Here is a 67,049-nt window from a genome sequence, read left to right as displayed (position 1 = left end):
CAATTTAGTTTTGTGACGTTTATGTTTCCTTTGAAAAACTGCACCTGTGTGCCAACCAACATAATCATCACCATTCTTTCTGAGAAAATTAAAGGACGAATGAATGAATGAAGATGAATAGAATCCTGAAGATTCCTTCCAGGTCGGCCACTTTGCTTGATTCTTAAGATAGATAAGGCGTATAACAATTGGAATTTCCTGTTTATTTAGTCATGGTTTCAGTGTCTTTTTGAACAACATATCATGTTAATTTTCAGAAAATAATATTAGGAAACTAGGTGTACTCTTCAAAAAACTTCAAGAGGGGAGCATTGCTTTATTGTTATGGGTTGGCTTCAATTTTGGGGAAAATTATGATAGAGCTACTATTTCCAGATGATCAGTTGAAACCTTCGTCACTGTATAACGGTGAAAGCCAACACGTTCTCACACTCGTAGGCTCCAAAGATTCCATGATCTGCAATCTGTGTGGCACAGGAAGTCTGTATGTCTCCCAGCCATATATGGACATGGCAGCAAACAGTACATCGGCATTGTTCACAAATTGTAAACAATCTTCACAATATGTACACATTTTGTTGTGGCTGATAACATCTTGCTTTGTGGAGTATCTTGAGTACAGTGAAAGATGTAGGATACAGCTGATATGCAGTGCCATTGAAAGTCAACGCGATGGGATCAGGTTGTTAATGGCGTGAAGCTGTGTTTTACACACACAGGGAGAAGTGACGTTACAATAACACACCCTAAACATACATTTTGTTGCCTTAACTTAAAAAAGTAGTTGTGTTGCCTAAACATGCCCAAAACATTTTTGTTTTTTTTAAAGAATAGGTCAACTAGGTCTTAAAATAATAGGGGGCATAAACGGCGGTGAGTGTCCTGTGTTTGATCCATTCATGCACCACAGCATCCTCCATACCGTCACTGCTCTTTTTACCACATCACCTTACGATTACCATTACACCTTAATCCTTTCTGATACAGGTGGCTTTCTAGGAAAAGGCTTTCAAAAATGGCGTGCTGGAAGGCAGCCCTGAAGGCAAACCCCTCCTGTTTGCATCAGTGACAATGATTAAACCTTTATTGACTTTGCGAAGGGTTTCCTGCTTGTTTCCAGGACTTGTTAACTACCTCTGATATAGAGATGACGAGGAAGTTTCTGTTTTCATTTGAAAGACACACTTACTGTAACAAACCCTTTTGAGGAGTGATTGAGGAAACTGATTGAGGATTTAATGTTAGGGTGCGACATGAAGTAAAAACAATGTTACATGGTCATTCATCGATTAATTCAACTATTTTTGCAGCTGTTATAGTTCCTGTAAGCATAAGGTGTGTAACGGTTTAACTGAAACACCTAAACCACTTTTGCTTGCAATACATTGTATTGTTTTAGGATTGGATGGTTTTTATTTTTGTTTATACTGTGCATACTTTATGATTGATTGTAAGAAATATTCCTTATACATTGCTTTGATCGTAGTGATTAATGGTCATTGTTATGAAGGATAAAATTTAGTTAATGTATTATTTCCGTGTCCTTTGTTAAAACACACCGATGTGAAAAATCTTTCATTTCCTTCTGAGTAAATGAAACACAGATGAAAATGGCATGGAAGGGGCGTATTTTTTGCATTCCTCCCAGGTCTGCCAGTGCCTCATTGTTAAGAAATATATGACCATGAAAATTGAATTTCTTCTTAATTCAGCGTCTATTTCCGTCCAGATAGTGGCACAAGGAAGTCTAACATTTGTATTCCCCTATACAGTGCACACTTCCTGTATAATAGTTTCTGTTTGCATCCAATAAACTGCATGCACTACTGACGCCAAAACAAATTTAACAAAGGAGTTAACAAGCCCAGTGGGCTGAACTGACCTCAGGCTGACCTTTGCTGTTTTCTATTTGATTCACGCGTGCCCCTTATAATGCAATATTTGGAGCAATGCCATTTTCTAGTGAATTCTGAAATTTGAGTGTTCAAATCTGTTTCCCTGTTTGTTAGTTTTTTCTTAAGGGCTGATTATGGTTCCACGTTTAGGCAACACAAAGGGGTTACAGACCCCTTGCATGCTTGCAAACCCTCCTTGTGTCCACCGCAAGGGCCTGACGTGCGGCTCCCAAAAATTGTGACCTTCCGTCGAGGCGACGCAGCAGCAAGGGGTGTGATTGGTCCGCTTACTAATACCTGACGCAGAACCATAAATGTTCACTATTGCGTCAAAGCGTCTGCTAGGTCATTGTGTTGCGTGAACGTGGGACCATAATCAGCCCTTTAATACCCATTAATGCACATAGGTGTATTGTTTAAAATCCTTTCAGGGGTTCACATTGTTTTACTGTTAAGATGGATATGACATAGCAATTGAGTTCATAACTTTATTAAATAATAGTTTCCGTGTCTTTGTGTGTCTCCTCAGAGATGTATCACGTTCTTTATAAGAATTGGCGGATATGGAACATTTTGAGGCAGGGAGAACTAGAAGGCCTGTCATGTGTTAATTCCTTCAATGTGTTGCTGTCCTTGCTCTATTGTTAAGAGGGTGAAGAGGCTTAAGATTTAGTTTCAGGGATCTTGTTCATGTCTTTTGATGGCTGCACCTGTGTGCCCCCTTAACGAATCATCACATTTCTTTCTGACCTTTTTTGATTTTTATCTTGGAACATTTCCAAGCATCATGTATCCTCTGGTTTATTTGTCCACTTTGTTTCCAAAAAGTAGTCCAGTATTTTTGCTTTTACATTTGTAATTTACTCATTTTATTTACATGTTTTAAGCATTATTTATTTCGGAGTAATGGGAATAAACCCCTGGGATCAGGTGGTTCTACTATAGCTGTGTCTTACTGTTATTTTGGGATCTTATTGCATCTTTATACACTATCAAGTACAATTATTTCCATTTCTGCAATTAGAGATGTTCCAATACATGCATTAATTAACACCAGGTTTTAAAATAAGATGTTTCTTTATTACTAAGGTCAAGTATCAAGAGTAGGTCAGAACAAGTATTTTCCATCTACTTTCTGCAGAAACATACATTATGGGATGTTTCCCGTCACACGTGTTGGTTCTCTTCAATATAGAAGACTGTTTTCAAACATCTCGTTCCCATCACCTTGATACTGCCATAATTCTTTGTAGCTGTGTAAAAAGAATGTATTGGAAATTGTTCTCAGACTTTAAAATAAAGTAGTCTGAATCGGTTAGGCATAAAGTGCTATTCGTGTATCTCTAGCTACATGAAATGAAGTGTCGGTAGGCCTGTCCGACTGCCGGTTGGGTTCAGGTCTTACCTCAGTGTACCATTCTTCCATTCCTAACCTGAGATGTTTTGAGTGTAAAATGTCTTCCTTCCGGAAGACTCTTAAGATGTTTACTCACTCTGTTCCCGTACTGCTTCACGTGTGAATGCTCCATATCTGGAATGTCGGTGTGCAATACTTAAAGAAAAAAACACGAAACCTGAAATTAGATAAACACAAACCATAATATAAATGTGTATAGTATTCCTTAACTATTGTAGACTGTTAAGATCGCTTAAATAAATACTTGTTACTTTTTGTGTGTATTTTGTTTCAATTAGTTCTGAACGTGATGTGATTGGAGGACGGTATGGTAATATATTTCCACATGAACTGGCATGTTTTACAGTTTCATATTGGGAAATGATAAATGCTCTGCTATATATAATTTGACAGGTTTTCTGTGGAGTTATTGATTAAGCGGACATAACAATTCTGGTCTTACTCACAAAGCAATTGGTAGTGTCTCGGAAGGTGTTGGTGTTTAACATGCTGATATATTCATAATTAGCCTTCTTATTAATCCTGCTGATATGGCCTCACCAATGCAAATAATATGGAGGCTTCTGCGTTCTATATCAGGTATAACCTTTGAGCCGTTACCAGATGTAGTGTATTACGGTAATGTGCGTTGTAAATTGCAGCAGCCTAATAAGGAAGTGAGTAAGAAAAAGAGATGGCGCTCCGGACGATTGGGAATCGTTTCTCTAACTTATATTTGGCCTATGTCAAGGTATGTTGAGATCAATTGATATCTTCAATGTGGTCTCATTGATCTAATATTAATGGGTCAACGTTGAAGAATAATACATGTGATGTACATTTGAGAAGTCGACTCATACATCTGGGTAATAGCTATGCGGTTGTGTGTACAGAGTACCGTAATTGCTGCATTTTATTTTAATATTGTGTAGACCCTCTCTACGACAACATTACAATGCCGACCTCGAAGTTCGTGTCCCGTTGAAGTGAGTCATCTGGACCATTTTGTCCTAACAGTGAAAAGTGTGCCGGACACCATCAACTTCTACTCTGCAGTGCTTGGCATGAAGGTGATCACCTTCAAGGTATTGTGTTTCGGGTATAAAGCTACAGTTTATTTAATTTCCACTAGGGGGCAGACTCTGATTATTAATGAAAGGAGTTCTTCTCAAACAACAGACAGACATGTGTTCGTATCCTATCACAATGCGAGTCTCTTGTTTCAACAGGGGGATCGTAAGGCCCTGGGTTTTGGACAACAGAAAATAAACCTACATCAAGTTGGCCAGGAATTTGAACCCAAAGCCAAATTTCCGACCTCAGGCTCTGCAGACCTCTGTCTAATTACAAAGACTTCTTTGCCTACAGTTGCTGCACACCTGCAGGTATTGTCCCTTTGCATATTGAAGGATGTAGTCTGTAATGTGTCGACATGTCATATTCACCTCCTTTTTCCTTTCAAGGCATGCGGGGTCCAGATTGAGGAGGGCCCAGTGGAGAGGAGTGGAGCCGTGGGCAGCATAAGCTCTCTGTACTTCAGAGACCCAGATCACAACCTCATAGAGATCTCCATTTACAAGTAGGCACGTCATCACGAGAAAAGCCCTACTTAGAGAATCATCCATAAAACTATAATGCTAATCAAAAACATCAATATTTCTGTTTGGGATTTCTCAATAAAAAAAAATCTGATATGTATTTGTTTTGGCATGGACTTTTATTGTTACATACAATAAAAGCCTAATGTGGTGAATGAGTTGAACCAGACAAAGACAAAGGCAGACCTTTCCTTTTGTTGATTTGTAGTGCTTTATTAAACATGGGAAGTTTTCTGGTAGTGACAATGTAGACCTAATCGTCAATTCCAAAAAGATTTTATTAAGTTACTTACCTGAAATCTGCGAAAGACGTGAATGTGAAGGCGTATTATAACACACGGACACAACAATGGTTTACTATAATTCATTCATATAGGGGTGCATTAGTTCCTTCCTGGCAGGTGTGTAGTCACTTCATTGTTGTAAGCGAAACATAAATTATGAATTGTGTTAAAGGTTATAAAGGGATCAAGTTTAAGGTCTCTCACCAAAAAAAAAAAAGGTGACATTACAATCCTTTAATCTGTTCATTTTAATCAATGCTTTGATAAGAGAGATGGACGGTGATTAGTTTGAGGGACAATATAAAGCAATTTAGTTTTGTGACGTTTATGTTTCCTTTGAAAAACTGCACCTGTGTGCCAACCAACATAATCATCACCATTCTTTCTGAGAAAATTAAAGGACGAATGAATGAATGAAGATGAATAGAATCCTGAAGATTCCTTCCAGGTCGGCCACTTTGCTTGATTCTTAAGATAGATAAGGCGTATAACAATTGGAATTTCCTGTTTATTTAGTCATGGTTTCAGTGTCTTTTTGAACAACATATCATGTTAATTTTCAGAAAATAATATTAGGAAACTAGGTGTACTCTTCAAAAAACTTCAAGAGGGGAGCATTGCTTTATTGTTATGGGTTGGCTTTAATTTTGGGGAAAATTATGATAGAGCTACTATTTCCAGATGATCAGTTGAAACCTTCGTCACTGTATAACGGTGAAAGCCAACACGTTCTCACACTCGTAGGCTCCAAAGATTCCATGATCTGCAATCTGTGTGGCACAGGAAGTCTGTATGTCTCCCAGCCATATATGGACATGGCAGCAAACAGTACATCGGCATTGTTCACAAATTGTAAACAATCTTCACAATATGTACACATTTTGTTGTGGCTGATAACATCTTGCTTTGTGGAGTATCTTGAGTACAGTGAAAGATGTAGGATACAGCTCATATGCAGTGCCATTGAGAGTCAACGCGATGGGATCAGGTTGTTAATGGCGTGAAGCTGTGTTTTACGCACACAGGGAGAAGTGACGTTACAATAACACACCCTAAACATACATTTTGTTGCCTTAACTTAAAAAAGTAGTTGTGTTGCCTAAACATGCCCAAAACATTTTCGTTTTTTTTAAAGAATAGGTCAACTAGGTCTTAAAATAATAGGGGGCATAAACGGCGGTGAGTGTCCTGTGTTTGATCCATTCATGCACCACAGCATCCTCCATACCATCACTGCTCTTTTTACCACCTCACCTTACGATTACTATTACACCTTAATCCTTTCTGATACAGGTGGCTGTCTAGGAAAAGGCTTTCAAAAATGGCGTGCTGGAAGGCAGCCCTGAAGGCAAACCCCTCCTGTTTGCATCAGTGACAATGATTAAACCTTTATTGTCTTTGCGAAGGGTTTCCTGCTTGTTTCCAGGACTTGTTAACTACCTCTGATATAGAGATGACGAGGAAGTTTCTGTTTTCATTTGAAAGACACACTCACTGTAACAAACCCTTTTGAGGAGTGATTGAGGAAACTGATTGAGGATTTAATGTTAGGGTGCGACATGAAGTAAAAACAATGTTACATGGTCATTCATCGATTAATTCAACTATTTTTGCAGCTGTTATAGTTCCTGTAAGCATAAGGTGTGTAACGCTTTAACTGAAACACCTAAACCACTTTTGCTTGCAATACATTGTATTGTTTTAGGATTGGATGTTTTTTATTTTTGTTTATACTGTGCATACTTTATGATTGATTGTAAGAAATATTCCTTATCCATTGCTTTGATCGTAGTGATTAATGGTCATTGTTATGAAAGATAAAATTTAGTTAATTTATTGTTTCCGTGTCCTTTGTTAAAACACACTGATGTGAAAAATCTTGCATTTCCTTCTGAGTAAATGAAACACAGATGAAAATGGCATGGAAGGGGCGTATTTTTTGCATTCCTCCCAGGTCTGACAGTGCCTCATTGTTAAGAAATATATCTTCTTAATTCAGCGTCTATTTCCGTCCAGATAGTGGCACAAGGAAGTCTAACATTTGTATTCCCCTATACAGTGCACACTTCCTGTATAATAGTTTCTGTTTGCATCCAATAAACTGCATGCACTACTGACGCCAAAACAAATTTAACAAAGGAGTTAACAAGCCCAGTGGGCTGAACTGACCTCAGACTGACCTTTGCTGTTTTCTATTTGATTCACGCGTGCCCCTTATAATGCAATATTTGGAGCAATGCCATTTTCTAGTGAATTCTGAAATTTGAGTGTTCAAATCTGTTTCCCTGTTTGTTAATTTTTTCTTAAGGGCTGATTATGGTTCCACGTTTAGGCAACGCAAAGGGGTTACAGACCCCTTGCATCCTTGCAAACCCTCCTTGCGTCCACCGCAAGGGCCTGACGTGCGGCTCCCAAAAATTGTGACCTTCCATCGAGGCGACGCAGCAGCAAGGGGTGTGATTGGTCTGCTTACTAATACCTGACGCAGAACCATAAATGTTCACTATTGCGTCAAAGCGTCTGCTAGGTCATTGTGTTGCGTGAACGTGGGACCATAATCAGCCCTTTAATACCCATTAATGCACATAGGTGTATTGTTTAAAATCCTTTCAGGGGTTCACATTGTTTTACTGTTAAGATGGATATGACATAGCAATTGAGTTCATAACTTTATTAAATAATAGTTTCCGTGTCTTTGTGTGTCTCCTCAGAGATGTATCACGTTCTTTATAAGAATTGGCGGATATGGAACATTTTGAGGCAGGGAGAACTAGAAGGCCTGTCATGTGTTAATTCCTTCAATGTGTTGCTGTCCTTGCTCTATTGTTAAGAGGGTGAAGAGGCTTAAGATTTAGTTTCAGGGATCTTGTTCATGTCTTTTGATGGCTGCACCTGTGTGCCCCCTTAACGAATCATCAGATTTCTTTCTGACCTTTTTTGATTTTCATCTTGGAACATTTCCAAGCATCATGTATCCTCTGGTTTATTTGTCCACTTTGTTTCCAAAAAGTATTCCAGTATTTTTGCTTTTACATTTGTAATTTACTCATTTTATTTACATGTTTTAAGCATTATTTATTCCGGAGTAATGGGAATAAACCCCTGGGATCAGGTGGTTGTACTAAAGCTGTGTCTTACTGTAAATGTAGTTAAACTTCCGGTTAGAGGGTCTCACAACACTCTTTATACCACCTTACATTTTGATACCTCCTTTCATGTGTTATGTGAGAACATATGCTCCCATGTGACATTCAAACTCATCAAGTCCACATACAAAAAAAACGTTTATGATTGAAGCACCTGCTGACTGGAATTATTTACCAGTAAATACTCGCTCCATTTCCTCCTTCAGACTGTTTAAACATGCCGTGGCAATTCACTTTCATACCAACTGTACATGTAGACTTTAAAACCTTTCCAACTTTATCTGATTTCTCATTCTTCTCTCTTTACTGAAACACCCATTTTCGCTGACATTACAGGTCCGATCATTATTCCCTGTTATGTGTTATGTTGTAATTGTATGCTCTTTGTGTCTTTTGTTTATGTTGTCTGGTTGTTTGCTTCTGTTCTTGCTGTGTTCTGTTTATCTTGTTTGTATGTTTGTAAGGTATTTTGTTCAGGACCCCCTTGAAAACAAGACGGTACATCTCGAGGGGTTATCGTAATAATATAATTTCAATCTAAACCAAGGTACGGAAAGTGCAGCAGTGTTTCACTCTCCTTTGTTATATTGTGATACCCATCACCTTTTTTATTTTACAGGCAACTGGAAAGCCCAGATAGGGCTGGTCCTATACAGGTCAACCTTTTCAAGGCATGTGTTTTCCCGCTCCTCGTGGTGCTACTGTCATTTGCTTTATTGTATAAATGGTGTGGGATCATTTCCGTGGCTTTTGGAAGGCTGCACCTGCGTGCCACCTCAACGATTCATCACATTTCTCACGTTTCTACATGTCAACCTTTTCAAGGCATGTGTTTTCCCGCTCCTTGTGATTCCATGACTCTGATACCTTTATTTGCAGAGGTTCAGAAAGCAAAAAAATATATGTATATACGTATTTTTGGTGGGAAGGGAAACATTTTCCCCCTGCAATCTGTTGTCTATATTTAAAATTGGATGGCTTTTAATGTTGTATATACCGTACACACTTTATGATTGATTGTGTGTCTGTCTAATTGTCTCATCTCTGTCTAACTATGACAACTTTGCGATGCTGGACAGTTGGTAACATTATATAATCACGTTCAGGCACAAGTAATTTATAAACCTTCAGTTAATGAAGGTTGGTAGACTCAGCACTTATTAATCATCTATTAGTGTGTATTCATGTTTTCTTATGATTAGTTCATCATTGATTTAAGGCATATCAATAACTTTCTGAAAATGATCAGTAAGTGTTACCGGACTACAGTCTTTATTTAGATCAATCTAAAAAATGCATTTGTTTCGAGCTATGTGTTCAAATTGAGTGATCTGAAAAAAATCCATATATTTATTTAGAGCGATCTCGTTGTCAGAAAAATGTATTTATTTCGAGCGATCTCATTGGTCGGAATTCTTTTTAGTGTAGAAGTTTCTACAATTTCTACACGTCATATTTTTTGGACCAATGAGATCGCTCAAAATATAATCGATTTTTTTCGACCGATGAGATTGCACAAAATAAATACATTTTTTCGACCAATCCGATCGCACAAACTTATTATTATTATTATTGTTTTTATTATTTTCATGGCCATCCACGATAGTGATTCAAGCATTGTTTTATTGAACCCTGTTATTAGGTTTACATTGAGGGCCTTTAAATACAGATCTTAGAACTGGGTTGTATAATAAGCTCTTAACGTAATAGTTCAAAGCCTGAACAGTATTGAGAACATTTAACTGCATATGTACCCAATAAATATTTATTCTTAACTGATAATATTGATATGGGCTTTCAGTAAGGTACGTAGGGTAAGGCTAAGTAGGTAAGGTCAAACCCTAATCCTAATAATACTAATAATTTAGTTAATCGCTGGTAAATCAAATTAAAGTAAAGTGTAACGTGTTACACATTTTTTGCTGAGTGCTGTATTTATAAACACTTCTATCTATCTATCTTTCTGTCTGTCTGTCTGTCTGTCTGTCTGTCTGTCTGTCTGTCTGTCTGTCTGTCTGTCTGTCTGTCTGTCTGTCTGTCTGTCTGTCTGTCTGTCTATCTGTTTTGATTAATACATAATTGTGGTTGAAGACAAACTATAAAAAAGTAATTGTGAATAGTTTTATTTAATAAAGAAAACATTAATACATGACTTTCATTGTCATTTCATTGACATTTCAAAGCATCAAGTTTATATTGACATAGTTTATTAACAATCATATTTATCAACTTCAGTGAATGGAATACCATTCTAAATACAATTATTTCTTCATTTGACTTACACAAAACCAAACTCTCTGAAGGAGGTCCTTCTACATAGCTACAGGCATACTAATGTATTTAGAAAGATAAATGTTGCACATTGAACCATGACAGCAACTGACAATGATTTCAGATCATTGTAAAATGCGAACACCGACACCGTCTTCAAATCCAATTTAAAAAGCAATATTAAATAATAAAATCTCATCGAATGACTCAGGGAAGCTTTCACTGCAGCTTTAACAGGAGAGGTGTGCAGTCTGGCAGCTCATCCAGAGCTTCCACCGTCTCGACCAGGCCCTCCACCTTCTCCCGCGGCAGCACCGCCCCCGCGTTGCTCCGGAACTTCTTCCTCAGGCTCTCATTGGTCAGCGGGTTACGCCAGTGTCCGTAGAAGGTGTCGCACCGGCCCCTGAGAACGTCTCCGCCGTTGAGCGTCACCTGGACCTCGCCGTACATGAGGTCAAAGTTCGCGGGGTTGTCGTCAGGGTGCTCCACGCGGACCAGGCTCAGCAGCGCCGCCAGCTCCGGCCGCGTTATGGCGCCCGCCGTGAAGGACTGCATCGTCACCTCCCCGTCCAAGAGGGCGCTGCAGGCGTTGAATTGGAAGGAGTGGCGCGCCTGGTGCTCGCACTCGGGGAAGGGCCGGTTGATGTACTTGGAGCGGGGCACCCTCAGCAGGATATCCTTCACCTGGGAGGCGGAGACTGTTCCGGAATCCAGCCCCAGGATGAGCTTGTGGACCGAGGCTGCTGCGTCGACCACCCAGTGCATGCCCAGGTGGGCAGGGAAGCGTTTGAAGGCAATGTCCTGATCCTCTATCAAGAAGCTGTGGCCCTCGTCTTGGGCTAAATACAATGGCAGCGGCATGTAGTCTTCGTAGAAGGCGTTGAAGCCAGCCACGCCGGGCACAGAGTCCAAGATTAAAGGACTGGCTTCAAGACCCCTGGACGCCAACAGCGCGGCCTCCATACCCAGGCGGGAAGCGTTGCCGATGTGGAGCGGTTTGGACTGAGTGGCGGCGTTAGCCATTGGGGCGCCAGCTAGAGAGGCAGCGATGGCCAAGGCGTGGCTGCACTGGGAAGGGTCCAGAGACAAGAGATGAGCACACGCTGCTGCACCTCCCATAGGGCCAACCACACTGGGAGGATGGAACCTGGAGAGAGAGTGAGCGAGAGAGAGAGAGAGAGAGAGAGAGAGAGAGAGATAGAGAGAGAGAGAGAAAGAGAGAGAGAGAGCGAGAGGGAGGGAGAGGGAGAGAGAGAGAGAGCAGATGAGCAAGTGTATTTCAACTGTGTGCAACTAGTGGCGTAAAGGTGTCTTCGACCTGACTGAATTGCAGTGCACAACAAGACGGGAAAACACTTCATTTTCATTTTCATCAACGTCTTCCCCTGGGATTTCTGTGCTCAACTCACTTCTTGGGGATGTTGCTGGCGCCGCTGGAGAACCTCATCAATCGGCCTTGGATCTCGATGCCAACGTTGAAGGCAAGCAGTAGGTCCAGGCCACTGGGCTTCCTGTTCTGGGGCATCATGTCACTGACGGCCAGCAGGGCTGGAAGAACCGCGCCTGACGGGTGAGTGGCTGGGTGCCACGTGTCATCAAAGTCCATGGAGTGAACCTACAACAAAATAGGGGAAGAGGGAAGAATATGCAATTGGTACATATAAAGCATTTAAATATATGACTAATGATACTCAGATACATACTTTGCATAGGTCTCAAACACTTTTGACATGACAATACACACCACAATTTTCTTTTTTTACGTGTTACTTGTTTGCAATACTTACTGCCACTCCGTTGACAAAGGCTGCAAGTGTCGGGGACAGTTTGGTCCCACTGCGGCCATAGACAGAGCTGATGTCATCAGGTGCATACATCTCCTGCAGTAGAGAACGGATGACTGATTGTTATTCACGATGGACGAATACAATTCAAGTGACACCACTGTAACCCGACTACTCATTCTGTTCATTCTCAGGTGCAAACAGCTAACCCTAACCGAGCCCTCCTTTCAATGGCCATTGTCCGTCAGTGTGGAGCGGAGTCTGTCTTTAAGGTCCCCACGAAGAAACGCAGCCAATGTGATGCGTTCACATATGAAACAGCTGATGAAAACAGTGGATCCTTGTTCCCTAAGGTCAAGCCTCTCGTCACGACCGTGTGGCGGCCCGTTTTCAGGAGACCTCACCTGGCAGTGCCGCAGCGCCAACTGGAACACGTCGGTGGTGCTGCCGAGCAGGCCCACCCCCAGGCTGTCCAGCACCATCCGCTTGCTGCGGCGGAGCACGGTCGGCGTGAGGTGTTGGGCCTTCAGCCCGCTGATGAACCTCCCGAAGCTGGCAGTCACCGTCTCCTCGGGGGCCGGTTGCTCCGCGGCCGCGTGCTGGGCCGACGCCGGGAGACCTGGTGGGAAGCCAAGGAGTGCAGGATTGTTAAGAGATGAGGGACAAAAGGCGAGGAGGGCAGGTGCGTCCATGCAGAGAGTAGAGCAGGGAGAGCGCTCCCGGGGGAGAGGGGATTTATCAAAGCAAACGTGTCCTAAAGGACCTCATGTCTCTAATCCGTTGAAATAAGCAGTGTTGGGACTAACGCGTTATTAAGTAACGCGTTACAGTAACTACGTTACTTTTGCGTTAACGAGCACTGTAACTAATTACTTTGTCAAAATCAGTAACGCGTTAATCGTTACTGCGATTTAAACAGGCTCGTTACTCGTTACTTCACGTGCATAACCCAGGAATACAGTTTCCGTGGTGGGCGTGAAGCGGACGTGAGTCATGTGACGCAGCGACGCGCAAGTAAATGAATTAAAACAATGGCGGCAGTTGACGACAGTCAAGGCGTTGTATTTCTCATGGAAATATGCACATTATTTTTCCTTTCTGATGGTAAAAGACATAAGGAATATTTTGGTGACCTGTCATCTATGTGGAGGTTCGAAAACTCTAGCCACATCAAAAACTAGCAATTCTAATCTGATGAAACATCTTCAGAAACAACACGCATCTACCAAGCTAGTTGAAAAAGACCCTGAAGGTAACACAGGTGATGCTGCTGCTAACGTCAGCTCCGCCGACGCTAAATGAGAAGCCACTCCAGCCAAACAACGAAAGCTTGATTTTACAAAGCCTGTTGCACAGTCTATAACCCAGACACAGCTAAACAAATGTATGGACAAAGACTGATATAGACATAGACATACTAACATAGACTACTAAAGCACTTTATCCACCATTATTGATTTCATCAGTTGTTTTATTTATCTAAATGGCCAGAGTGGAGGAAATATTATTTTTGTTAAACATTAACTATGTTTGTGAGGCTGAAAGTACTTTTTATTTATTTAGTTTCTCTTTGTGAGGCTGAAAATACTTTTTATTGATGATGAGGTCTCCAGTTGGTGGAGTTTAGCTGTTTTGAGTTAAGGTTACAAAGAACGGATAAACCTCACTGTGTTTACATTGTAAACATCTATTGTATCAGTTTTGCACTATTATTGAGTCCTACAGTTGCTAAATGGTCAGAGGCACAGTTTAATTTTTGCACTGCCAAAACTATGCTTTGTACCTGTTTCAATGGCTACAATAAATATGCCTATCAAAAGTTTCAAAACATACTGTATGTTGTGTTTTGTTGATCCACTGCTTCATCGTAGTGATACTGGGTACAATGATCAAATTTTACAGTTGTTTTGTCGAACACTATGCCACATCAACCCCAAAATAATTAGTGTGTGCATTTGTAGAGGGTTGGAAACAGTTGGAAACAATGGAAATATTTCATTCATTTGCACTCACACTACTACACTGCTATGGCACGTTCAGGTCACTAAGTGGCGCATTGCACTTGTGGTAGGATAGGACTTACATGTAAGCAAGCCAGAGGACTGGCAGCCTGCCTAACTATCCAGTTAGGGAGGTCCTTTGCCACATTAATACATTAATAAGATAATTCAGAAAAAAAAGTTACTTTCCCTAGTAACTAGTTACCTTGAAAGTAACGAGTAACTTAAAGTATCTGAGTTACTTTTGAAAGAAGTAACTAGTAACTGTAACTAAGTCACTAATTGAAAGTAACTTGCCCAACACTGGAAATAAGACACGCAGTCGTATAATAAGATAAGCCCTACTTTCAGGTTTGCTTCATCATTATCAGTGTGAATGAATCACCAACAATGTTAAACTTGAAAATGAAGAGATGCGCCAATTTAATGTTTTTTTTTTACCTTCTGCTCCTGATCGATGCATGTGCCTCATAGCGCCCACTGACCTCGTAGTTTTCTGTGGAATATAAAGATGGTTCAGAAGTCTTTGTGTGTTTCCATCAAATCTGTTACTGGCTACTCGTATCATCATAGTTATTTTTAAGTAATTATATGTTAATCTAAACACTAGGTCAGACACACATATTATTAAATAAACAGATTCAATGTGTGTGCCATGTTTATGAAATGCAACATTGGCACACAAACAAAGATATGATGTTTACCCATAACCTCTTATAACCAAACAGAGGGTATTATTTTAGTTTTGCCCCTCACATTGAAACATTTGATAACACAGATGGGCTTTCAAGATGTGGACAAACACTCTATAGCGAGTGTCAAGTAAGAGGAGTAAACTTTTCAACACAGTTTCCCAAATTAGATAAAAAATGTAAACCCAAGCTGGAGGTCCCTAAATTTAATGATAAATTTGTTTCATCTTTACCTGTAGTTTGGAGATCAGCATGTCACAGATTGGTTCTTTCTTTACAACGTTGATTTTCTTTCCCTTGTTATTTTTTTTCTCTCTCTTTTGGATGAGAGTTCTCTTTGCCTCTGAGTTGGAGCAGGTTTCCTTGATGAAGATGTGCTGAGGGATCTCAATGTTTTCTAGGTGACAGACAACCTTACTTTTATAGGGCTCGGCCCAGCCCAGTTTCCATCATTGGAATGAAGGAAACTCAGGATTTAGTTTTTGGCCGTCACAAAACTTTCCCAGAGTAAATATTAGGAGTTTCATAAAAGCTCATCATCGTCATCATCATCAACACCGTCATCACCCTGATCGTAAAGAGGGGTGGAGGAGGAGGAGTTCATTGTCCTGGTGTAATGGAGCACCATCAATGGGTGTTTACCAGGTATTTCTCTGAAACCCCTCCCAGACTCAGGAAAGCATATTTATGATGAGTTTCAAACTCAACCTCAAAATAAGAAGCATCACTTCAGCTACCTGGGCATACTCTCATCTCACCAGGTAGGACCCTTTATATATGTTGTGTACCTGTATCACATTAGGTAATGTGTGTTAAGACACAGTTTTAAACCTAGCAGTTTTAACCAAAGCTACACCACTAATGTGCTTAAGAGGAAGCGTGTATCATTAAAATAGGCAATAAAGTTAAGCATAATACAGGGGATTGAAACAATGAAAATTGTATATTGATTAACATTTGTTCATTAATTTGTACAATAAATTTTGTAAAAGCTAATTAGTAACAGATTAAATAAGTGCATTACCTCTGTGGGTGATCATCTCTGTCTTCCCTAAATGCTAAATGTAGACAGCTGCTTCCCTCACAGTAAGCAGAGATAGTCAGAGTGAACATAGCTACCTAATCTTTGGCTCGCCCTGCTTGTATATGACAATATTGCCTTACTAGAGCCGGCCCACTTGTTGTGTAGAGGAGGAGAGAGGGAATTGTAGAGAAACTGTGATTTTGTGAATACTTAAGATAACATAGAAGATAAAAAAATGTGGTATGGAGAGGGATCCTTCTCTCCACTTACCAAAGTAATAATACATGAAACATGATGGTATCTAAAATCAGCAGTTACTTAATATATATTAATCATAATAGCTTGTCCTATAAACAATTCATTAATTTATTTTTCATGTGTGTGATTATTGTTTCTGTTTAAACCCAAAAGGCTGTCAACAGAAACCCGACATGGCGAATTTAAATGTTTTTCCAGCCAGTTTTTATGGCGAGCCAGGGGTTCTAGGCATGTTGGCCAATGGCATAAGTGCATTTCTTGTACTTCTGCAAAACTTCAATACAGCGTGGACCCGAATCTCACCAGTAGGGGTCGAGAACATACTTGCAGGTAAATCGTCCCACCCTTTGGTCTTTTACTTGTCTTTTGTACTGACAAAGAGATATTGAGCAAAAATCATGCAACTTATCTTCATATCTAAATGTAGAATATCTTATTCCACCTATATTCCAATTCTAACAATTTTTGTTCTCTTCCATCTATTTTGTAGGTGTACACCTTATTCTGATTGGTGGAATTTGCCAATTGGTCGCAGGGTTGCTTTCCTTTCGCAAATATGACCATTTGAGTGGAACCGCCTTTATTGGCTATGCTGCTCTCTGGGGTAGTTATGGTGCAACAAGAATATACTATGGTGTTGCAACTGGAGCTGTCAAAACAACAATGCAACTTCAACATGATATGATGAACAATATGTCTACCAACCTGATGAGCAACCTGTCTCACATAAATACTGTTTCAGTTCTGCCAGTACTGGAATCAGCAGCTATTTCTGGCCTGGTGCCCTATATCCTCCTCTCGTTTCTCCTTGCATTTTGCTCTGCCACAGTGAACTACATCATGCCCTTTGTGTTTGGAGCAATCACACTCACATTAATCTTTGAAGCAGCGGCACTGGTGGCCAACTCTTGGGCCCTAGTGGTCGCTGGAATCTTGGAGCTTCTCATTTTGATCTTTGCCATCTATGGCTCTGCTGCACTTCTGGTCAAAGGGCTGACCCAGCGCCTAGCCCTGAAGGGCTTTGGGACCCCCCTATTCAATGTCCTTCTTCTTGGAACACCCAACTCAGCCAGTGCACAGAGCATCGGCCAGGAAAAGAAGAAGAACACAAAGTATGCCGAGCCAATGGCATTGGGTTCCTTCTGCGACACTGTCTCTTCATTCATATTCGCTTTCTACTGCTTCGGCTACGTGACATCCTTTGCATTAGGAGTTGCATGGGTGTCGATAATCTCCGCTGCCCAGCTTTTTGCCACCTACTACACCCACCTCCGCCAAGACTGCTACCACGCTACCAAATTTGGCCTCCATGCGACCTATTGGCTTATCAAGGCCTGGGAGGAATTTGTAGCATCGGTGCTAATTGAGGATGCTAATAAAGTGTCCTCAGGACGGGAAGCAATGGTGGGGGACTGGTTCTTTGTGGCTGCAGCCTTGGTGCTCTGCGTGGGAAGCCTCAACACAGATTGCCTGGAGCTGTCCCACAACACGCTCTTCCTCCTGCTCACAATCTCCAGTGTCCCTCAGATACCCCTGCAGGGGTACTACGTCTTCTTCGGTGTGGCCTGTTCCCTGTTCACCGCGGCCTCCCTCTACAGCACCTTCTCACGCCTCATCAACACCATCGCCGAGAAGTCCCTGATCCCCGTTGGACCCCAGCTCGTCTCCACTGACCAGCTCAAAAGGATCCTGAGCTGCGGCCGATCCGACCGCAGAGACCCAGGCGAGTCTCCTCAAAACGACCAGATCGCAGATGCACTTTTCTACATCTCCAACGGAGTGGCGGCTCTCTCTGCACTGCATACCAAATCGACCAGCACAAACTCAAGCTTCCTGCATCTGACTGTGCCTTGGGTGTTGATATCCGGAGCTGTTATCCAGGGATACGTGAGCCAGGTGCAGGTCCGTGGCAGAGGACGCTTTGGGTCTGTCATCCCTTTCTTCTATGCCGTGGTGTGGGCCATTTGGACCTGGTTTAGATTCGCAGGTAGGCTATTCAATTGTTTGTATTTGGGGTTTATTTATTCGTTGTTTGTATTCTCAGTGCTTGATCTTAAGTCACACATATTTATATTACAGGTCGTCTGATCCAGCTGTCTCCTATGGCAGCCGCTGGGTTCACAGCAGGTGCTATTGCATTCCTGGTAATCAATGGATTCCTTATGCTTATCGGTAAGTTCAAATACATAACTTATTTAAAAGATAAAGATAGGTAATCCCTATTTTGATTAACTGGTGATATCCTTTTCTTTTTTTGGCAGCCTCATATAGGAACTTGGTTTTGTTGTTTTTAACAACAATCATGGAGGTGGTACTGGTGTGTTTTCTACTCTCCACCCTTAGGCAACTTCCATACGAACTAGAAAGTAAGCAACTCCCCCCCTTCTTGTTGAAGACTAATATTATGAGAACCCATTATAGTATCTTCTAATTCACCGGCTTGCTGTTTCTATTTCAGTTGCCATGCTTGCCATATTTTCCATCATCTGTATATATGGAGCCCTTGCATCATTGGTGAATTGCATCTTCACACAGAGAATTCTCCCAATGGGTCCAGCCCTACTCAAGGTGTGTGAACCTAAGTTTATTTTCTCTTCTATGCCAGTATATGAATACGAATCACATTAGATTTACCAGAAATCGCCAATGATTTTAGGATCAGCAAAAAAAGCAGGAGAAACCTCAGTCCCCTTGCCCTGTGGCTGAGTCCCGGCTCACCAGTGGCCTCTTGAAGATAACCAAACTCCTGGACGAAGGTGGAGTCTGTGGTATTCCCACCGACACAGTCTATGCCCTGGCTGCCTCCTGTAAGAATCCCCAGGCCATCGAGAAGATCTACAACATCAAAGTATGCAAAATCCCTACTTTGAGGAAAAATCGTTTTCAAGAAGGCTAGGTGAACGTGCTAAACTTGTGTTCTGTGTCCTTGTTTCAGGATAGACCCGCAGAAAAGCCTATCTGTATTTGCATCTCAAGCGTGGAACAGCTGCTGGCAGCCAAGCCACCCTTCAGCCCTCTGCTGTGGGAGTTCATGAGGAACGTCTATCCCGGAGGCATCAGCTGCATCGTGAGCAAAGGCGACTGGCTCTACAAACTGGGTAGGACTGGGCTGCTGATAGGATTTTAGGGGGGGAAGGAGGATTTGAATAACGGTTTAAGGACTGATGCCTTTCTCATTGGTCCTGCCTAGGTGTCGGGGCGGCGTATGACCGCGTGGGAACCAAGGAAAGCATAATGATCCGAGTCCCTGACCACACCGTCACCGGACATCTGTGCGAGCTCACCGGACCTCTTGCCATCACGTCAGCCAATCCAAGTGGAGAGCCAGACAGCACGCATCACTCCATGGTCCTCAGGTGAGTGGAGCCCCTCACACGTCGACACCATTGTTCTTGAATCATTTCAGCTTTTCATTGTTATTCATTAAGTTGTTGTTGTGTTTGCTTGCAGCCGATTAGGACACAAGATCCAAGGGGTTTTGTGTGACGGGGACTCTAACGAAGTCGTGGCCTCCACAGTGGTTAACTGCCTGAAGATAGATGAAGGTAGGATAAATACCATCTTTGACCCAACAAATTCCAAGCAAATCCAGTAAGTATCCTGCATCACACTAAACTGTCATCGTCTTTATCTGTTTCTTCCCCACAGGTACCATTGGCATCGTTAGGGAGGGCTGTGTCCCTGCTGTGAGGGTTCAACAGATCTTTGAGAGAGTGAAAAGTCAAATGCTCTGAACAATTACACAGAACCATTCTGTCTTTATCAGAGAATATCTCAAGAAGTACTCGCTGGCGGTTTTCTAGAACTATACCCATCAACTCACCTCAGGGATAATTTAATATGAGAACGATATAATATGTGTTTTTTTGCTTTGCTATGCAGACAAGCATCAGAAGGGGAACTCCTGCTTACCACAGCAAACTTGCCTTATGTTACATGATCATAATAACTACCAAAGCATTTGTGTCAGATGATTGTTCTCATTATTTATTGATTGATTGTAATGGTTGATATCCATGTAAATTCAATGTATTTGAAAATATGTATTTATTTTTTTTGCTTATGCTTTTTCTGCATCTATTGTGTATACTTTGTATCATTGATTATTCTGGTATTTATTGCAAATAAATTGTTTTATCTGATATGGTGTTATTTCTTACGTCAAAAAAAAAGAAACATCATTAGCTTTGGTTGTACTTTTACACAACCTACTCAAATACCAGTTCACAAAATTGGACATATAGCCCCAAATTGGCTTCACAACAAGTTAATAATCCAGAAAAATATGTTATTGACGGATCTAAAGTAAATTAAGTGAGTTCTGGTACAAGTCCTTAATAAGAAATTATTCATACTATACAGGCAACAGCTTCTGTTTAAACTTTCATCCCGAATGCAATTGGGAAAGTGCTCAAAGGCTCTCTACAAAGCACATAAAGCTGGAAGACTATAGTTTACGTACATATTTTGAACGTGAACCTATGTTAAAATCTTGCAGTGATATCACACTCAAAGGCTCCAGATCTCTGATGATGTTTGATTGCCATGAAGATCTTAATCCTATTTTTTTGCTGAGTTCAAATAAAAATAAAACCAACATCTTGTACCAGCAAACAACGCTTTTTGAGAACGATAAGCAAACGGTGCCTTGCAGGAAATACACACATTTGAATGCCTTCAAATGTGTAAGTGTTTAGGTTGAGATGCTAGCATTTTTATTCTTTTATGCTTGAGAAAAATCGGTTGTTAATGTCATATGACTTGTTAATGTTGGTGTTATATTATTTTAGGCAATTGCTGTATGTTAATTGCAATTAAATTAGTCTAAATATTTTTTTTAATATACAAGAAAAAAATGTTTAGACAAATTTACGTAACACATGTGGTTTATATTCCCTGGGAGGTGCATTGCAAAAAATATTGGGGCGTAGACAATTTCCCACCATTCAAACGATGAAAGCCCTTGACTGGTGGAGGAAGAAAAACAACGCTATTAAAACACCACACATGAACTGACTAAGCGATTTGGAATATAGCCTGTGTTATGTCACCAATACTGTATCTTCTCATGAGCAATAACAAAATAAAGCTGTCAAAGGAGCCTAGCCTATGAAAATAAAGAATGGCTTTCTGTAGGAATTTCCTGTAGCATAGGGTTGGGTAGCAGCAAACTGGAGTGGTTCTTGACTGGAATGGATCATGCTCAGCAATATGCATTGTGTGGACTTCTGTAAAGTAATATTGAAATATTTTCAGTCAGCAGTTACTCAATAGCATTTCAGATATTAGACTTTTTGGTTCCTTTTTTGTTTTTAGAAGGATCATTGTAATACATGTTAATCAAATTGTGAGGGTTTATTGTCCTGTACTTGTTTAATATAGTAGTCAATAACCATTACAGACATTGGGTAATAATCTATCTTTTAATACTGTGTCAAGTTTGTTAATTATTTGTCCCAGTTAAGAGGTATGCACCGCTTAGTAGCTTATATTTGTGGAGGAGGGTTTTAATGTGAACTCTGAAACTACAAAAACATGTTGACGTGATTACTTTTCGCTTCATACTCTTCCTGGTGAATGGGGTAGAGCTAACCCGGATAAGATTAAATACGATTACCTTGAAAATTGCCCACAGAGATAGTGTACAAATGATTCCCCAAAGTCAGGTGGGAGGGAAGAACAACGAATAATGTGTTACACTTACAGGAAATGGTTCCGGTAAAAGCAGGGAATGGCAAACGATTTCCATCCATGTTTATAAATAGCAGATGAAGTCATTGTAGAATTTCTCCAGACCAAGGGTGATGACCCATGGAAAAATATGCTTAGACCTTTCATTTACTTCCTTGAGTCCATAACACATCCTCCATAGATATAAACACACTCTAACACACTCACACACACACACACACACACACAAGCACACACACACACACACACACACAAACACCAGATACACACACATGCACACACACACACACACGCACACGCACCCACACACACACACACACACACACACACACACACCTTTCCTCAATGTCTCCGCAGGCCTGTTCCATTGCCTGCAAAAGAGGCATGCGGGCATGTGGTTGGCGGTCATATACACGCCATCTTCAAGCCGAAAAAAAACCTTCTATATGGTTAAGAAATGGCGAGTATACGACTTCAAATAGTTTATGGTTGGTGTACCAATTCTGGACTAAAACAGCCCGATGGAAACAAACATTATCCCAGACAACAACAAACCTGGGCTGCTCTGATCTGTCCTGTTCAGCTGCATCATGAAGTGCATCTAGAAATGTGATGCTATGTTGGGTATTGTAGGGACCTATTTTTGCAGAAAGGAGCAAGTGTGTTGCACAATTGCAACTAAAGTGCAAGGCAGCACTTTTGTATAAGGTATGGTTACATGTGTTTAAGGTATAGTAACAAAAACAATTTAGCACAATGTTTATATAGTGTAGTTTGAATTAGCTATGAATTATTTATGTAGTTATGAACACCTTAAATATATTCTATACTCAGGTCGTGGCTTCCATGGTGGGATTGGGGCTCAATGTGAATATGTCTTTTATTTTCTGGTAAAACCCGAATCAAACTTTTTATTTTTCTTCTATTTGAACAGGCACTGTGATGAAACATATGTCATGTATCTATAACATTGTTTAATTTTTATATTATTGACTTGTTTGGGCTTACAAGATAACTGGAGACACATCTTCAATGCAATGTGTATTTTCTTTACAGTTACAGTGGCATGAAAAACAACCCCATTAGCCTTTGTAAAGTAACAGTGTGGTAATAGTGCAGATTTAATGTAAGATCATATGTATATTTAATTCAAAGTCAATAAACAAACAATAATAATTTACATTATCACAAATATATTACAAATAATTTATGTGTTCATTTTTGGGATGTTGGTATTTCTATCAATATTCCTCTAAACAAGTGTACATACAATTTTAAAGTATCTGTCATTATTTATGACATTATATACTGATCGAGGAAACCTTAAAAATGAAGTGCATCTTTCCTCATGGTTATGCAGTAGCCCATGCTCTTGTATCATAGCGGTCCATCACGTTTTATGACCTCTTATGAGCGATGCATTTCATACGTTGACTCATACATGACTTTATTCAGTTATGGTTCACTCATTTATTTAATTATTTATTACTCATTTTATTGTTCAGGCTCCTCTGTGATCTCTTCATCTACTCTAGTGTATGGATGGTCACTCATTGGTGAGTTTGAAATGTCCGCCTCAAAAGCAGGATTCATTTTCCCATGCTTGTGTCGTCTTTGAACCTCTTCAAAAATGTGCAGAACCTTTCAGGAATGACAAACAAGAATGTGGTGAACTCACAACAAAACCATTCAAGAAACATTAATTATGTTTTTCTCCTAAAGGGATTCAACTTAAGGGAAATATTTTACCTTTGATTTTGGGATGAGCCCCACCCTGAAGAAACCAATATGACCCGTTTCAATCTTGGTGCAGTCTACCACAGTAGAAGCAATGTTTTCTGGAGATGGCCCATCACATAGTACGCCGTTGACCTAGATGAGTTGATATATTATAGCTGTTTCCTTGATATTCATCATAATGGAGTTAAATTACTTATCATTATAACATTTGATAAGATTCCCATTAATTATTTAAATAGTGATTAAATAAAGTAAAAAGCATATCACTCCATGCAATCACCTTGTCTCCTAGTTTGGCGTACACTTGATTGTGATGAGTTGTGTCTGCTTCACCTGTAGGGTTAGCCGATGTAACAGCTATTGGTCCTACCTATAATAAAGCCACAGTATAGTCAAGAGGAGACAGCATTCTGCCTGTGGAATGCATATGCCAATGTGGAAATCAGCTAAACCATGACTTGAGTCTGAGGGATTACCATATTAATGAGATGTGTGGCAACGGTACAGTCTGGGCTTCTGATTGCAATGCTCTGTGGGGTTCCAATGTGTTTTGCTGCCTCTCCTAAACCAAAGGCATCCAGCCAGGGCCCTGAAAGAGAAATCAAATGTCAATCTTTGAGTGCTACACATGCAGCCCATTATTGTTGTTGTTTCACATGCAAATCTTTAAATTTTGCAGGGCACAAAATAAACACATGCAGTCACACCCACAAATGGTAATTACCTCTGGGTATGACCATGCTTATGGAGGAGGGCCATGCAGCCTCCATGAAATCTAGCAGCAGTGGGCTCAACAGGTGCTTGACCGGATCCAATTGCTTTATGGACGAGATCCACATCGACATGGGCCGATCCTGGGCCTGCTTTTTAACCCTGTGGGGTCAAGTACATCCAATGCAATCTTTAAACAACGGGGCAATGGGGAACATGCTATGTATGCATGCATAAGAGTAAACAATACAAACAAAATATAATGAGCTGACTTGTAAGCTTTGACAACAGCATCCGGCCTGTTGCAAGCTGCCACCAGCACGTAGACGGTATCTGTCGGCATTCCACATATGCCGCCGTTTTTCATGATTTCTGCAAGAGAAGGGAGATACTTTGTTTAATGACATATTGGGCCCTATCTTGCATCCAGCGCAATTGACTTTCTACACTGACGCATGTATCGTTGCTAGTTTGCAACTGGCGCAGAGCGTTCTTTTCCCTCCACCGCCCCACGTCAGTAAATTAGGGAATGATCTTGCGCCCCAAGGGGCGGTTCGGCGAAAGGAGGAGGCGTGTTCTGGCGCAAACATTCCCTGGTGCTATTTTGCAGTTTCAGAAAACAATTCCGCCAGAAACCAGGAAATACAAGATTTAAAGGCAGTGGCGCGTTGTTCAGATGTTATTTTAAGGGCGCACGCATAATGTTGCTTGTGCACCTCGCGCATACACTTTGCTTCTCTCATCTACCTAGCCACACATTCTTGGAAAATTTTTGGGAAAGAATAGCTGATACAGCGGTAATAAGTTGTACTTTTAAATCAATGCATCTGCAAACACCGTACAGCAAACACATATTTTCTTAACACAGACATCGTGTACAAGCCCATAACTTTTAGGATTGATGAGTATTTGATCGTGAGAAAACATTATTTTACCGCAAGTGAGTGTTAAAAAGAATGAATGAATGCGGGCGTGCGTGTGTGTACGTGTAAAATAATTAATGAATGCGGGCGTGCTTGTGGGCATCCATCTGTTTAAACACACGCAAACTAAACACGGAACGCATACTACAGTCCATGGCAATGTATATTAATGGGGGGACACATGCATATTAGGAACACAAGTCGATAACGATACTGCATACGATACTGGTAAGGAACCACGTTTGTTAATGTATTGCGTATATCATTAAATAGAACCAGTTACCGCATATCATTTGTGTGTAAAGTTTTCTTGGCCAAAATTTATTTGAGGACTCAGTATTTCTGAAGTTGTGGAAGAAAACGCTATTCCATGTGTGAATTAGGCCATATTATTTTGCCATAAACTGAGCCATTTGAAGTTTAAAGTTCATGTGGTCATGCATCGGTCTCATGGGAGACTGCAAATGCGCTGCCAAAATATCAACTCGTCAGATTCAAATGCGCTCATGGCTCTTAAAGGGGATGAGAGACGGCACTCTCATTGGTTTATTGCACGTTACGCCCAAACCACACCTACGGGTCGAGTAATTAGGCTACTTCAGACCAACCCTTTTTAGATTTGCGTCGCGCGCAAGAGTCATTTATCCGCCGGTAAAATAGCAGCATCGTCATAGAACCGCCCACAAAGCTACTTACGTTTGGCACTTCTCACTTGCATTTCAGACCGTTAAAATAGGGCCCATTTAATCAATTACAACGCAACAACTTCACCAACGGACACTACTATGGAATTGTGCCTACACTCCCTCACCTGCGATCTGGTTGACGGAGGCAGCCTTCCGGGCTGGTACGTGCAGGCAAGCATCCCTGTTTCCCCCGGTACCACTCAACTTGACAAGAGCTGGTCCCAAAGGGATCTGGGGGGACTGGAAGGTGCCGTTGAACAAGTGCGCCAGGAAACAATAGAAACTGACCAGGCCGAAGATGATGGTGACCCCGATGTCATAGCCGAAAGGCAGGTACCCAATGGCGTCGAGCAGGAAGCTAATGAGGATGAGCTGGAAGATCAGCGCGTAGGCGAACCATGCTACGTTCAGGAACAGCGCCGCCACGGTAACCAAGGCGTTGAACAGCATGAAGCCGATGATTCCCACGGCCACGTTAAACCCTCTGCTCTCGCCGTACAGGCCGCCGTAGCGCGTCAGCCCCCATACGACCCACATCACGCCGTACAGAATAAAGGCCGTGCTCTCTAGGGTCTTACCCCGTGCGAAACACACACTGCCACAAAGCAACTGGAGCACCCCGCCCGCTACTACTGCCCAGGGGAGTACCAGCACAAAGAGCGGACCGCGTTCCCCGATGGTGGCCGTGATGGCGAAAGCAGCCAGCACACTGCAGGCATGTCCCAACACCTCCGCGTCAGCGTACTTGGAGAGGCCCAGATAAGGCGTGTGAAGGTCTTTGTCGTGGGGTCTAAGAGTGAGAGCATTTATCTTGCTCACCAGAGCCTTAAACAGGCCCTGTCCTGTAGGAATCCTCCGGCTGAAGTTCATATTAAGAGCGTAAACAAACAACACGCCAGCGGAGACTACAAAAATGGCCGCCTGCACACCCTGGGTGCCTCTTTGGAGGAAGCCGAGGGGTTCTGCGGCGACGGCGATAAGGTAAGCCACAAAGAACAGCTGGTACACGCCCTCTGTCAGACTCTTCTGACAGCTGAACACGGCCATGATGAAGAGCAGCACGGAGAAGATGACGGGGAAGGGGACGGGGGAATAGGGCTGGATGGAGAACAGAAGCGCAGTGTAGCCCTCGGCAAACCTCAGCAGAGCCATGAAGCCGCAGAAGGTGGCTCCGAGTGGGTCCATGGCCCGGTAGGAGAGGACGCACATGGCCAGCTGAAACACGCCGGCCGTCCACAGCCAAGGCACGTGGCCCATGGAGAGCTGAGGAACCACGCCTAGAACAGGACAAGCTAGCACGGAGGCAGCCAGTAGGTTCATCACCAGGCTTACTAACGTCATGCTGGTGCATTCTGGGTCCTGCTGTGCTTTCTGCACAGGCTTCTCTTTGGCCCAGGTTGCGATCAGTTCCACCTTACCGTGGGTGATGTAAGACAACAGGTGTCCAACGCCAAAGTAGACCCCCGCCAAACAGACAAAGAGGTAGTTAGCGGCCGTGGCGGATCGGCCAAAGCCAACGGCGGCCAGACCTGCTATTTGATGGGCGCATGCTAGGCTAATGCTGAGCGCTATGATAAAGAGAACAGTTCTCTTTGCTAAGAGTGCTACGATAGCTATGAGGAGGAGTGCCAGGGTGAAAGCAGCCAGGCCAGGAACCAGGGATGGTCCTAAGTCATCGGGCGGAATGACCCCTTGTCCTGCTAGAATGTACACCAGGCCTGAGCCGGTCCATAGCCCCGACACTGTCAGACACAAGAGGGAAAACAGTTGGCCGTGGGAGAGACTGAGGACACCTGGAGGGAAATTAAAGAGGGAGGGAAGGTGAGTAAGTTTCACAAATATGAATATTTCCAATTAATGATGGAAATCTGCTTATATTCCAATTGAGTAGAACATGATCCAAACCTGCATTTGCTAAAACAGCAGCAGTCACTAGGAGAAGAATCCCCAGTGCAGTCTGGGGGATGAAGTCTTCCCCAGGAGTGCTGGCATAGTTGTTTACTAGAAGCAGCAGGGAACCTGTGTTTCAACATAAAAAGTTATATCAAGATTTAGAACCTCATTACTATCATTTGAAATATCAGACGCTCTTATCCAAAGCGACATACAATCAGTACATTTGTAAGAGGAAAAAAAAACAAAAATATATCACCGGTACAGTACAGATGTTCGTAGAAACAAGTGCCGAGCACCATCACACAGATTTATACACGGACTGCACCACCCAATGGCCTACACAGTACACTGCAAATGAGTTAAGGTTCCTACCTTTTTGTTTTACTTTGTAAGCCTAACAACAACACTAATTACCACTGATTTTTTTTTTCTGACAATGCTGTATGAATAATTTCTAACTATGTTTGCTTAAATAGTGGGATTTTGTAACAAGCATAGCCTTGTAAAGAAAGATTGGTCTAAAATGTATTCTTTCTTTAATTTATCCCAAATTAAACATTATAAAATTACATTATTAATTCATATATTATATAATAATTAGTCTGTCACCTATCAAATTACAGACATCTAAATGTTAATCATTATTTCTTACCACTGGAGATCCCTAAAATGCCAACTGGAAAATGGACAGAGCGCGAGTCTTGAGCCATGCTTATTATTGCAAGTTGAATGTGGAAAGCGCTTTATATTCACCTTGGACACCCAGTCCTTTGACGTCACGCCCACCGGAGACAACAATGCGGCGCACCTTTCCCGGAAAATTGGTAACAGAGACGGAGAATTTCCCCCAACCGAAGTTTTTCTTAAACTCAACATGCGTTATAAGTTTAAAGTAATTTGGCCTGTGCATAGCTTATTTATTCCTCCATTTTGTTTACACATATTTCCTTTATTTCCTTTATATGTTTTATTCATGTGGGAAGGTTACATCTACCCAAGCGTTATTTAAAGTAGGCCTACATTGTGTAATAGTAGTAGCCTATAGGCCTGCTTAATATCCGTTACTACCGGTAGATAGGGTTGTTTCTTTCTTTTTTTTTTATTTTTACAATTGGATACACCTTTTTTATAGGCCTACGGTAAGCGATACTTATTATTATTATTAGAAGGACACTTCCTCGATGACTGATGCTCTGATGAGTGGGAGGGAACATTCAAGAATGAGTAGCAGCAGCCCATAAAAGGCGCTTCATTGGTCAAGGCAGCATTCAACGGCGCTCTTCAACAGAACCTGCACGCAACTCACCTTCTGGCCGCACAAAGCAACCCTCCAAGGTAAGCGAACTTGAATTTAATATTAGAACTTCGCAAACAAGTTTTCTGATACGATATTGATTGAAAGTGGGCAGGCGACCTCTGCGACGTTTGAAAATAAAACCATATAGATTAAATGAATTAATTATGTTTTTATTTTAGTAGCCTTGGTGTTTACATCGTTTTAGCGTTACCCATACATCTAGGGCTTTTATAATGTACAAAGACCTGGTAGTCTGATTCGGGCTGACTAAACTATATACCGTAAAGCGGTTGTTTGTGCCGTGTCAGAGGTGTGTAACCTGGCAACGGCTCTCTGGTGGATTCATTGTTTCGCACCTGCCTTAGTGAATCTTTAATGCGGACATGCCAGGCGGTTAACAGATAAGATGCCATGTCATGCTTACACAGGCACAGAATCAACATTGCTGAAGGATATACTTCAAATATCATTGTATTACTATAACTGTTTATGTATATATACTGTTTATATAAACTGTTTATGGCCGTAATATATGAATCTTACAATTATTTGATAGAAAAAAAACGTAAATACTAACTCATATACCAGCCTACATATAAGTTAAAGAGTGAGTATATTATAAGTTAGGTAGTTAGTAATTACAATTGTATCATGTTATATTGAGTTTAATGTATTATCTTTTATATATTTACATACATAATAATTAATAAAACAAAATAAACTTTTTGTTCTTCATATACAGTGGTTCTGTGTGTGCACCCCGACATATTCAGTTCCATGTGTGTTGAGCGAAGGTTTGACTTACAGGAAACATGGCAAAGCGTGTCGCAGTGCTGCTTTCTGGCTGTGGCGTGTACGATGGCACAGAGATCCACGAGGCTTCAGCCACACTGGTGCACCTGAGTCGTGCTGGAGCCAAGGTATGGGGGAAAGTTAAAGGTTATTAGATGGACACATAGCCTCACTGCAGGGACTGGCACGACCGTCTGGGTTCTAAAGGTACTTGGTCAGAACCAAGAGGCCCACCGTCTACCTGTAGGCATTCAGCAAGATCCCTTTGCTCTTTGTGGTCATTGAGAAATGGCTGCTTGATGACTAAATAGCAAAGGCTGTCATTGCCTGTATTCTGGTGCCTGAGTCTCTGTCACACAGTAAAAACACAGCATCCTCCACTACTTTGGTAACACCATAGTTTGGGCATTTGTAAATGATCCTCCCTCCTCACCTCACCAGGTGAAAATGTTCGCTCCCAACACGGAGCAGATGCACGTGGTGAACCACTGTGAGGGGAAGCCCGCGGAGGGGAAGCGCAACGTGCTGCAGGAGAGCGCACGTATCGCCAGGGGCGACGTGACCGACCTGGCCAAGCTGGACGTGAAAGACTTCGACGCCCTCATCATCCCAGGTGCGATTGGCTCCCAATCCAGACAATACACCGGATCATTCCTAGCTGAGCATTACTGTCGTCGGTTCCGTTAGGCCTATTGAGACATTATTTATTTATTCATTGTCTGACTTTGTGTTTCTTAATGTGTTTAGTTATGTTATCATTCATTTCTGAATTTTTTTGTTTGTGTGTTCATTTCCACCGATTGCCCCTTTCTTTCTTCAGGGGGCTTCGGTGTGGCTAAGAACCTGAGCGACTGGGCGGTGAAGGGGAAGGACTACACCGTCCAACCCCAGGTGGAGAAGGTCATCAAGGCCTTCTGGCGGGCGGGCAAGCCCCTGGCCATGTGCTGCATCTCCCCAGTTCTGGCCGCCAAGGCTCTGCCTGGATGCGAGATCACCGTGGGCCAAGACAAAGAGTGTGAAAAGTATGTGTCTCTGTGTTTCACCCGCAGACATGTATGCTATTGCCAATCAATGTTCAGATTAAACCATAGGGCTTCTCGTGCAGAACGGCACTAAAGGGCAGAAATTATGCACTTTGCTGAGGTAAAGGTGTCCTGCATTATTGTTTAACAGTACACCTAATCATAGGTGTAGTTTTTTTATAAATGTATGTATATAAGCAGTGGCGGTGGGTCAATGGAGGGCGCTAGGGCGCCGCCCCGCCGTGAAATAGTCACTTGAATATATCTGCCAACTATTAATCAACTATTATCAATGCGAAATATATCAACAAAAATACATAGCGTTTATCCTCATTTAATTGTGTGATATACTTGTCACTGCCAGCAACCATTTAAATGTGTCTGAACGTCAATGATTTGGGCTTGGCTAGTTATTGGTCATTTGAAATAAAGCCCTCCTCCAAGTCAGGGGCGCCGGCCACGTTGAAGTCAATGTAAGCTCGCTAACTTTTTGCTGTCTATCAAGCAGAGACAGCTTTTCATTGGCGCAAGAAAATTCGCCCTGACACTGGCGCACACTGGTCGCACCAGTGTGCGCCCCAGGCCAATGGTATCGCTTTTCAATTTGTTATCAACACATCATTGGACAATTCAGCGGATCAATCAAATAGGCTACCTCCCTCAGCAGCATTCGCCCAACACAACTACATGTAGAGAAGAGATAGATCGCTAACTAGCAGAGAGTTGTAAGCACTTTCCACCCTTTTCAGTGGAGGAATTGGATTCCCCAAGCAATGTTATACTTAAAAGGAGCAAGTAAGTTGCATATTAATTTAGTCTTTCGGCCTGTAGCATACAAACAAAATGAAGCAACTGTCCCATATTTCTAACTGCATTTGAAGTAGACATTGAGACTCACAAAAAATGGACGCTATAGGACAGTGATCATGATTTGTCTCAATATCAGAATAACAACAATGGGTCAAATAGCAATGGCTGCTGGAATGGCCCCAAAGTAGGTCTGTATATGCAGTGTAAGCTTGTCCAGGCCCTGCAAGTCAGGATGTAGGCTATGAATCGGAATGAATAGTAGGTAAATAGGTAGTGGCCATCCCCAAAATGCACCAGAATACAGGAAATCAAATCTATTAAATTCCATTTTTTATGGGGGGGGGGACCCCAGACCCCAGACCCCCTGTCTATTACTGTGCCCCACCAACATTTTTGATCACTAGCCGCCACTGTATATAAGTATGTATGTATGCATGTATTTATGTATGCATGCATGTGTTTGATCAAAAACGTTCCATGGGTGTGCACCTCTGCCTTTTAGCAGTTCAATATCGAGCCACAAACCAATATTTAAAACAATCAAATAGAATTCGACAACATGTTTTCTTGACAACACGAAAACCAAGTGCTCAAGGCACCAATAATGTAACAAATGGAAGTAATGAATGTATCTAATAGTTGTTGGTAGCTGTGGTATAGACAAAATAAACCACTCAGGGGGTGTGCCGTTATTATAAAAAGAATGAACTTCTACTATGTTGTAGAACATTTTTCAATAATGAACTACTTTGTAATTGAAATGTTGGTTTCCTTTGTGCAGGTGGCCCTACGCCCAGACGGTCGGCGTGATGAAGGACATGGGCTGCACGCACGTGAACAAGAACGTTGGGGAGGCCCACGTGGACGTGAAGAACAAGCTGGTCACCAGCAGCGCATTCATGTGCAACGCTGCCTTCCACGAGGTGTTCGACGGCATCGGTGTCATGGTCTCAGAGCTGCTGAAACTGGCCTAGGAAAAGGGCTCTGTGTTTTGAGATTTTTGTGTACTCTTTGTTGTTTGAGTACTGCTAAATGCACTAAATGTAAATTTAAATTTGCATTGTTTTGTTTTTACGATGTATGATTTGAACTCAAATTAATCTTTCTGCACCATCCTCAGATGAAATTTCATTTCTGTCATATTGGTTGAATCTGTTGATTCAACCAATATGTAATAAACTATTTGAAATAAGGTGCAGTACTCTATGTGTCTTATTGATTTACGGCAATGTGTAATTTCACTGATTAAAAGTTATACTAGAAACTCTAAGCCAAGGCTGCCTAAAAGGTCAGTTGTGACCTCTCCAGTTCAGTCAGAAAAGTCTACCAGAAAAGTCGGTGTGCTGTGCTTAAAACAAATATAATTAGTGGATCACTGATTCTAACTTAACCTAAACACTACATTATTTTATGAAATATTTTTACTGAAACGTTTTTGGCTTTGTTTAAATATATATATATATATATTATGAATCTTGCCAATAGTAAAGTAAACTACAATAGAAATCTGCAAAATAATATATTTCAGTGGTACAAATATGGAGGCACAATGGAACATTTAATCGTTGAAATCGTTAAACATTATTGACCTCCATTGTCGACAATATTGATAATGTCGGGGTATGTCGGGCCATAGAGTAAAGGTCCGCCCGCGCTCCCATGAGCGGCATTTAGAAAGGATTCAGATTATTAAAATGATACTTTTGTACCTTTTGTTTTGAATATAATAAATTATCTCTGCCATTCATTTTCTGAGAAACAACTGTTGAGTTTAATTAGAAGGTACATTATTCTCGTGTGGAGCGTCTGAACCTAGCAAGGGAATACTATACTGAGGCAGTGAAATACACACTGAATACGGGACATAATTAGAGGTTTAGAAGGCTGTTGTTGAATGATTCATAAAGTAGGTCATAAGATATGTCAGGGTTGGAGCAGGTGGGTTGAGAGTGATGAGTGAACATAATATTTTGGACCGCTTCAAGTTGTTTATATTGTTGAACTGTAATTAACTGCAACATCATAGCTTTGGCTGTAGAGTTTTGTAAATGGAAGTGCCCTATACATGGCAGGATGATCAAGTGGTGAAGGTGTTGTCAAACTACTGAACGAGCTTTCAGTCGGAACAACCCCCAAAGTCCTGAGGTGCGCCAAGTCGACAAACAAATAACAATGACGTCAATATCACTATTATTACATGGCGCTTTCTGATCAATTAAGTAGCGTTGGGCAGGGGGCGTGTTAAAGGTGACATGTTATACCACCAGGTGTGAGTGTGATTAGCTGTTTCTAGCCGTTTTGAAAATCACAAGTGGGCGTGTCCACCTAGATGTATTCTTAGAGTTCTTAGAGTGTATGACGGATAGATGAGCAACGTTTGCTACAGTCCACTGGGTAGGCTGGTAGACTGGCACACATCTTGGTGGACACGCCCACTTGTGATGTCAGAAGAGGCCGATTTTTAAAACGGCTTGTAATGGCTAATCACACTCACACCTGGTGGTATAATATTCCCGTCTTCAAAAAGCTCAGAGTTTCCAGGAGTTTCGGAAGTTGGGACCTTAAGCTCGGAGGAAAGTGCTTTGAACACTCTTTTGGGTCTGAGATTTCGCTCTATGTTTCGTGCGGAAGTAAAGCTACCCGAGTACTCCTTGTTCACGTCACAACAATAGCTGCCCATTACACTGATAGACTAAACTTGCTGCTGAACTTGCAGCAAGCACCAAGAGGCGAACACCCATTCTAACATTTGTATTACGATACATTATAGCCTATAATTATAAACATCCCCTGATCAATTGTCTCTCAAGTTCAACCATCGCAAGCAATTCTAATAACTGATTGATCGGATTCAGCAAAGAAGGGCAAAGAGGCCCCCCCGCGGGCATCCATACTTGTTTCCTGAACACTCTTATTTCTGAAGTAGGAAGTTTTATGTAAAGACACTTAAGAGCTTCCGAGTGTTTTGAAGGCGGCATATGTCACCTTTAAGCCCATGTGGTGAGACGGAGGGGGCAGAGCCCTTCTTAATGATCGGGGCCGGCACAGCCAATGGCTTGCGTCTCCACCTTATTTATTCACGAGTAGCCCTTGTGTCGGGAGGTGCCACAATTGGTCTCCTCGTTACTTCCGGCTGCGCCCCTCCCGTCAACCGGCTGCCGGTATGTACGCACGCTGTTATGGATGCTCTGACTCTGATTTGTTTGTAGCATGGTGATTTACTTTTTGGGTACTGGTTGCTTTGCAGCGCTTCTGCCTGTCGCCTGCTGGTGCCCTGCCTCGGTTGGTGGTGCGTGTGGGATTACTTTTTCGCACTGGTCGCTTTGCAGCGCTTCTGCCTGTCGCCTGCTGGTGCCCTGCCTTGGTTGGTGGTGCGTGCGGGATTATTGATCGTGTAACATCCTCGATCCCCTACCGAACGTTAAAATCCAGCGGTGCTCCGTGAGCTCGCTGACTTGAGTAGGGAGTTGCCAACTTCCTGGTATGTATCCCCTATGTTAGATTGCTATGGTGTTTTTTTTAGAATTATGTTTAGCACTAACAGGGTGACCTGTATACCTTCTAGGTACTGCCGATTGCGTCATTGCCGACTGCTGTTTTTGCCACCCATTCGCTTACCTGCAAGGCTGCCTTAGCTGTCCCGGGCTAGCCTTGAAGATAGCGGCGAAGACGCTAACAACCACTCCTTTTTAACCTGATCCGTTTGTATTGTCCTTGTGTGTTTCCACCTGTCCGTGTCGCAATTAGTGTGTGTCTGTGTGCGTGTAGACTGTGTGCGTGTGTGCGTGTGCGTGTGTGTCCTGGGGAAGTGTTTGGTTTAATTTGGAGGATTTTGTCTTTATTTGGTTTTGAGTCCAGTTTCTGTTAAGCCACTGGCAGGAGGCCTTTTATAGCTGCGGATAGCCAGTGGGCTATCACGCATGTGTAATATCTTTTGGGGCCTGTTTGGTGCATTTGGGTTTTATTTTTATTTCTTATTGATTTTCTTTTTTGTGACTTACAAGTTGTGAGTTTGGTCGTGTGTATATACTTCTTCTACTCCTTTTGTTTCCAGGTGCTGAGTGCCCACGGCAGGGAGGCAACTAGATCCCATAGGTGGTGGTGCCCTTTCTTCCCGAGTGTCTGTCACGTGTGCCCTTTTGGATTCTCTTTTTATTTTGCCATGTTGAACCTGCGTTTTGCTTTTGTTGTGAGTATGTGCGAACACGAGTGACTGGTTGGTGTCGCTGGTTTCTCCCCTCCGCGTTCCTGGTATCTTGCCCCCCCCCCTTGCCGGTAAGCCTCAGCCCTGATCGTTCTTTCTTTCCCCAACGTACAGTGTCATCGTAATTGTAATGTTTGTGTGGAACGTACATGTTTTAGTCAATAAAGACAACCTATTTTCGTAACCTCGTCTCTGGTGCCGTTAGCCAACGAACGTGTGTGCTAAGTTCTTGTTTTCCGTTCATTGATTGATATTTCCCTGGGTGCAATTCCTAGGGTGGCGTTGTCGCTTACCCCCGTTTCCTCTAATGCCACATTTGGCGTTGACGACAGGACGTACTTTCTAAACACCAGAGGCGTATGTTCCGATATTTATGTTGTCTTTACTGTGGTTGTTGGTGTAAAAACCTGCTTATTTTTCACTTCAGGCATTTGGATTGACCTTTCTCTCTTCAATTGTGTTAGTTGGCAAAAACAGCAGTTGTCTTGACCGTCGTAGCAGTTGACTACTGTGCTCCTTTTACAGTGGACCAAAAACCCTGCTGCCGCAGGTAGGTCATAGTTTAGCTATGAACATGGAAGAGCTACAAGAGCTTAGGGAATTGGTGGCACAGCTTAAAGCAGACAATGAGATATTGAAGCAGAGACTGAATCCAGCATCTTCGGGCGATACCTCACGTGCCGAGCCTGGGTTGGTGTTCGTCCCCCGTGATAGAAAGTGTCCCATGTTTAAAGGCAAGTCAGGGATTAAGGTAAATGAATGGATTGAAGAGGTAGAGGCATGCATGCGGGCACGTCACCTTTCTGTGAATGATCAAGCTTTCTTTCTGTTCGACCATTTAGAAGGGGAGGCCAGAGAGGAGATAAAATATCGCCCGAGCACCGATAAAAATGATCCCAAAAAGATCAAAAGTATTCTCCGGGAATTGTACGGGTGCTCTCAGTCGTATGTTGCCCTGCAAGAGGCTTTCTTTTCGAGAAAGCAGCAGGACGGTGAAACCTTGTTGGAGTTCTCTTCGGCTTTGATGAGTCTTATGGACAGAGTCAAGCATCGTGCACCCGATGGTTTGGTGAATGCTGAGGTTTTGTTGCGCGATCAATTCTCTGAGCATGTTATCGATGGTGCTTTGCGGAGGGAACTTAAGCAGCTTATAAGGTGCCAGCCAACAATCACCATGCTGGAGCTCAGAGCAGGGGCTATCCGGTGGGAGTACGAGGGTATGCCGGGTGGCGCGAGGGGTCGCAGTCAATCTGTTCCATCCATACATGGTGTCCAGTATGCAGTGCATGGAGGCCATAAGCCCGTTTCTAGCAGCGCTACAGAGGGGTCTGAATTATCAGAGCTAAAGGACATGTTGAGACGTCAACAAGAGCAGCTTAATAAACTGTCCCAGAGTGTTGACATGTTACAGCGCCCTCATCAAAGGCCTCGTGGTAACCCCATTATATGCAGGCGGTGCCAACAGCCTGGCCATTTTGCCCAGGATTGTGACGGGCCAAGGGTCCCCCCTCGTGCCCAGACCTTCTCGGCAGGCCACCCTAGGAACGATGGACAGTTTTTCCCTCGTCCGTCGGCGGGAAACTAGCACCCACCGAACTGCGGAGCCACAGTTCTGGTGGGGGGTTGCCTGGCTCGAGTAACATGTCCGTCGGATCTAGTTTAATCTCGTCATGTCCCCATTTAGATGTACTCATGGGTGGGGTCCCTGTACCATGCCTAATAGACACCGGGTCAATGGTGTCTACCGTCACCGAGACCTTCTTTTTGAACCACTTTGAGCCCTGGGGCCCTGACCGTCTGCGCTCCTGTCAATGGCTACAACTCCGGGCAGCCAATGGGCTGACCATACCATATGTTGGCTACTTAGAACTGGATGTTGAGCTTTGTGGAAAGTCCATAGCGCAGTGTGGTGTTCTGGTTGTGAAAGACCCACCTGGGGGGGTTGGCCTCCAGGCACCTGGTGTGCTCGGCATGAACATTTTGAACAAATGCTATTATGAGCTTTTTGGGCAACATGGTCCTGCCCTCTTCCGGCTGCCCTCTGTCTCCCAGGCTCATAGTGCTGTTGTTGAGGCCCTACAGCGGTGTCATTTTGCGGAAACTCACCCCATAAGGCCAGGGAGGGTCAAAGTCCGTGGAGGCCGAGCCCATCGTATCCCGGGTGGCACTATGGTTATGGTAGCTGCTACATGTTCAGCACAGTTTTCCGACACCTCGGTGTTGTTTGAACCCACGGACAGAGGACTCCCTGCGGGCTTGTTGGCCTCTCCATCCCTGATCCGGGTGAGCCGTAGTACTAGCTACATACCGATAGTGAATGTGGGCACGGAAGATGTGTTACTGTATCCTCGCGCTGATTTGGGTAGTTTGAGTTGTGTGCAAGTGGTGAGTTTGCCCGCAAGTGTCACTGAGGTCAACACTGTGACGGCCACTGTTACCTCCCAGATGGTTACACCATCAGTATCATCCCAGATTGAGGAAATTGACCTCTCTGTCTTGGCGGCTTCAGATCAGAAACAGGTCCGGAACTTACTACAGCGGTTCAGCGGAATCTTTGCCTCCCATGATGGGGACTTGGGTTGTACTAACCTCCTCTCTCATCAGATTCCACTAGTCGATGATGCGCCAGTTCGACAACGATACAGGCGTATCCCACCATCGGAATATGAGATGGCTAAGGCTCATATCAACCAATTGATGGAGGCACAGGTTATCACTGACAGTTGTAGCCCGTATGCGTCCCCTATAGTGTTGGCCCGAAAGAAGGACGGTAGTCTCCGCATGTGCGTTGACTACCGCCAACTAAATGCAAAGACACGCAAAGACGCCTTCCCTCTTCCTCGCATCGAGGAGTCCCTCGATGCACTAACAGGAGCCCGCTGGTTCTCCACTATGGATCTAGCCAGCGGGTATCACCAGGTCCCTGTCGCGGTGGGTGATCGTGCAAAGACGGCCTTCTGTACACCTTTCGGCCTTTTCGAATGGCAGAGAATGCCCTTCGGCTTGTGTAACGCACCAGCGACCTTTCAACGGTTGATGGAAAGGATTTTTGGGGACCAGCAATGTCAAACCTTGTTGTTGTACTTGGATGACATTGTGGTCTTCTCTACCTCCGTCTCCCAACACCTGGAACGGTTAGAACTTGTTTTGGGGCGTTTACAGCATGAGGGCCTTAAGGCCAAGTTGAGCAAATGTGCATTTTTCAAACAGGAGGTTGGCTACCTCGGTCACATCATTTCGAGTCAGGGGGTGGCGACGGACCCTAAAAAGATTGAGGCAGTGGCTAGTTGGCGTTGCCCTAGCACCGTCTCGGAGGTGCGTTCTTTCCTGGGGTTCGCCAGCTACTACCGCCGGTTTGTGGAGGGGTTTGCCAAGGTGGCGGCCCCCCTCCATAAACTGGTGGCGGTGCTGGGTGGCACTAAATCAAAGCGAGGTCCAAGCCAAAGTTTGCATTCCCTTTGGTCTGAGGAGTGCCAGCAAAGCTTTGATGCCCTAAAGGGAAGGCTGACCACGGCTCCTGTCCTTGCCTATGCTGATTTCAGCCTGCCCTTCATCCTAGAAGTGGATGCGAGTTACAACGGCTTAGGGGCCGTTCTATCTCAGGAACAGGGAGGGAAGGTGCGCCCTATAGCTTATGCCAGCCGTAGTCTTAGGCCCACTGAGCGCAACATGTCCAACTACAGTTCCATGAAGTTGGAGTTTGTTGCGCTCAAGTGGGCCCTCACCGAAAAGTTTAGGGAGTATCTGTTGGGGCAACGTTGTATCATCTTTACGGACAACAATCCCTTAAGTCACCTGTCCACGGCAAAACTAGGAGCATTAGAGCAGCGCTGGGTTGCCCAGATGGCCCCATTCAACTACGAGATCAAATATCGCTCCGGCAGACAGAACCGCAATGCGGACGCTCTATCGAGGCAGAACCCCTCGGACCCTCCTGTGTTGGCGGATCTGGCCCTGGGCACGACCCTTCCAACTTCCTTACAGCAAGTTGAGCAGGCACAGCCAGTAACGCAGGTGGTTCAAGCGGTGGTCACGGCATTACCGGAGAACAACATCTCCCAATTGCGCTCTAGTCAGGAACAAGATCCCGTCTTCCAGGAAGTTGTGCCACACTGGAGGCAAGGTGTTAAACCTGGGCCTACTGAGCGACAGCGAATGTCCAAGTCGGCATTGGTTCTCTTACGCCAGTGGGACCGACTAGTGGAAAGGGAAGGTGCTATGTACCGTAGGGTGTTTCGTTCAGACGGAGCAGAGGAATATTTCCAACTGTTACTTCCTGCTAGTTTGAAGTCTGATGTTTTGACTCAGCTGCATCAGGAGCATGGCCACCAGGGGGTGGAGCGCACCTTGGACTTGGCCCGTAAACGGTGCTATTGGCCGGGCATGTCCTCCGATGTGGCTCGTTGGTGCCTTGAGTGCGAGCGATGTCAAACTGCAAAAGACACTAAACCCCCAGCACGTAGCTTCATGGGGCATCTGTTGGCCTCACGGCCAAATGAGGTACTTGCTGTGGATTTCACGTCACTGGAACCGTCTCGGTCGGGTGTGGAAAATGTTCTAGTCATGACTGACGTGTTCAGCAAATATTCGCTAGCCATTCCAACCCAGGACCAGCGTGCCTCCACCGTGGCAAGAGTGCTTGTCCACGAGTGGTTTTACAAGTTTGGTGTCCCTGCTCGCATCCATTCCGACCAAGGTCGTTGTTTTGAGGCAACTCTTATCCAACAACTTTGCCAGCTCTATGGTGTTGAGAAATCACGCACCACGCCCTACCATCCTGCTGGTAATGGCCAGTGTGAGCGGTTTAACCGTACCTTACATAACCTTCTCCGTACTCTGCCAGCATCTCGAAAAAGAGATTGGGTTGCGTGCCTCCCACAGCTGCTCTTCTGTTATAATACCACCCCGCATTCAGCAACCGGCGAGTCCCCTTATTTTCTGTTGTTCGGCCAGGAGCCACGCCTGCCGCTTGACTTTTTGCTGGGAACAGTACCTGACCCTGTAGCAGGGACGGTGCATGATTGGATTGACGAACACCAAGCAAGGCTGCAAGTCGCCTTTCAGGGGGCTGAAGGCCGGATCCGAGCTGCAGCCGATAAACGGAAAGGGGCCAATGACCGCCAGGTTAAAGATCTACCACTGGGGGAGGGTGAGTTGGTCTATCTCCGTAACCTCAGTATGAGGGGCTGCCACAAAATTCAGGACCTGTGGAGCCCAGTGGTATATGAGGTTATCAAAGCCCCCCCAGGCAACGGGGCCGTGTACACAATTGCTCCAGTGACTGATCGGAGCAAAGTCCGACAGGTACATCGTGGCCTTCTTAAAGCCCGGGTAGTGAGGGATGCACCGGTAGGCCCGCCTTACACAAGTCCGCCAGTCGCTGAGACTGTTGTCGTGATGGAGGACGACATGGATGTTGATCTGGCGTTCTTGCCCCCGGAGTCACTGCTACATCCAGTAGAGACGCCGGTTGTTGCCCTTGCCTGTCCGGGCCCCCAGGTGGTGCCTGCTGACCCCCCAACACCATCGGCTGGACCTAGGCCTACTACGGTAAACACCAGTATCCCAGCCAGCCCCTCCCCTAGTCTAGACACTTCACCTAGTACTAGCAGAGTGGTTCATACTGACGGTACACCCGTAGTCTGGGTGGTAGAGACTCTGGATCCGGTAGAGGTCAGGGTGCCAGTGGTTCCGGAGCCAAGCATTGGCGGAGTGGCTCTACGCCGGACAGGTAGAGCCATGGCGGGCCAACATTCTAACATTCACCATTTACCTCAGACAGCTGGCCAGAAGGGGGTGTGCCCCAATGATCCTGTGTCGGGTCCAGTTGGTGCTACCCTTCAAAACGAGGGTTAGGGTGGGGCTGCCAACCGGTCTATCGTCGGGACGCCGACTGAAAATGTGGGGGTAGATTGTGGTGAGACGGAGGGGGCAGAGCCCTTCTTAATGATCGGGGCCGGCACAGCCAATGGCTTGCGTCTCCACCTTATTTATTCACGAGTAGCCCTTGTGTCGGGAGGTGCCACAATTGGTCTCCTCGTTACTTCCGGCTGCGCCCCTCCCGTCAACCGGCTGCCGGTATGTACGCACGCTGTTATGGATGCTCTGACTCTGATTTGTTTGTAGCATGGTGATTTACTTTTTGGGTACTGGTTGCTTTGCAGCGCTTCTGCCTGTCGCCTGCTGGTGCCCTGCCTCGGTTGGTGGTGCGTGTGGGATTACTTTTTCGCACTGGTCGCTTTGCAGCGCTTCTGCCTGTCGCCTGCTGGTGCCCTGCCTTGGTTGGTGGTGCGTGCGGGATTATTGATCGTGTAACATCCTCGATCCCCTACCGAACGTTAAAATCCAGCGGTGCTCCGTGAGCTCGCTGACTTGAGTAGGGAGTTGCCAACTTCCTGGTATGTATCCCCTATGTTAGATTGCTATGGTGTTTTTTTTAGAATTATGTTTAGCACTAACAGGGTGACCTGTATACCTTCTAGGTACTGCCGATTGCGTCATTGCCGACTGCTGTTTTTGCCACCCGTTCGCTTACCTGCAAGGCTGCCTTAGCTGTCCCGGGCTAGCCTTGAAGATAGCGGCGAAGACGCTAACAACCACTCCTTTTTAACCTGATCCGTTTGTATTGTCCTTGTGTGTTTCCACCTGTCCGTGTCGCAATTAGTGTGTGTCTGTGTGCGTGTAGACTGTGTGCGTGTGTGCGTGTGCGTGTGTGTCCTGGGGAAGTGTTTGGTTTAATTTGGAGGATTTTGTCTTTATTTGGTTTTGAGTCCAGTTTCTGTTAAGCCACTGGCAGGAGGCCTTTTATAGCTGCGGATAGCCAGTGGGCTATCACGCATGTGTAATATCTTTTGGGGCCTGTTTGGTGCATTTGGGTTTTATTTTTATTTCTTATTGATTTTCTTTTTTGTGACTTACAAGTTGTGAGTTTGGTCGTGTGTATATACTTCTTCTACTCCTTTTGTTTCCAGGTGCTGAGTGCCCACGGCAGGGAGGCAACTAGATCCCATAGGTGGTGGTGCCCTTTCTTCCCGAGTGTCTGTCACGTGTGCCCTTTTGGATTCTCTTTTTATTTTGCCATGTTGAACCTGCGTTTTGCTTTTGTTGTGAGTATGTGCGAACACGAGTGACTGGTTGGTGTCGCTGGTTTCTCCCCTCCGCGTTCCTGGTATCTTGCCCCCCCCCCTTGCCGGTAAGCCTCAGCCCTGATCGTTCTTTCTTTCCCCAACGTACAGTGTCATCGTAATTGTAATGTTTGTGTGGAACGTACATGTTTTAGTCAATAAAGACAACCTATTTTCGTAACCTCGTCTCTGGTGCCGTTAGCCAACGAACGTGTGTGCTAAGTTCTTGTTTTCCGTTCATTGATTGATATTTCCCTGGGTGCAATTCCTAGGGTGGCGTTGTCGCTTACCCCCGTTTCCTCTAATGCCACACCCACACATGGCTTATAAAAGCGTGTGTGCGATTTACAAAAGCACAGCGCGCTTTATAATTGTTTTTGTCTCATGCCACCTCTTGTGCTCCAACAGGTGTTTGTCAAGGTGTTGTCAAACAGGTGTGTGGTCAAAAATAACAAGGTTATCCCAGCTGAAAAGGATTCGACTGGTTGGTTCGGACCCCAACCTGTTAATTAATGACATGTATATAAGGAGGAATTATTGTACACTTTCATCTATGGATGAAAGTGGAAAATAACAATACAGTTTACTCCTGCTTAGGGCTCATATGGAAACAATGCACACTGCAGGCCTGGGTATGACTTCTTTTTATTTGACAGTAATATAAATACCGATAGATAAATAAATGTAGATGAATACACCACATAGGTTAAGACAAATCAAATCATTGTTTACAGGGCATGCGCATCACAGCAAATGCAATTTAAGGTGGTCGTTTCATAGACGTAAACGTCATACCATAACAGTGTATGAGTTTTAAATATGTGTAAATATTCAGTTACAGGTAGAAAAGGAAAAGGATTCAGCTGGAGAAGTGATTGAACTGGTCTGTTCCACAGGCCAACACCACTGCGTTGAACTTCCTGGGTCGGTCAGGGTCCTATCAGAGGCGGAGTCAAAGACAGAGTCAGCCCCTCACAATGATGGACACAAAGACGAGCAGACGGCATTACCCATGTGCATGAGCATGACCTCATCATTGACATCACAGTGGAACGGCTCACTGTACTCACATTGATGGGGTAGGCACAGGGTGGGACGTAACGGATCACCAGACCACAGCGCCTCCTCTGGGACATGTTGGGGTCACTGGCGTGAACCAGGAATCCGTCATGGATCTACACAAGTCGCCACAGAACCGTGAATATATAATACAGGCCGAAAATCATGTCTTCATTTTGAGACTGCACCAATTACAAATGAGAGGCCGGATGGGCCGTATTTCATTGTTTATCTCTCACACATACACATGTGAAATGCTCTCAGGTACACAGAAAATCCTTTCACGTTGTATGGTATAATATGTAGCTTACTTCTAAGTATTCTTTGTAGCATGTGTGATAATTGTTATGAACAGACTTTCGTGAGTATATGTGAGCAATTCCTCCGTGTTTATAAGAGAGAGGTAAAGTTAGACTGGGTAGCCCCGCCCATTCTGCCGGAGATTTGAATTTGCCTTGCAGAAGGGTCTGGAGAAGAGCAAGAACATTTCTTTCTGCTTCCGATACGTTTTAGCGGGAGCCAATCACCAAGCTGGCTTCTCCCACCCCTGGCGCGCTATTGGCTGGTTTAAAACAATGACGACAGGGAAGCGGCGACAAGCAGCCAATTGGGTACAGAGTCAGTTGAACTAGGCCCGATGATCACACCTCTTGAGCTGAAGAAAATGACCGCAGCTTCCCCAGACCAACGTGTGATCTACGATTGAGCTTGGTTTGGCAATAGCCAGGCTAAGGTAAAGTATGAAATACAGCCAAGGCCTCTCATACAACAACAAACTCTCATCACTTACAGACATCTGTCCGGCCAACAGAGGACAGAGGACAGCCTTCCCGCTGTCCACCAGGTCCTCAGGGATCTCCTGGTTGACCGACAGCATGTTGCCGTGGTGCTTAGCTAGCTCATGTGGTAGCATGCCGCTGCGGTGGCTCCCTATAAGGGCAACGAGGTGGCACTGGTATAAACATTATTTTATATTTAAGAAAAAAAAAATTATATTTACCCAAAAAAGAAAGAATGAAAATAATGAATGAAAGATTGATACGACAGAATGAAAGAACAAAGGCACGAGAAGAAAGATAGAGGAAGAAGAATGAAGGAACGAGAAGAAGATAGAGTTTTGATGTGCCAATGGGCCCTATAGATCTAGCACATTAGAACCAAGACAGAACAAGGCCAATAAACACGGCGAGTGATAGAAGAGGGTCAGAAGAGACCAATTGAAAGCGGTGTTACCTGGTATAACCTTCAGCGCTCCGTTATCCTCCAGTGAGTCGTCCAGGGCCAGCCACACAGAGAGCACCGGTCCTCCATCGATGCCCCAATACCTGTACCCACAAAACACACCCAAAACCCAGTTACCCAACCACGATCCCACCGTGCCTTGTGGAAGCCAGACCCCATCCTGGATGTATAGTGTACCTCATGTCTTGATGCCAGGCCACATAGGGGAGCTGGTCTCCTGGGACGGTCCCATCAGCCCGATCCACCGTAGCAGCGCCGGCACCGGATGTCGGGTATTTACAGATGAAGCGGGAGTCAAGCAGTAGGGCATCGGGGCCTACGACGGACTTGATGACCTCCAGTAGCCGGGGGTTCTTGGCCAGAGCCATCACCCACTGGTACTGCAGGTGGACATTGTGAAGGCTGTACTGGGTGTACTCCTTACCTGCGCGGTAAGGAAGGCGTCGGGTTGCGTCAGTGTTAGTGCATGAATCACCTGAGGTAGTAGCGGTTAGGCTCTGGTTGTCGGTTCTGTGGCGTTTGTAAGGTAATGTATGAATTGGCTGCACACACAGTTAAGACAGCCATGCAAACACACACACACGCACAAACACGCACGCACACACACACACACACGCACGCATGCACGCACGCACACACACACACATACACACATACACACTCCAACTCCTACATCAGTCCTTCTTGTGGTAAGCGTACTCACCAAACTCCTCCTCTAGGGCAGAGAAAGCCTGCCTGGCGTCCGACAGCTCCGCAGGGCTCAACACAGGCAGCCCTGAGATGTACCCCTGCTGGTTGTAGGCGTCCTGTAGCTTTTGTGCACTCATCTCTGCTTCTGCTGTTCTTGCTCCTGTATTCAACAAGAAACAGCGACCCCCTCCGTTAGCATTCACTGCCGCTAAATACAATCTGTTACTTGCTTATTGAATCTGTTTTGTACGCAGGGCCGGGAGGACGTGCCAGTGGAGTCTTTTTCTTATAAAGCGCGCATGCATGTTGAGTTTTATCAGCAGAGTGTTGTGCTGACGATGCGTAGGAAGGAGGCTGACGACTTCTCTCATTATAGGACATTTATTTTTGGAACAATGAAATGTGGCCATCTGCCAGTTGGGTTGACTTAAAAAAAAAAAAAACGTCACGCACAAAAATGTCCATGTACGGGAAGTCCATTAGGTCACAATACAATACATGAACATTCATTACATTAATTATTGTGTGTGCTCTTGCGTCCTCTTGTGTCGCTAACAGTAAACAATATTTACAGTCATGTAACCTGAGAACATAAAAAATAGGCTTACATTTTAACACCCCCACTTGTACTAAGGTTGGTAACACAAAAAACACCAAAACAAGATTAAAGAAATGTGTACCTTTGGCTTAGCCATATTAGTCACCAAAAAGAAGACCTGCAAACTTTCCCAGTTTGAACTTGCTGACAGGCTTCGTCATCACATCAGCGACCATTTCATCAGTAGCACAATACATTAAATTCACCTTACCCTCATTCACAGTAGACCTAATGAAGTGATACCTAATGTCTATGTGTTTACAACGCTTTCTATTCACAGGATTTCTGGCAAGAGCAATCGTCCCCTGATTGTCTTTGTGTATTACCGTTTGTGTGTATTGGTAACTATCCATATTCTCCAGTAATTGTTCTAGGTAAAGGCATTCCTGAACAGTAGAAGCAAGTGCCATATACTCTGCTTCGCATGTGGAAAGTGCAACAGTAAGTTGCTTCTTTGCCTTCCATGAAACAAGTGCACTGTTTTCACTAAGACTAACACAGTATCCTGTGGTACTGCGGCGATCACTGGTATCAGCCGCCCAGTCTGCATCACTGTAGGCTTTTATACCAAGATTCTCAGTGCTTCTCCTAAAGGTTAAACCTTTGTCTGCTGTACCTTTAAGGTATCGCAGGACATGCTTCACAGTAACCCATTGCTCCTCTGTAGGCTCAGCTAGGTACTGTGACAGCCTGCTCACCACAAAACTCAGATCAGGCCTAGTGCAGGTCGTCAGGTATATCAGACTGCCCACGGCCTCTCTGTACATCCTGATATCTGTCATTTTAACTGCATCATTACTGTATTCAAGCTTTTGCTCACAAGGGGTATCTCTCACCCTGCATTCTGACATGTTGAAACGCTGTAGAATTTTGTTAATGTACTTCTCTTGTGACATCTTAATGCATTCATCAGAAAAATCTAAATCAATACCAAGAAAATGTTTGAGTTGCCCCAAATCTTTCATCTTGAATTGCTCTGCAAGCATCCCTTTCACCTTTTTCAGTTTTCCTTCATCGCTTGCAGCGATGATCAAGTCATCGACCCACACAATTATGATCACTTTCCCTTCTTTAGACTCTTGGGAATAAACACAGTTGTCAGCTTGGTTTTGTGTGAAACCATTTTCAGTTAAGCAATCATGTAAAACCCTGTTCCTGTTTCTTCCAGACTGTTTGAGACCATAAAGCGATTTCTCTAGCCTATAGACTACACCCTCTTTTTCTTCATAGCCCTCTGGTGGATTGATGTAGATTTCGTGGTCGATGGGGGCGTGTAAGAACGCGGTTTTCACGTCCATTTGGTGGACCAGTAAATTTTCCTGCACTGCCTTCTGTAGCACAATTCTAACACTGGTTAGGTCTGCTGTAGGTGAAAACGTTTCCCCATAGTCTACCCCCATTTTCTGGCTGTAGCCCTTGGCGACAAATCAAGCCTTGTACTGGTCATTCCCATCTACACCAGACTTGATTGCGTAAACCCACCTACCCCCCACTGGTTTCTTGCCCACGGGTAGTGTTGTCGGGGTAAAGGTTTTATTCTCATTTAGAGACTGGATTTCCTCATTCATTGCTTTTCTCCATTCTTTTGAATTGTCTGACTGCATTGCTTCACCATAAGTTTGCGGAATGCCACAAACTGCTCTGCAGCAGTAGTCTACTGTGACATGCATCCCGTCACTATCACTGTCTTCTCTCACAAAGTCACCTAGGTAATTTGGTGCCCTCCTTTCTCTTGTTGGATACCGCCTACTCTCAGGATCGACGCTTGTAAGACTTCCAGTTTCATTATGCTCAGTAGACTCATTTGCTGCCCTTGGACTATCGCAATGTGGACTTTTACCGGGTTCATTTTGCTCTAGAGCCTTTTCTGCACTCCTGTTGACCCCCTGCGTCCCCCTAGTCCTGACTCTGTGCTCCACACTGTCATCATTTAGATCTGGCTCATCTGTCTGTGTTTGTTTTTCTGCAGCTGTTTTGCTCACAAATTTCACCAGCCTGTGTTTTTGCACTTTGTTTGTATTTGGGTGATACACCAAATACGCTGGGCTATTTTTATCGTACCCCACAAAAAGCCCCTGATCACACCTGGAGTCAAGCTTTCCCTTTTCCTGCTTATAATTGTAGCAAACAGACCCGAATCGTTGCATTCTGGACACATTGGGCTTTTTGTTTGTCAACATCTCGTAAGGAGTCAGCCCTGTGCGCTTGTTCAAGCATCTGTTGCGTACCGTTGCTGCTGTTTGTACTGCGTAGTGCCAAAGGTGTTTTGGTAACTCACTTTCAATTAGCATGCACCTGCCCATCTCGAAAAGAGTACGCCACCCACGTTCTGCTGTTCCATTTTGATGCGGTGAGTACGGAGCTGTCGTCTCATGCCTAATTTTGCTTTTCCTCAGCAGCGCCTGGAAATCACCATCTGTGAACTCAGTTCCATTATCAGATCGCATACACTTCACCTTCCCATAAGGGGATACATCTGCAAGGAATTTTTCAGTTGCCTGCACTGCGTCACTCTTTTTCTTTAGAAAGTAAACAAATACTGCATTTGAGTAATCATCGGTAAAAGACTGTGCATATTTGTACCCATCTAATGACTCAGTGGCTATTGGACCTGCAAGGTCTGTGTGTATCATTTCTAAAGGAGCCTTTGCTCTGGCATCGGGGTTCCTATTTCTAGTTTGTGTAAACTTCACTTGAATACACACCTCACACTCTTGGTCAGGCTTACTCATTTTTCCCTTGATCTGCATACCATCAACAACATCATGTAACCTAAGCACATCATCATAATTACAGTGGCCTAGTATCTCATGCCATGCTTGGATGTCGTGGGTTGCATTACACTTATCATCAGTTGACTCAATCTCAGTGTGCAGGTAGTACAACCTGCCAAACTCATGAATGTCAAACCTGGTACCATATCTGGTTATCAAGACATCATTGTCTTCTTTGAAGACGACTGTGGACCCATTCGTGGTTGCTGCCTTCACCGAGAAAATGTTCTGCGGGTACGACGGCACATACAGAGCATCCAACAGTTTCGCATTGCACCGCCGTCCACTGCTGTCGATGAGGGTAACCACTGCCGTGCCTCTCCGCTGAGCGACGCCGCTGCATCTGGTACCATCAGCCAACTCGACGCTGTGAGTCTCCGGCCTGAAGGTGCTGTCGAAACTTGTGAACAAGGCGATGTCGTTGATGACGTGGGATGTGGCCCCGGTGTCCACCATCAGGCCCCTCTCCTGGATGGTGCGCGCCGACTGCCGCTGGTCACTGGACCGTCCGTCCGCCATCTTGAACGCGAAGTCCTCCTTTACCTCAGCATTCTCCGACACTTTGCTCACGCCGTCCCTTCGGTCTCTGTCTTTGTCTTTTCGTCTGCATGTCGCGTCCCTGTGTGTGTCACTTTTGCAAACACTACACCACGTCTTCTGTCGACACGCTCTCGCTCTGTGCCCCTTGGTCCCTCACTTGAAGCACACCATCTCGCTGTCGTCTTTGCCCGGTCCATGTGCGCTGCTACTGAGAGGTCGTCGTCCGGTTCTCCCCTGGGTCTTCATCACGCTGTCATCGTTCGACAAGGTTGCTCTGATGTTCTCTGTTTCCTCGAAACTCCGCAATTTGGTCTTGAAGTCAGCAAACGTGATGTTATCGTAGGTGTGCGCCACATGAATTGCGAATGGCTTGAAGCTCTCTGGCAATCCCTTCAGCGCCATAGCCACCAGCAAACTGTCCCCCAGCGTTTCTCCCGCGCTCCTCAGGGCAGTTATGGCGGTCTCTGCTCTAATGATATAGTCTGTTACACTTTCGCCGATGGACTTTTGAAGTGAGGTCAGCGTGGTGTATAAACTAATTATACGAGGCTTTCCCTTCCCTGCATAATAGTCTTTCGGAATATTTAATGCTTTTCTGCCATCATCTTGCGCATCTCTCATTACCAGAAACAGACTTTTGTCATCTAGCAGTAGGATCAGCTCTGCATACGCGTCCGCGTTTTTCTCAGGATCTGCTGCTATTTCAGCTTCTTCTACTGGCTCATTCAACACAGTGTTTTTCAGCCCTAATAAACGAAAGTGTCCCAACAATTTAGTTTCCCAAACTTCATACTTTGCCTCGTCGCCGTCGAATACCAGTCGATGTAGCCTGCTGCTACTTGCCCTTCGTTGCTCTGCCATGCTAGCTTGCCCCTCTCCTCAGGTTAGCAGCCTTCCTCAGCACGCGATCCGTTGCAACTTTCTTGGCTTTCGTCGACTATCTTCTCCTCCAAACGTCTCCTGGGCCCATAATCTGTTGAGTTTTATCAGCAGAGTGTTGTGCTGACGATGCGTAGGAAGGAGGCTGACGACTTCTCTCATTATAGGACATTTATTTTTGGAACAATGAAATGTGGCCATCTGCCAGTTGGGTTGAGCGCGGACTTAAAAAAGAAAAAACGTCACGCATAAAAATGTCCATGTACGGGAAGTCCATTAGGTCACAATACAATACATGAACATTCATTACATTAATTATTGTGTGTGCTCTTGCGTCCTCTTGTGTCGCTAACAGTAAACAATATTTACAGTCATGTAACCTGAGAACATAAAAAATAGGCTTACATTTTAACAATGCAGGTTTTTTTTTTGTATGGGGCAATTGAAACAAACGCTTTATGGGAAAGCTGACAAATTGCAAATGATCAAGCATGTTGTGAGACTATAGACACATATCGAAAGTCATTTGAACCTGTATTGTAGGCTATAGGGCTAGGGCATGGTTGGGTACATAGGTCTATATGTTCCCCCTATTGTGTCGAACTTTTGACCAAATTATTTCTATGTAAAGAGGAGTTCTGCTGCCCGACCGTCCCCAGGGAAGGTCATCATCAGTACTGCACATACGGGACTCTATACTGGTGATCATGGCTTAGGTTCCCCGCATCAGATAGCCGAAAATCTGTTGATTGTACAATAGCCAGTGGTCGAGTCGTAAAAAAGCCAGGGGGGATGGTGGATTTTAACATATAGGGACAGATCATTTGTGCTGATGACAGCGCATGTGGTGGGAGACCAACGGTGTGATAATTATTATTATTATTATTATTATTATTATTATTATTATTATTATTATTATTATTATATATTTTATCCACAAAAATGCAGCTGATCGGACGCATCACACGATTCGGAGGCATGCATCACATTTAAGGATTTTAAAAACTGATTCTTATTCTATTTTTTCAAAAATGCATTCGGCAGAGAAGGGAGACTAGCGTTGCTCACGGGTTGGAATGAAAGATGAGATGCAGAGACAGCTTTGCGCTACCAGTGTCGGTTCGTACGGTGTGGAATGAGAGCTCGTTAAGGCACTATTGCGCAAGTACGCGGGCGCGCCGCTAGCGTGCCTGCGAACTTGCGCAATAGCATACTGCCCGAGAATGCAGTATCGCTGTCAAATCTGTCCCTGGGAAAAGTAACGGTGCGCCGAATTGAAAAAGGAAACCGCTATAATGAAATAGCGGTAATATTTCCACATTAATTGATAACATAACAGGGGATGGGAAGGGGGGATAGCTGTTTCAGAAGGGGGATGATTTTGATCATTTTAATTCCAAAGGGGGATGCCATCCCCCCTCTTCCCCCGTCAACTCGAGTGCTGACAATAGCCTATCTTTCTAACATAAAATAAAATTGAGGTGTGATATTTTAGAATACATTAAACGAATACATATATGCCCACATAGCCTACATTGGCATATGCGGCCCAGACCACCTCCGAATGTGGTCTTATCGATCTGAACCTAACACGTCTCAATACGTCTTCTTCACACTAGCTGTTCACTTGTGATCGGATCACCCAAGACGCGTACTAATGTCAAGTGTGAACAGAGTACTTGAGAGAGTGAAAAAATATAAATTGAAAATAAAATCTTTTTGTTCTATATTATTATTATTATTATTATTATTATTATTATTATTATTAGCAGCAGCAGCATTAGTACACTTATTATTACCAATTATTGAATGACTTACCTCTTTCAGAATCAATTACCAACTACCAAATAACTTGCAAACATTGAAAAGGAAAAACCAAAGGAGGTTAAACATCCAATGGTAGCCTACAATGACACACAGCACCCTACCTCTGTGTTTCTCTCCGTGGTCCTTTAGGCTTTCTCCCTCAGAGGTGTCAGGTGGTTTGATCCTGGGCCTGATTCATGGTCTCCTATATATCGTTAAGAGGGGTGGGCGGTCACTGGATACTTCACGTCGGAAATGCAGTGCATCCGCATCGTGTTCCGATAAACGTTACGACATACATTAGGTGTGTCATCTGAGTGTGCAGCCTTTCCTTATTGCCTCCTTAGGAACCTCACCCTGTGCCCTACCTGGAATATCGTATGTTGTGTGCCTCATCCTCACCACAGGACAGGTTGCGGAAGCTGTACTATTGTTTTCAGCCTAAAAGTGTTTATTCATTGTGGAACTTTACAGGGAAATAGAACAACTAAACAAGAGGATCATTAAAGACAGGTAGGTAAGTTCCCATCATGATGTCCGCACAAAGCATTCCTTCCTGGCCGACAGAACCGCATGGAACCTTTGTTTCACAGTCAAACAGGCCTGGTGATGAATCCATGGCTGAAGGCTCCCTTTATGTGGGTGCTATGCAGGTGCCAAGGGATACAATAAAAGATGTATTATTAGATAGAATGAAGGATCAAATATGAAGAGTGCCTGTGGTAATGTTTCAGGGTGTCGATGGACTTTGGAATTATTGTTTTGGGGGAAAATCCCCATGATGTCAGGTGCACTGGCAATGCACCAGTTACTATTCACATGAAGAAATAAGTAGGCTATTCAGTGACACATCTCTCAGTATGATTGTTTATGAGCATTTTATTTAAATGTCATCATCCGGACCTCATCAACATATCACATTGACTCGGTCGAGGCCTCTGTCTATGTATGAGAATGAGTTGTTAGACACACACAAACACACACACACAATCACACACACACACACACAAACACATGTTCATGGCATAACATAAATATGATGGCATCATTCATTTAAATTGTCAAAATATATATATATATATATATATATATATATATATATATATGTGTGTGTAAAGAACATTAGAAACTGGAAAAGGCAATTTCTGAAGAACTTTTGGTGTGAGTCCTGGCTGTTGAAAGCTGACGATAAACTGAATAGCTCGCTTTACATGATTGTAACATTGTAAGAGTTGGATTAATGTCTTAAAATGATATCATTCTAGAATCTGAATCATCGGAGCTCGTCAGGGCCCCGGTTATAATCTCGGATCCAGTCCTCCAATTGGATGGGTGAATGTCTTGGAGGAGACGGCACAGAGCTTGTGGCAGATCTAAAAGTATATTTATAAAGTGACTAGTCCAGAGGCTGTTGATTTGAAACCTTTAAAGACACTTTACGACTATTTTCCAGTGTTCGCTTTTAATAGCCAATTTATGATTGGTCTTCACAAATGTGAGCGAACGAAATATAATCGCCCCTTTCAGACGGATGTGAGATCAATATTATTTTAGATTAGTAATTTTGGTAATTTAGGATCAGTAATCTAAAGTCTCATTCGAGAGAGTACCGACGTAACAATGATTGGGACAATGCGGATGGTTTTGTCCTTGAGCTCTCTCTCCATTGTGCGTTCCTTTGTCGCCACCTGGCGGTTTTTGCTCGTTATTGCAGCGATGAACAAGTACGGCGTCCTTGGTGGGGGAATTCTTTTTCCCAAGCAGACGTTGCAGTACCTGCTTGTCTGACCGCTCTTTTCTGAAGTCATCCTCATACACCTTAAGCTGCCGCGTGCATGACAAATATGTTGGGGTTAATTGAGAAAATGAGGCACAAATAAAACGTTTAATGTAGAGAAAGACACATGGCCAACAGAACTGATACAATTATATTATAATATTTTCTATCAAAGAACGAACCTGCTCTTGCAACAGCGCAACCTGTTGACGCATTTCCTCTCGTTTCCTCCTCAACCTCCGGTTTTCTTGCAGTGTGTTTTTGTGGTCCTTATGTTCTGTCTGAAACTCTGCTTCATAGATCTGCGTCTGGTGACACAATATTATTTTGATTAAATATTTGCCATGTTTCTCATTCTACCGTCATCACGTTCCCATTTCCGGTGATTCATTAATTATCACCACTGGGTGGCGCCAATTGACCACCAAAACAACGCGAGAAGCCCTAAACTCCCACGGCCCACAAATCTTCCCCTGGCAACAGCAGCGATGACAACAGCAGCTTCCTATCAAAATAAAGAGAATAAAGCAAAACATTTAGGGATTCGAGAACCGGCAACAACCCACCTGACATCTCAGGGCCTGAAGCTGCTCCTTCAGATCCTGGTCTCCGTCTGTCCGGTACTGCGTCCCCATGTCAGGTGGTCCTGCCTCTGGGTGATTGAACGGGGAGAAGCAAGAGGCAGAGGAAGAGGAGGAGGAGGAGGAGGAGGAGGAGGAGGGGTGGAATCCGCCTTGAGGTCGGGACCCTGAGCCATAGCTGGAGGATTGGGGGGCGGGGATGGCTCGGATATCAGAGGAGGGGGATACAGTGGGCTCTGGGATGTGGACGAAATCATGGAGACCCTGTGGGACAGACACGGAAAGAAACCAAAGGGGCGGATTGGAAAGGTGATGAAGGTCGTGGGTAAACTTAATCACGCACACACTGAAGGAGCTCAGCAGAGAAAATAAGCACCTGTTGGTCGGCGGTGCGGTCTCTGCGAGCGGTGTGGGCGGTGCGGGCGGAATTGGCGTGCTTCTGGGCCCTTCTGCCCTCCAGCTGGCTGATGTAGTCCTGCAGGTCCTGGTTCTTCTTCAGCTCCTGCAGGAGGCTCTGCTCGTAGTAGTCCCTCGTACTCTGCAAATCGCAATGAATTCACGTTAAACACGGGACAATGTATCACACATATGCTGCTGTATGCTCAGCGTGAGGCCGTGATTAACATACAAACTACTCTATGTTCACTGAAAGGCTTAATTAATTCCTGTTAAACATGGGACAATACATTTTGCATGACTATGATATGTTAAATTGTAAGATTTGATAAATTATCTTTTAATGCTTTAAAGATGTCTTGCTTTATTAGGCCCTTTAATCCAGTGTGTTTGACTGGGAATTTTAGAGACATGGCAGGAACAGGTAGGGGTTATGAATGTTGCTCTACAACTGCACACAATGGGTTTTGAATCCAGAACCCTGCCTAGAGAGTGTGTGTGTGTCCTAACCTGTTGGTTCTCCACTCTGAGCAGCAGTCGTTTGTTCAGCTGTTTAGCAGCGGCGGTCTCCTGAACCAGAGACTCCAGCCTCTGCTGCAGGTCCGCGGTGGCGTGGCGATAGACCCTGTCCCACTCCTCGTTCAGCTTCATCAGCTGAAACGTACACCATAGTTCTTATCGTAATTATCATTACCGTCATCATCATCATCAGTAGTAGTAGCAGCAGCAGCACCACGGACCTCAAAATGCACTAGTGTTCTGATCTGTGGTGTTGTGTACAAATAAAAGGGTACGTAAATCTTCCACTGCATAATGTTGTTGAAGATGAAAAAAAGTACAAAAATTCGAATACATTATGAAGAAAAATGTAATAACCGTCGTGTTATAATAAAATCAATAATATTCTCCATAATGTAATAATATTATAATTATTATAATATATTACATAATATATCATTGAAAATAGTACTATAATTATTACACTGAAAATGACATTATTTTTGTTACTTCTCTGCATCAATGGAGCATATAACCATGAAGATAAACATGTTGTGGGTCAAGATCAAAGACAGTCAAACATATGGACTTAGGTCGCATCCAACCACTGGGAGCCACCTATAGGCCGTTAGAGGAACTACACGTTGGTAGCTTCCAGCCGGGATCGCAAACAGGTGGTCACGGCTGCCGCTTTGTCAAGGTGGGCGAGAAAGGCTGTGTGAGTGTAGCATTGTTTATGATGTGTACCTCCTGGTTGACTCTGCGTAGCTCCATGTTCTTGTTGAGCAGGAGGAGTTTCTCTTGGTCGCCCGATGTGACCGACATACTCTCGCTGATATGGGAGAAGTTCTCCTCAGCAGACCCAAATCTCTCCTCTCCATCACACACTTCCTTCAGCCTGTAACACGCACGCATACACGCACACGCATGCACACAAACACACACACACACACACACACACGCACACACACACACACACACACACACGCACGCACACACACCCACACACGCACACACACACACACACACACACCCACACACACACACACACACACACACACACACAGGCACAGAGCGGTGACCAGTGTCATTAATAATATTGAACACATATGTTCTTGTCAAAAATAACATTTAACTCCCCCTCACTCAGAGAAGAGCTCTTAGAGGGATTCAGATACGATACGTTGGGAGCAATTATAAACAAGCCCGCGCGCACACACACACACACACACACACACACACACACACACACACACACATACACTTCAACATCTGCTGCTGTGGCGCATCAAATAGTTTCTTCCCAGCTACTCATACATTTGCATGGCAGTTTATAGCTGTACTGCCTTTGGATCATTACAGCATGGGAAAAATAATGCTGATTACAAACAATCTCTTGATGAAAGCTCAAGAAAAATAATAACAAAAAACCATCGAAGCACCATTATGAGGGCATTGAAAATACAAATATTCACACACACACACAAACACACACACACACACACACACACACACACACACGCGCGCGCGCACAGACACACACACCCACACATACACAAACAAACACACATACATGTATGCTGGTGTCTAAAAACTAAGGAGGGTATAAAATGACTTGGTATCCCCTCAAGGCTAAAACTCCCCCATAAACTTCATCTCTCACGCTGCAGATCTATGTCCTGCCATGTAAAACAACAGATTAGAACTTTTCTAATTAGATTAACATGTATATAATGCATATTATTTACTGAAAACATGGGTTTATGCAGTAAAAAGGTCTGTCCCCTGCTTGTCTTATCCCTGGATTTGTATTATGAGTTCCAGATAAAGTCTTATCTCATGGTTATAGATTAATTTGAGTAGCTAACAAGACAATCAGCCAGACGAATTCCCTTTGCACAATCTATAAATCCCTTAAAGCAATTCAGAAGTTCAGAAAAAAGGCAGTGAAGTAGTTTTGTTTATCAAGCGAGACTGATATAGAGGAAGCGGTTCAACCGATACGAAATAAGCTGAAGTAAGAATGGCGATGACCTTATTATGAGCTGATGACACATGGCAACGTTTGATGCATACAGGCTGGCGTTTCAAACCCACAAACCCTTGCGTCATTATCTCTCTCGGTAGGACTTTTGCATCGCATCTTTCCTTTTAACCGATCAAGAAGGCTGCCTGCTAGGTTTCAAATTGTATATAAGTGACATGACCCAGATAAAGAAATGAAAAAGATGAATCATATGCTTTCAAGCATATGAGCATCTTCTGGAGGAACACCATATGGTCACCTCTTCACCCTGAGGTACAATATATCTCCTTATGGTTCATCAAAGGCTAAAAACAACCCACCGTTTTCTTCCTTGTCACATAACACATCCATGGCATTTAGATCTGTATTCACTGCTGTGTTACAACCAGTGTGAATGAACTTACATGTTACATATTTTCATTGATTTTCATCGTTTTTAATTTTTTATCATTTTATGTGATTAATGCTATATGAAAAGAACAAAAGAGGTTTTGGTTGTGTATATTTTGTTGTAGGCATATATACACCTATGAATCTACATGTTTACCATGTATGGCAACATTCTGGTTGTTGGATCCATAGTACATGCTTTAAGACATACCTCATCAAATGTAGTCCTACCACATGGTGTGAGTGATTAGGTTGTGAACAAACATGCCATCATCTTCGCTGGAGACCTCCAGCATCATTATATTACTATTTTTTTTAAAGTTTAACACAACCCTCATAAAAAACCCAATATAGATAACCAAATTCAGCCTGTCTCGAAAGACATCAAAAAAAACCCCACCCAGCAGACTTATTTAAACCTTTCACACTTCAATGTGTATACCTTTACATATTTGACATGTGCCATAATGAAGAAACTCGAGCCATACATACCCAGGTTTCAGCATGTGTTCAGGTTCCTGGCTCCGTGGGGGACGGATGCTTTGGCTCATACTAGTAAAATCGTTCTCTGTTGCTGATGGTAAGGGTGACGACGGCAGTGACAGCACTGCCAGCGAGACATCTTCCATGGCGTAACAGGTCGCTCACAAAGCCAGCCTCCGACCAAATTAGCAAATAAGGAACATGAAAATGTAAAGATAAAGACGAATGGATGCTGTTTGTAAAATCTGGGGCTTACACCAAGATTGTAGGGTGGTAGAGTAAATATGTTTTAGTCAGTTGTCGAGTTAACCCAAAGAGGAAATGGACTAGAATGTCCTCCGCATGCTGTTAAATTAAGTTTGCGAAAAGGAAGTTGAAAAAAAAGTGTTACGTGTCTGGGTAGGAACTTTGGAAACTCCATTCATGCATAGCAATGATAGGCTGATGTGTTTATGTTTAAGGGTTTGTGGGCAAGTTCACCTTAGAGTGTGTGCATGAGCACCATGCTGTTTGTGTGTTTGTGTGTGTGTGTGTGTGTGTGTGTGTGTGTGTGTGTGTGTGTGTGTGTTTGTGTGTGTGTTCGTTTACGTAAGGGATTTTTTCCACTTATACCACAGTTACCAACAATGATTAGATATTACTTTCCTCTGACATTTTTCTTTATTGACCTAATCAGCTGAAATCGTAATATTCTTCCGTGGGGCTTTGAATATATGGGTTCTGTGTTGTTAGGGGAACATCGATGGTCGATGGTCATATTGCCCATGGTTGTTAATGTTTGACTTCTTGTAAAGCATTGATTCAGAACTGTTTAAAGGCAGTGGTGTTCTGCTATTGAAAAAGAATGCATACCCATGGAAAACATATTGACCAATCAGGATCTAGTATCTAACAATGTTGTGTATAAGTTTGCATATTTCTGTGTCTGTGTAGTTGCTTTTTCAAGGCCCATGCGTGAAAGTGTATCAGGTGAAGTAAAAAAACAAAAATTCATAAAAAACTTAACTCTGCCTAGCAACTGGGATGTATGCTATTCCGTTGACGCTTGTATGCAGTGAGTGCTGCCACAGGTTAATTATCCAATCACACAGTCAGCCAAGGCAAATCAAGTGAATTAAAGAATTTGGGATGATTATGTTGCACTCGGCTCGGCGGAAGCAGACTTTTATTTAAATGGAGGGAGGGGAAGTTAATTTATCAGCTAATCATGCTGTACGTCCCCCATTACTGTTCCCCAAGGCCTATGGGACCATAAAACGTGTACAGAAGTGTTGACTCATTAGCCAATAAAAATGATTAAGTGCAGCATGTTTGGGCACAAATGAACCAAACCACACATTCTGTAGACAAATTGCACATTAACCGTTTTGTGTATGAGGTTTCAGTTCAGTCAGTCAGACAACACTCATAAACTTTTTTATCTCCAAAATAAATGCTTTACTTGGACTTTGAGGACGCCCTGACCTGAGGGTTGAAAGAGAAAACACTGCATCTCCAACACCAAGTTAAAAAACAGCCAGCGCCTGCCGGCCGGCCAGCCTGCAGCCCTCTCTTGTTCCCTTTTATCTGCCCACATGTCTAACCAGGCCACGGGCCTCCGTCTGAGACTGACGAGCACTATGAATAGTGCTGCGTCAAGCTCTGGCTTTGGCTGGGAGCTCCAGAGGAGGCAGCCATGCAATGCTTCTATCGATCCAGAGGCCTGTGCCGATGCCGAATGGGCTGCCGTCCACACCTGGGCAGAATCTGAACCCGACAGGGGCCAAGGACTCCTTGGAGAGGGGGGTGACCCACGAGGACAATATCAATAGCTTGAAGAGTCAACCTATGTGTTTCACATGATGCCTCATGTTGTCTGGACAGTTTGCGAGAAGTTGGATATGTGTGTGTATGTGTTTATGTTTTTTCGATGTGTTTGAGTGGTGTATTGTTGTAGGTGAATAGTTAAGGTTGTAGGTAAACAAGCTAAAAAAATAAAGACATTAAGTAATGTCCGGACTGCAGAGGAGCTTACAACGAATTATGGATTTTAAAAAGTAGAATTCTTGTAATCCCTCTCAAACATTTTGGCCCGTGGGATTAAATCTATGCACTTGCACTTGTAGAATGTTCACCCCTTACATATTATTATTATATTATTATTATATATTACATACTATATCGACTAATACAACACTTTGGGGTGTGTGTGATGGATGGCTGGTATAAGCAGCCGCACCTGGCTCATAGGAGTGCAAGACCTGATGGAACTGATGAAGAGCATACTGCTGTATCCCTTCATCATTGCTGGGTGTCACGGCAACCATAGCGTTTAAGTGTGTAAGTAAAATGCCCAGGGCTGTTGGCTTGCTGCTGAAGGTGGATATAAGGATGTTTGAATGAATGGATGTCGATTTTCTTCCAGTGTCCAGTCTGAACATGGAGACATGGCCTTTGATGTATGTAACAACTAACATGAATCCTATTATTTTCACAATCCCCTTTGCAGGAAATGGGAGAGGATAAGCCTGCTGCGAAAGAGAAAAAACAACATAAAAGTGTTCTGTGGTTAATACAGGAAGATTCAATTGATTTTAAGTCAAAACAAGAGCAGTCTTGCATAATTGGTTATATTTTAAAGATTGCTGTTAAAGATTCACTGACTTTCCTTTGTATTACCTCATTATCCTATTATGTCTGAGATTTCTGAAGACCCGGAGCTGCTTCTTGGACAGCTCTGTAGACGACCAGCTCTGAAAGGACACACTCGGCAGAATGTGCCCCGTTCTGTCTTATTAATAGCACACTTCAAATCAATTATATAAATTTGGAATAATAATTGTCTTTTCTTTTCTTCTTTTTCTGAATCTGGTTTGAGGCTCACGGTTTGGTTTCACTCCCGAAAATGGGGGGGCGAACCGGGCCGGGAACGAAGCTTGGTAGTATTTATCGCGTAGTGTGTGCTGTTGTGCTGCAGATTAAAACTGATTCAGATCGAACCTTGTCTGGAGCAGCCCAGATAATATTAAACATGTTTCATATTTACGACATGTAATCGGCATGGCCCGGTTCCAATCCTGTAAATCTCCAGGAATATATTAGTTTATTTTCCTTGTCTAGTCTCCTTCAATCCTCGAGGGTTGGGAAGCCTCCTTGTTATGTTTGGAAATGTAAATGGTTGGCAGCAATGCTCATTTAGTCCAGGCGTTTTTAGATATGAGCCTGTACTCAGTAATCCATTGACTTCAATAGGGGTTATATCATACATAGATATATATAAAAAAAATCTCTTTTAATACTGCCTAATTTTCCTGTTTGTTTCCATCCATCATTCTTGCTTTGTTCCACCCGACAAAGGCTCCTTCTTCTATGGCCCCTCAGGGGGCCTTGCTCATGGCTATCTCATAACACGTTCTCGGTTTAATTTCCATCAAGCACATAGTCATTCTCTCTGTGCATGTCACAGAATAAGTAGGAAGAGTGGATCTTTGATTTATTCGGCTTCTGACCATTGCTAAGGGGGGAAAACGCCCTCTGTGTGTCGTGTATTGTGTGTACTTTGATGGCCTATACTGCACATGTGCACTCCCCGTGAACACAAACACGTTGACAGTCGCCCTGGGGTGTAGGCACTTGGCATTTCTCAGGTGTTTCTACAAAGATTTTGAACAACGCTCAGCATGAGCTGAAATCTGGGGGAACGGTAATCATTCTGTTGTAGTTTCAAATCAACACAGTGAACACTGGCCACTGTATAAATATCCTTAGTACAATCCACTTTTGAGAGCCATGTCTACTCGCAAAACAGATTTCTTTGGTTAACACCCGTTTAAGAAATAGGAAAGGCGTAACTCCACCCCCTTCATCTTTCTCGGTGTTCCCCCTCTCCCTATATTTCTGCTATAGCATAGTAGGGATCCGGGATCAGACATTATCACTGCTAACTGGCCACTGGTTACTCATATAACCAAGCGTTAATCTAACGTTTGCCCACAGCAAGCTTCAGCCCAGCAACGCTCAATGTATACAGTGGTGGTCCGTCGGTGGGATCGGATTGGGAATGTCCTTGTTTTTCCCCAGAGCAAAAGATGATGTTCCAGGTATCCCTGGTCACCTGCTAAGCTAGTGTTTGGCTAACTTCCTGATAGCTGACAACGGCTGAAGCGAAGCCAAGCGGCACCCTGCAGGGAGGGCCCAGACCGTCGCAAGAGAGAAGAATGGAGGTACTGCTCTGCCATCAGCATGTGGCGTTACCTAGGGAGGAGGACGTTCCTGGAAAATGCACTTATTTCCAACCAACTTCCGTTCTTTGAGTGACAACTAAGGGGGGGGGGGGGGGGGGCCTTTGTAGTTATTGTTTTGTTCTGGCGTTCTGGTGTTTTGCTTGACAACCAAAACAAAACCTAGCCTCTGTCGTATATGATTGTTTATGTGCGTATGTGTGAATGTGTGTGGGGGTGTTTAACCGCAGCTCTTTTTAGTGTGTCCATGCAAACGTGCACGTGAGGGTGAGTGCGGGCATGCATGTGTGTGGGTGTGTGAGTGTGATTCATTGCTCCGCTGTTGAGTACTGCATGACAGCCTGCTGGTATGAAACCACGAGTTCCTGTTCCAGCTACTTTGACATTTAACAATAGCAGTCAACAATAACGGCATCATTTTCAGTTGCCAACTGTTATAAGAGATTAACAGGGTAAGGCAGTTTGCATGCATTATTGTGAATATTTAAGCCAAAAGAAAAAAAAAAGGCATGAGAGGAAACGTAAGCCTAAGCAATTAATCCCTGGAAACAATTAATGTGAGGGAAATTACTCCATTAATTCTCCATTACTACAAGAGATATAAAACACTCTATTTCTTTCTTTTAGTCTGCAGGTCATTGGCCGAAACATTTCTGGCTTTTTGAATGGACTTTCTCAGGCTGAGCCATCTGCATAAACAGTTGTTCCATTCAAGGCCGTAGCCTGGTTGAAGAAATGCGGGAGGTTTTAGAAATAGGTGAGACATGTGTGAGATTCATTTTATCAAGATTGGTGTAAATTTTCGCACCAGCCACCAGTCCCATGGAGACACAGGTTTGTTTTAATAAATAAAAACGATAACACCTCTGAGTTGAGAACCTTTGGAGCTAATAGCTGGCTATGGCCATGGTTCAAAGATGGATGGCCCGTGTGTAGTGGTTCTCTCCAGAGTCTCTGGAGAATCTTATACGCATTGTCAACTTACATGAGGGCTTTTAAAGTAGAACTCATAGCAGTGTCACCTGCCTGTTATTCTACACACGTTGCTTCTGTAATGTCCCTATGGAAATAATTTTGAAGAAATAAAAAAGACTGACCGATCTGTCAAATAATATTTGACAGATCGGTCAATTGTGTCGGTCAAATATTATTTGACCGACACAATTCCCATTCAATAACCCTCAAATGACTAGTCTTGTAATTCAGACACTGAGAGTAATATAAAATGCAAACAAAGCACCCAGTCTTCTAACAATTTGCTTATGACAAACAGTACAACAGTGAAGTCAACACAGCTAGTACAAGCAAAGTGAATGTGAAATCTCTCACATTCACTCTTGAGTGAATGCCTTTTTTGTTTACCCATTTCCTTCCTGTTCAAGGTCGTTGGAAGGCTGAAAACTCTGGTACTTTTATATCTACACTTATTTAAGATTTCCTTTCAAGTGAATGCTGTGTAGCGAAAGAGAGTAAGGGCGAAAGTCACGTAAGGGTGGGGAGAGAGACAAGCGAATGAGAGAGAGAGAGGGGGGAGAGAGTGGTTGAGACACAGAGAGATGAGTTAGTATGTGGACACACGGATGAAGGTCATTTCGAACACTGGAGCTTTCAATCATTTAAAAAATAAATTGAATTAATGTTTTTTATTAAGAGGGGTATTTAAGGAAACGTGTTGTGAAATGAATGTGAATGAGGTGAAAACACCAAATTCACATGCTGTTTCATAATTTTATATTGTTACATTTTCTTTTGCAGAATTCCCAGTAAAACAAGACAAATGAGACAACTAGCTCTCAATAAATCATATTGGACCGCATATTTAAGCCGTATCATCACAGCAAGTAGCTTCCTGTCATGAACGCTTGCCACCATTTGCATGCTTTGCTTGAAAGTTAAAAAGCATAATACATTAACAATTATGAAAAGTGCCCTTGAGTTATCAGGAGGAGGTGATGATATTCAACAACCAAGTGAGTTCCTAAATTGCCTTTGCTTGTATCAAATGACATGTGAAACCACATCATTTACGCTTGTGATGCAGTATTGAGGAACACGGTAACATCTGAGACGCTTGTAACTTTAATTAGAAATATGCCCAGCGGCTTTTAGATAGAAAAAGCAAGCAAGAGAAAGACCAAGCTTCACACAAGGATTGTGTGACAACTATTACATTCAATTATATTAAATTACATTAAATTCAAATGCTTTCCATTACTCTTCTTTTGAGTGGTGAGTTATCTATGAGAGGCAGAACACCTGTGTCATTTTGCCTTGCAACTGTCTGCGTAATTGAAGTTTGCAGGGGGTTGTCCTCTTCTATTGAAGTGTTTTTGTCTTTGTCTAACACGCTTTTTGTTTCATCTGTGTGTGTGTCCGTGGCAGATTCTTGCCGGAGAAGCGAACCCTGCAGTCGTCAAACTCCTCTAAACATAACTGCATAGCTACATTATCTCCTAACTCACCAGCAGTGGGTTTAGGCCTATGTCTTTGTTAACGTCGACAATCACAGCTCATGTGATACAATGGGATATTTCTTTCACTTAACCATGCAGACAAAATGGAGCCATGGCTGAGGCCCTACCAGAGTTACAATGTGGCTCCCTCTATTAATTGGTCCAGTTGAGGATTATTTTATCACCGGACAGTTTAATGTTCCCATTAAGAATAAATGTAACCCTAAACCAGTCTTCAACAAGGCTTAAGTAATTACAGGGGGATGGTTCTTCCATGCTCTGCTGTGATGCAATACATCAAATTAAACCCTGAATGATTGTGGATTAATCCCCTCCTTTGCCTCGCTTACAATTTCCATTGTCTCGTGCCACTTTACATTAATTTCTGTTCCTTTTCATGAATTTATTCATATATTTATCATGCATTTATTCATTCATTCTTGTGCCCATTCATGTGGGCATTTATGAAATCATTCATATATTCATTCATTTATTTAATTCACCTGTTCATTCATGCGTTCATTCATACATTGATTCATGCCCTCATTCATGCATTCGTTCAGTTGTTTGTTCATGTATGTATTCATGTATTTATTGAGTCATGCATCCTTCATTCATAAATCTGACATTTATTCATCTCTCCTGTCTCTTTAGATGGCGATATTTGACAATTTGGTTTTGACTCTGCAGGGACAATGAAAATCAGTTCTTGAAATACATGTTGAATGGCAATCAAAGAGCATGGCTGGTAACCCGTGGAGAAGCTTGTGGGTCTTTCAGAATTATAATTTTGTAGACTGGGGGCTGTGCTGGCGTCTGATCAACCAGGCTGCAGGAGGGGGGGAGAGGGGCTCTGGAGGGGGGAGAGGGGCTCTGGAGGGGGGGAGAGGGGGTCTGGAGGGGGGGAGAGGGGCTCTGGAGGGGGGGAGAGGGGGTCTGGAGGGGGGGAGAGGGGGTCTGGAGGGGGGAGAGGGGCTCTGGAGGATGGGGGAGAGGGGGTCTGGAGGGGGGGAGAGGGGGTCTGGAGGGGGGGAGAGGGGCTCTGGAAGGGGGGGAGAGGGGGTCTGGAGGGGGGGAGAGGGGGTCTGGAGGGGGGAGAGGGGGTCTGGAGGGGGGGAGAGGGGCTCTGGAGGGGGGGAGAGGGGGTCTGGAGGGGGGAGAGGGGGTCTGGAGGATGGGGGAGAGGGGGTCTGGAGGGGGGGAGAGGGGCTCTGGAGGGGGGGAGAGGGGGTCTGGAGGATGGGGGAGAGGGGGTCTGGAGGGGGGAGAGGGGGTCTGGAGGGGGGGAGAGGGGCTCTGGAGGGGGGGAGAGGGGCTCTGGAGGGGGGGGAGAGGGGCTCTGGAGGGGGGAGAGGGGCTCTGGAGGGGGGGAGAGGGGGTCTGGAGGGGGGGA

General features: G+C 43.9%; 7 protein-coding genes across 7 annotated transcripts; 3 read left to right on the top strand and 4 right to left on the bottom strand.

Annotated features, from left to right (window-relative positions):
* Nucleotides 1-3,964: 3,964 nt before the first annotated feature.
* glod5 (glyoxalase domain containing 5) lies at nt 3,965-5,535 on the top strand. The gene is made up of 4 exons (XM_079745219.1): nt 3,965-4,042; nt 4,224-4,376; nt 4,521-4,676; nt 4,755-5,535. Exons 1-4 carry the CDS (start codon nt 3,986-3,988, stop codon nt 4,872-4,874), a joined length of 486 nt encoding a protein of 161 aa, XP_079601345.1. The 5' UTR covers nt 3,965-3,985; the 3' UTR covers nt 4,875-5,535.
* A 5,105-nt stretch (nt 5,536-10,640) lies between these two features.
* Nucleotides 10,641-15,428, bottom strand: irg1l (immunoresponsive gene 1, like). The gene is made up of 6 exons (XM_079744623.1): nt 15,300-15,428; nt 14,816-14,870; nt 12,779-12,993; nt 12,378-12,470; nt 12,000-12,205; nt 10,641-11,737 (listed from the first exon to the last, which is right to left on the bottom strand). The coding sequence occupies exons 1-6, from the start codon at nt 15,318-15,320 to the stop codon at nt 10,810-10,812; spliced, it is 1,518 nt and encodes a 505-aa protein (XP_079600749.1). The 5' UTR covers nt 15,321-15,428; the 3' UTR covers nt 10,641-10,809.
* Nucleotides 15,429-17,749: 2,321 nt separating this feature from the next.
* Nucleotides 17,750-20,233, top strand: LOC307081639 (putative threonylcarbamoyl-AMP synthase; the record flags this gene model as incomplete). Its single annotated transcript, XM_079744890.1, has 6 exons — nt 17,750-18,250; nt 19,083-19,196; nt 19,284-19,446; nt 19,539-19,704; nt 19,799-19,893; nt 19,997-20,233. 6 exons carry the CDS (start codon nt 17,750-17,752, stop codon nt 20,080-20,082), a joined length of 1,125 nt encoding a protein of 374 aa, XP_079601016.1. The 3' UTR covers nt 20,083-20,233.
* A 2,917-nt stretch (nt 20,234-23,150) lies between these two features.
* LOC307081638 (uncharacterized protein) lies at nt 23,151-28,705 on the bottom strand (the record flags this gene model as incomplete). The annotated part of the gene is made up of 9 exons (XM_079744889.1): nt 23,151-23,680; nt 23,789-23,911; nt 24,060-24,149; nt 24,256-24,368; nt 24,504-24,652; nt 24,763-24,862; nt 26,225-27,892; nt 28,005-28,118; nt 28,648-28,705. 9 exons carry the CDS (start codon nt 28,703-28,705, stop codon nt 23,534-23,536), a joined length of 2,562 nt encoding a protein of 853 aa, XP_079601015.1. The 3' UTR covers nt 23,151-23,533.
* A 531-nt stretch (nt 28,706-29,236) lies between these two features.
* LOC307081240 (glutamine amidotransferase-like class 1 domain-containing protein 3, mitochondrial) lies at nt 29,237-33,093 on the top strand. The gene is made up of 5 exons (XM_079744341.1): nt 29,237-29,330; nt 30,100-30,212; nt 30,526-30,697; nt 30,905-31,106; nt 32,698-33,093. The coding sequence occupies exons 2-5, from the start codon at nt 30,105-30,107 to the stop codon at nt 32,888-32,890; spliced, it is 675 nt and encodes a 224-aa protein (XP_079600467.1). The 5' UTR covers nt 29,237-29,330; nt 30,100-30,104; the 3' UTR covers nt 32,891-33,093.
* An 11,010-nt stretch (nt 33,094-44,103) lies between these two features.
* On the bottom strand, nt 44,104-50,549 carry LOC307081637 (uncharacterized protein; the record flags this gene model as incomplete). Its single annotated transcript, XM_079744888.1, has 8 exons — nt 44,104-44,181; nt 44,315-44,419; nt 45,094-45,233; nt 45,537-45,628; nt 45,723-45,969; nt 46,249-46,395; nt 49,751-50,211; nt 50,305-50,549. The coding sequence occupies 8 exons, from the start codon at nt 50,547-50,549 to the stop codon at nt 44,104-44,106; spliced, it is 1,515 nt and encodes a 504-aa protein (XP_079601014.1).
* Nucleotides 50,550-53,772: 3,223 nt separating this feature from the next.
* Nucleotides 53,773-59,287, bottom strand: LOC307081207 (uncharacterized protein). Its single transcript, XM_079744296.1, has 7 exons — nt 58,993-59,287; nt 56,832-56,982; nt 56,097-56,240; nt 55,567-55,728; nt 55,176-55,454; nt 54,792-54,917; nt 53,773-54,656 (listed from the first exon to the last, which is right to left on the bottom strand). Exons 1-7 carry the CDS (start codon nt 59,127-59,129, stop codon nt 54,411-54,413), a joined length of 1,245 nt encoding a protein of 414 aa, XP_079600422.1. The 5' UTR covers nt 59,130-59,287; the 3' UTR covers nt 53,773-54,410.
* Between the last annotated feature and the right edge of the window lie 7,762 nt (nt 59,288-67,049).

Source organism: Pollachius pollachius (assembly GCF_949987615.1).
Source record: "Pollachius pollachius genome assembly, chromosome: 10".
Taxonomy (NCBI): Eukaryota; Metazoa; Chordata; class Actinopteri; order Gadiformes; family Gadidae; genus Pollachius; species Pollachius pollachius.
This window is presented reverse-complemented; position numbering and strand designations above follow the sequence as displayed.

What these genes read in the sequence shown, in the direction of transcription:
- glod5 (XM_079745219.1), top strand. Translation starts at nt 3,986, where the DNA reads ATGGCGCTCCGGACGATTGGGAATCGTTTCTCTAACTTATATTTGGCC. An exon ending in TATATTTGGCCTATGTCAAG is followed by an intron (nt 4,043 to 4,223) that starts GTATGTTGAGAT and finishes AATATTGTGTAG; the next exon opens with ACCCTCTCTACGACAACATT. An exon ending in CAGTTGCTGCACACCTGCAG is followed by an intron (nt 4,677 to 4,754) that starts GTATTGTCCCTT and finishes TTTCCTTTCAAG; the next exon opens with GCATGCGGGGTCCAGATTGA.
- irg1l (XM_079744623.1), bottom strand. Translation starts at nt 15,320, where the DNA reads ATGCTGATCTCCAAACTACAG. An exon ending in TGGCGCTGCGGCACTGCCAG is followed by an intron (nt 12,471 to 12,778) that starts GTGAGGTCTCCT and finishes TCTCTACTGCAG; the next exon opens with GAGATGTATGCACCTGATGA. An exon ending in CCTTTGTCAACGGAGTGGCA is followed by an intron (nt 12,206 to 12,377) that starts GTAAGTATTGCA and finishes ATTTTGTTGTAG; the next exon opens with GTTCACTCCATGGACTTTGA.
- LOC307081240 (XM_079744341.1), top strand. Translation starts at nt 30,105, where the DNA reads ATGGCAAAGCGTGTCGCAGTGCTGCTTTCTGGCTGTGGCGTGTACGAT. An exon ending in TGAGTCGTGCTGGAGCCAAG is followed by an intron (nt 30,213 to 30,525) that starts GTATGGGGGAAA and finishes TCACCTCACCAG; the next exon opens with GTGAAAATGTTCGCTCCCAA. An exon ending in CAAGACAAAGAGTGTGAAAA is followed by an intron (nt 31,107 to 32,697) that starts GTATGTGTCTCT and finishes TCCTTTGTGCAG; the next exon opens with GTGGCCCTACGCCCAGACGG.
- LOC307081207 (XM_079744296.1), bottom strand. Translation starts at nt 59,129, where the DNA reads ATGGAAGATGTCTCGCTGGCAGTGCTGTCACTGCCGTCGTCACCCTTA. An exon ending in TACGCAGAGTCAACCAGGAG is followed by an intron (nt 56,241 to 56,831) that starts GTACACATCATA and finishes TGTACGTTTCAG; the next exon opens with CTGATGAAGCTGAACGAGGA. An exon ending in TCAGAGTGGAGAACCAACAG is followed by an intron (nt 55,729 to 56,096) that starts GTTAGGACACAC and finishes TGCGATTTGCAG; the next exon opens with AGTACGAGGGACTACTACGA.